We start from the raw sequence: 71,892 nt of genomic DNA, 5'->3' as shown, positions 1-71,892 counted from the left end.
GTTGAAAAAGTTGTCGTTGCCGTTGTTGTCGTTTTTGAAAAAAATGTCGTTGTCATTGTTGTTGTTGCTGAAAAATTTGTCGTTGTCGTTGTTGTTTTTGAAAAAGTTGTCGTTGTCGTTCTTCTTTTTGTTGAAAAAGTTGTCGTTGTGGTTATTGTATTTGTTGAAAAAGTTGTCATTTTCGTTGTTGTTGTTGAAAAAGTTATCGTTGTCGTTGTTGTCTTTGATAAAAAAGTTGTCGTTGTCGTTGCTGAAAAAGCTGTCGTTGTCGTTGTTAAAAAGCTGTCGTTGTAATTGTTGAAAACGTTTTCGTTATCATTGTTGAAAAACTTGCCGTTATCGTCGTTGAAAACGTTGTCATTGTCGTTGTAAAAACGTTGTCGTTGTCGTTATTGAATACATTGTCGTTGTCGTTGTTGAAAATGTGTTCGTCGTTGTTGAAAAAGTTGTCGTTGTTATTGTCGTTGTTGAAAAAGTTGTCGTGGTCGTCGTTGTTGAAAAAGTTGTCGTTGTTATTGTCGTTGTTGAAAAAGTTGTCGTGGTCGTCGTTGTTGAAAAAGTTGTCGTTGTTATTGTCGTTGTTGAAAAAGTTGTCGTGGTCGTCGGTGTTGAAAAAGTTGTCGTTGTTGCTGTTGTTGTTGTTGAAAAAAATGCCGTTGTCGTTGTTGTTGAAAAGTTGTCTTTGTTGTTGTTGTATAAAAAGTTGCCTTTGTCGTTGGTGTAGTTGTTCAAAAAGTTGTCGTTGTCGTTAATAATATTATGAAAAATGTGTCGTTGTCGTTCTTCTTGTTGTTGAAAAAGGTATCGTTGTCGTTGTTGTTGTTGTTGAAAAGTTGTCGTTTTCGTTGTTGTTGAAAAAGTTATCGTTGTCGTTGTTTTCTTTGTTAAAAAAGTTGTCGTTGTCGTTTTTGAAAAAGCTGTCGTTGTCGTTGTTGAAAAAGTTGTCGTTTTCGTTGTTGGAGAAATTGTCGTTGTGGAAAAAGTTGTCGTCGTTAAAAAAGTTGTCGTTGTCGTTCTTGAAAAAATTGTCGTCGTTGTTGTTGAAAAAGTTGTCGTTTTTGATGTTGAAAAAGTTGTCGTTGTTGAAAACGTTGTCGTTGTCGTTGTTGAAAAAGTTGTCGTTGTCGTTGTTGAAAAAGTTGTTTTCGTCGTTGTTGGAAAGATTGTCAACAATGTTGTCGTTGCTGAAAAAGCTGTCGTTGTCGTTGTTGAAAAAGTTGTCGTTCTCGTTCTTGAAAAAGTTGTCGTCGTTGTTGAAAAATTTGTCGTTGTTGTTGTTGAAAAGGTTGTTGTTATTGTTGTTGTTTGCAAAAGTTATCGTTGTTGTGTTTAGTTTTGCTGAAAAGTTGTCATTGTTATTGTTTTAGAAAAAGTTGTCGTTGTTGTTGTTGTTGTTGAAAAAATGTCGTTGTTGTTGTTGTTGAGAAAGTAGTCGTTGTTGTTGTTGTTGTTAAAAAATAATTCGTTATTGTCGTTGTTTAAAAAGTCGTCGTTGTCGTTGTTGCGTTGTTGAAAAAGTTGTTGTTGTCGTTGTTGGAAAAGTTATGTTGTCGTTCTTGAAAAAGTTTTCGTTGCTGAAAACGTTGTCGTTGTCGTTGTCGCTGTTGAAAAAGTTGTCGTTTTTCTTGTTGAAAAAGTTGTCGTTGTCGTCGAAAATTTTGTCGTTGTCGTTGTTGGAAGTTGACGTTGTCGTTGTTGAAAAAGTTGTCATTGTCGAGTTGAAAACGGTGCTGTTGTCGTTGCTGAAAACGTTGTCGTTGTCGTTATTGAAAACGTTGTCGTTGTCGTTGTTCAAAACGTTGTCGTTGTCGTGGTTGAAAACGATGTCGTTGTCGTTGTTTAAAAAGTTGTCGTTGTCGTTGTTGAAAAAGTTGTCGCTGTCGTTGTTGTTGTTGTTGAAAAAGTTGCCGTTGTCGTTGTTGTTGTTGTTGTTGAAAAAGTTGTCGTTGTTGTTGTTAAAAAAGTTGTCGTTGTCGTTGTTGTTGATAAAGTTGTCGTTGTCGTTGTTGAATAAGTTGTCGTTGTCGCTGTTGAAAAAGTTGTCGTTGTCGTTGTTGAAAAAGTTGTTTTCATCGTTGTTGGAAAAATTGTCGTTGTCGTTGTTGAAAAAGTTGTCGTTGTTAAAATAGTTTTCGTTTACGTTCTTGAAAAAGTTATCGTTGTCGTTGTTGAAAAAGTTTTCGTTGTTGTTCTTGTTGTTGAAAAAAATATCGTTGTTGTTGTTGAAAAAGTTGTCGTTTATGATGTTGTTGATGAAAAAGTTGTCGTTGTTGTTGTTGAAAAAGTTGTCATTGTTGTTGTTGTTGAAAAAGTTGTCGTTGTCGTTGTTGTTATAGTTGAAAAAGTTGTCGTTGTCGTTGTTGTTGTTATTAAAAAAGTTGCCGTTGTTGTTGAAAAAGTTCTAGTTGTCGTTGGTGTTCTTTTTGAAAAAGATATGGATGTCGTTGTTGTTGTTGAAAAAGTTGTCGTTGTTCTTGTTGTTCTTGTTGAAAAAGTTGTCGTTGCCGTTGTTGTCGTTTTTGAAAAAAATGTCGTTGTCATTGTTGTTGTTGTTGAAAAAGTTGTCGTTGTCGTTGTTGTTATAGTTGAAAAAGTTGTCGTTGTCGTTGTTGTTGTTATTAAAAAAGTTGCCGTTGTTGTTGAAAAAGTTCTAGTTGTCGTTGGTGTTCTTTTTGAAAAAGATATGGATGTCGTTGTTGTTGTTGAAAAAGTTGTCGTTGTTCTTGTTGTTCTTGTTGAAAAAGTTGTCGTTGCCGTTGTTGTCGTTTTTGAAAAAAATGTCGTTGTCATTGTTGTTGTTGCTGAAAAATTTGTCGTTGTCGTTGTTGTTTTTGAAAAAGTTGTCGTTGTCGTTCTTCTTTTTGTTGAAAAAGTTGTCGTTGTGGTTATTGTATTTGTTGAAAAAGTTGTCATTTTCGTTGTTGTTGTTGAAAAAGTTATCGTTGTCGTTGTTGTCTTTGATAAAAAAGTTGTCGTTGTCGTTGCTGAAAAAGCTGTCGTTGTCGTTGTTAAAAAGCTGTCGTTGTAATTGTTGAAAACGTTTTCGTTATCATTGTTGAAAAACTTGCCGTTATCGTCGTTGAAAACGTTGTCATTGTCGTTGTAAAAACGTTGTCGTTGTCGTTATTGAATACATTGTCGTTGTCGTTGTTGAAAATGTGTTCGTCGTTGTTGAAAAAGTTGTCGTTGTTATTGTCGTTGTTGAAAAAGTTGTCGTGGTCGTCGTTGTTGAAAAAGTTGTCGTTGTTATTGTCGTTGTTGAAAAAGTTGTCGTGGTCGTCGGTGTTGAAAAAGTTGTCGTTGTTGCTGTTGTTGTTGTTGAAAAAAATGCCGTTGTCGTTGTTGTTGAAAAGTTGTCTTTGTTGTTGTTGTATAAAAAGTTGCCTTTGTCGTTGGTGTAGTTGTTCAAAAAGTTGTCGTTGTCGTTAATAATATTATGAAAAATGTGTCGTTGTCGTTCTTCTTGTTGTTGAAAAAGGTATCGTTGTCGTTGTTGTTGTTGTTGAAAAGTTGTCGTTTTCGTTGTTGTTGAAAAAGTTATCGTTGTCGTTGTTTTCTTTGTTAAAAAAGTTGTCGTTGTCGTTTTTGAAAAAGCTGTCGTTGTCGTTGTTGAAAAAGTTGTCGTTTTCGTTGTTGGAGAAATTGTCGTTGTGGAAAAAGTTGTCGTCGTTAAAAAAGTTGTCGTTGTCGTTCTTGAAAAAATTGTCGTCGTTGTTGTTGAAAAAGTTGTCGTTTTTGATGTTGAAAAATTTGTCGTTGTTGAAAACGTTGTCGTTATCGTTGTTGAAAAAGTTGTCGTTGTCGTTGTTGAAAAAGTTGTTTTCGTCGTTGTTGGAAAGATTGTCAACAATGTTGTCGTTACTGAAAAAGCTGTCGTTGTCGTTGTTGAAAAAGTTGTCGTTGTGGAAAAAGTTGTCGTTGTTAAAAAAGTTGTCGTTGTCGTTCTTGAAAAAATTGTCGTCGTTGTTGTTGAAACAGTTGTCGTTTTTGATGTTGAAAAAGTTGTCGTTGTTGAAAACGTTGTCGTTGTTGAAAAAGTTGTCGTTCTCGTTCTTGAAAAAGTTGTCGTTGTCGTTGTTGAAAAATTTGTCGTTGTTGTTGTTGAAAAGGTTGTTGTTATTGTTGTTGTTTGCAAAAGTTATCGTTGTTGTGTTTAGTGTTGCTTAAAAGTTGTCATTGTTATTGTTTTAGAAAAAGTTGTCGTTGTTGTTGTTGTTGTTGTTGAAAAAATATCGTTGTTGTTGTTGTTGAAAAAGTAGTCGTTGTTGTTGTTGTTAAAAAAGAGTTCGTTACTGTCGCTGTTTAAAAAGTCGTCGTTGTCGTTGTTGTTGTCGTTGAAAAAGTTGTCGTTGTCGTTGTTGTTTTTGTTGAAAAAGTTCGTTGTCGTTGTTTTTGTTGCTGAAAAATTTATCATTGACTTTGTTGTTTTTGTTGAAAAAGTTGTCGTTGTCGTTGTTGAAAAAGTTGTTGTTGAAAAAGTTCGTTGTCGTTGTTGAAAAAGTTTTTGTTGTCGTTGTTGGAAAAGTTTCGTTGTCGTTGTTGAAAAAGTTGTCGTTGCTGAAAAAGTTGTCGTTGTCGCTGTTGAAAAAGTTGTCGTTTTTCTTGTTGAAAAAGTTGTCGTTTTTCTTGTTGAAAAAGTTGTCGTTTTTCTTGTTGAAAAAGTTGTCGTTGTCGTTGAAAATTTTGTCGTTGTCGTTGAAAATCTTATCGTTGTCGTTGAAAATTTTGTCGTTGTCGTTGTTGGAAGTTGTCGTTGTCGTTGTTGAAAATGTTGTCATTGTCGTTTTGAAAACGTTGCTGTTGTCGTTGTTGAAAACGTCGTCTTTGTCGTTGTTGAAAACTTTGTCGTTGTCGTTGTTGAAAAAGTTGTCGTTGTCGTTGTTGAAAAAGTTGTCGTTGTCGTTGTTGAAAAAGGTGACGTTGTCAACAATAGAAAAAGTTGTCGATGTCGTTGTTGTTGTTGTTGAAAATTTGCCGTTGCCGTTGTTGTTGTTGTTGAAAAAGTTGTCGTTGTTGTTGTTAAAAAGTTGTCGTTGTTGTTGTTGAAAAAAATGTCGTTGTTGTTGTTGTTGATAAAGTTGTTGTTTATGATGTTGTTGATGAAAAAGTGGTCGTTGTGGTTGTTGACGAAGTTGTAGTTTTCGTTGTTGTTGTTGTTGTTGTTGAAAAAGTTGTCGTTTCTTTGGTGTTGTTGTTCAAAAAGTTGTCGTTGTCGTTTATGTTGTTATGATAAAGGTGTCGTTGTCGTTCTTCTTGTTGTTGAAAAAGTTGTCGTTGTGGTTATTGTTGTTGTTGAAAAAGTTGTCGTTTTCGTTGTTGTTGTTGAAAAAGTTGTCGTTGTTGTTGTTGTTGTTGTTGAAAAAAAATGTCGTTGTCGTTGTTTTTGTTATTAAAAAAGTTGTCGTTGTTGTTGTTGTTGAAAAAGTTTTCGATGTCGTTGGTGTTGTTTTTGAAAAAGACATGGATGTCGGTGTTATTGTTGTTGTTGAAAAAGTTGTCGTTGTTCTTGTTGTTGTTTTTGAAAACGTTGTCGTTGTCGTTGTTTTTTGTTGTTGAAGAATTTGTCGTTGTCGTTGTTGTTGTTGAAAAAGTTGTCCTTGTTGTTGTTGAAAAAGTTCGTTGTCGTTGTTGTGTTTGTTGAAGAAGTTGTCCTTGTCGTTGTTGATAAAAGCTGTCGTTGACGTTGTTGAAAAAGTTGTCGTTTTCGTTGTTGGAAGAGTTGTCGTTGTCGTTGTTGAAAAAGTTGTCGTTGTTTAAAACGTTGTCGTTGTCGTTCTCGAAAATATTGTCGTTGTTGTTGAAAAAGTTGTCGTTTTTGATATTGAAAATGTTGTCGTTGTTGAAAACGTTGTCGTTGTCGTTGTTGAAAAAGTTGTCGTTGTCGTTGTTGAAAAACCTGCCGTTATCGTTGATGAAAACGTTGTCGTTGTTAAAAACGCTGTCGTTGTCGTTATTGAAAACGTTGTCGTTGTTGAAAACGTTGTCGTTGTCGTTGAAAACGTTGTCGTGGTCGTTGTTGAAAACGTTGTCGTTGTCGTTGCTGAAAACGTTTTCGTTGTATTTCTTGAAAAAGAATCGTTGTCGTTATTGAAACATTTGTCGTTGTTGTTGTTGTTGTTGTTTCAAAAGTTGTCGTTGGTGTTGATTTTGTTGCTGAAAAAGTTGATATTTTTCTTGTTGTAGAAAAAGTTGTCTTTGTGTTTGCTAGTTGTTGTTGAAATAATGTCGTTGTTGTTGTTGTTGAAAAAGTTGTCGTTGTTGTTGTTGAAAAAGTTTTCGTTGTCGTTGTTGTTGTTGTTTTTTAAAGAATTGTCTTCGTCGTTGTTCTTGTTGTTGTTGAAAATATGTCGTTGTCTTTGTTGTTTTTTTTTGAAAAAGTTGTCGTTGTCGTTGCTGTTTTCGTTGTTGAAAACGTTGTCTATGTCGTTGTTGAAAACGTTGTCGTTGTCGTTATTGAAAACGTTGTCGTTGTCGTTGTTCAAAACGTTGTCGTTGTCTTGGTTGAAAACGTAGTCGTTTTCGTTGTTAAAAAAGTTATCGTTGTCGTTGTTGAAAAAGTAGTCGTTGCTGAAAAAGAGTCCGTTGTCGTTGTCGCTGATGAAAAAGTACTCGTTGTCGTTGTTGAAAATTTTGTCGTTGTCGTTGTTGGAAGTTGTCGTTGTCGTTGTTGAAAAAATTCTCGCTTTCGTTGTTAAAAAGTTGCTGTTGTCGTTGTTGAAAACGTTGTCATTGTCGTTATTGAAAACGTTGTCGTTGTCGTTATTGAAAACGTTGTCGTTGTCGTTGTTGAAAACGTTGTCGTTGTCGTTATTGAAAAATTTGTCGTTGTCGTTGTTAAAAATGTTGTCATTGTCAACAATAAAAAAGTTGTCGCTGTCGTTGTTGTTGTTCTTGAAAAAGGTACCGTTGTCGTTCATGTTGTTATGAAAAAGGTGTCGTTGTCGTTGTTGGAAAAACTGTCGTTGTCGTTGTAAAAAAAAGTTGTTTTCGTCGTTGGTGGAAAAAATGTCGTTGTCGTTGTTGAAAAAGTAGTCGTTGTTGAAATAGTTTTCGTTATCGTTGTTGAAAATATTGTCGTTGTCGTTGTAGGAATTTGTCGTTGTCGTTGTTGAAAAAGTTGTCGTTGTCTTTATTGAAAACGTTGTCGTTGTCGTTGTCGTTGTTGAAAACGTTGTCTTTTTGTTGTTGAAAAAGTTGCCATTGTCGTTCATGTTGTTACGAAAAAGGTGTCGTTGTCGTTCTTCTTGTTGTTGAAACAGTTGTCGTTTACATTGTTGGAAAAGTTGTCGTTGTCGTTGTGGGAAAAGTTGTTTTCGTCATTGGTGGAAAAATTCTCGTTGTCGTTGCTGAAAAAGTAGTCGTTGAAATAGTTTTCGTTGTCGTTCTTGAAAAAGTTGTCGTTGTTGTTGCTGAAAAAGTTGTCATTGTTGTTGTTGTTGTTATTGTTGTTGAAAAAAATGTCGTTGTTGTTGTTGTTGATACTTTTGTCGTTTATGACGTTGTTGATGAAAATGTGGTCGTTGTTGTTGTTGAAAAAGTTGTAGTTGTTGTTGTTGATGTTCTTGAAAAAGTTGTCTTTGTCGTTGTTGTTATTGTTGAAAAAGTTGTCGTTGTTGTTGTTGTTGAAAAAAGATGTCGTTGTCGTTGTTGTTGTTATTAAAAAAGTTGTCGTTGTTGTTGTTGTTGAAAACGTTTTCGTTGTCATTGTTGTTGTTGTTGAAAAAGTTGTCGTTGTCGTTGTTAAAAAAAGTTGTCGTTGACGTTGTTGTTGTTGAAAAGGTTGTCGTTGTCGCTGTTGAAATAGTTGTCGTTGTCGTTGTTGAAAAAGTTGTTTTCATCGTTGTTGGAAAAATTGTCGTTGTCGTTGTTGAAAAAGTTGTCGTTGTTGAAATAGTTTTCGTTTTCGTTGTCGTTGTTGAAAAAGTTTTCGTTGTTGTTGTTGTTGTTGCTGAAAAAGTTGTCATTGTAATTGTAAAAAAAGTTGTCGTTGTTGTTGTTGTTGAAAAAAATGTCGTTGTTGTTGTTGTTGTTGTAAAAGTTGTCGTTTATGATGTTGTTGATGAAAAAGTTGTAGTTGTTGTTGTTGATAAAGTTGTAGTTGTCGTTGTTGTTGTTATTGAAAAAGTTGTCGTTGTCGTTGTTGTTATTGTTGAAAAAGTTGTCGTTGTCGTTGTAGTTGTTGTTGAAAAAAATGTCGTTGCCGTTGTTGTTGTTATTAAAATTGTTGTCGTTGTTGTTGTTGTTGAAAACGTTCTCGTTGTCGTTGGTGTTCTTTTTGAAAAAGATATGGATGTCGTTGTTGTTGTTGTTGAAAAAGTTGTCGTTGTTCTTGTTGCTCTTGTTGAAAAAGTTGTCGTTGTTGTCGTTGTTGAGGAAATTGTGCTTGTCATTGTTGTTGTTGTTGAAAAATTTGTCGTTGTCGTTGTTGTCGTTGTTGAGGAAATTGTGCTTGTCATTGTCGTTGTTGTTGAAAAAGTTGTCGTTTCTTTGGTGTTGTTGTTCAAAAAGTTGTCGTTGTCGTTTATGTTGTTATGATAAAGGTGTCGTTGTCGTTCTTCTTGTTGTTGAAAAAGTTTTTTTTTATTATTATTATTATTATTATTATTCTATGGGCGGTTTTTTTAAAAGGTTTTATATATTTTTCGTCGTCACCTTGGTTTATTTCTCAATAAAATCATCATTTTCAGTCATTATTCTTTTTGCATCTCTTCACCACCTTTACACTCTCCGAAGGGGAGGGCCGCGCACAGGGGAGGTCCGCCGAAGGGGCTGGTTACCGCAACCTTGGACCCCATCCCTCCGCGCATGTGGCCTCCCCTTCCGAGTGGTTAATTCCTCCGTGTGGTTCCGCCCTTGTTACTTCATTCTTTCTTCTCTATGGCGCAATCTTCACTTTTAAAATTGTGTCCCCTGACTCCGTTTCTTCCACTTCAGAAAGAACACCGCTCTGACACCACAAGTCAATAAGAGATTTTGTGTCGCCCTTGCATTTATGATATATATACTCCCTCCTGATTCTTCTTTCGATTCCTTTTTTTAAGTACTCGGCGTATGTTTTTTGAGCCGACCTTTCACCTTTTTCTGTTGCTGTAAAACAATGATATATGCTTGCCTTTGTTTCGGCTATAATGAAGTTTGCCAGTAAATCTCGCTTAGTATAGCTGCCCCTTTCAGGAGGTCTCCCCCTGTGTAATTCCAGTGCGCTCCTCACCCTGCGGCCCGTGACTCCTTTTATCCACTCCTTTGCTGTCCGCCATACCTCTCCGGCCTGTCTGCAGTCGTAGAGGATGTGCCAGGCCGTGGCCTGGCTTCCAGGGCATGCTCTGCACACTGAGTTTTCTCGCAATCCCGACCGCGACAGGAAAACGGCGTCTGCCAGGCGATCATGTGCCAGTCTCCAAGAAACCTCCCCCTCCTTCCCCAGGACTGGCGCCGTCCAGAAGGCTTTCCAGCACGTAGACTCTCCCCATATGCCGTCCTTGTAGGGCCACTTCTCTTTGTTTTTTTTGGTAACGATTTCTCGGTAAATATCGCTTTTGTGTATGGGAAACGTTCGCGTTCGCTTCGACAGCTCGCTCCGGAAACCGAAGGGGAGAGATTCCTCCGTCGGGGGCCAAGATGTGGGGAGAGGTCCTCCGTTTTCCCCGGACCTCAAGTCCATTGTGTCGAGGGCGCTTTTCAATGAGGAGTAGAAACCTTTCCTCTTAGGCCTGGTCTCGAGGAAGTAGGAAACGAAGATTTTCCACGGTTGAACTTCACCTGTGACGTACCGTTGAAAGAAATTTATTCTCATAGCGGTAATTTTTGCCTGCACGTCAGTCAGCCCAAGTCCTCCGCACCCGAGCGGGGCCGTCAGCACGGCTCCGGCAACCCAGTGTTTTCGGCCCCTACCCCACACAAAATCCGTGAGGGCGGCTTGCACCCGCCGGATGCATTGAGGGCTAATGCATTGGGTCTGTAGGCGGTACCAGATGGTCGGGGCCACGAACTGATTTACGACCCTTGTCTTTCCTCTCACGGAAAGGGCCCCTGAAGCCGCTTCCCACCTCCTCAATCCGTTTCGAATTTTTACCTCCAGGTCTTCCTCTAGTCCTTCTCTCTCTTTGATGGTGTCATTTTTAAAAACCACTCCGAGGAATCGGGCACCTTCGGTGGAGATCGCGAAGGGTCCGAGCCTATCCGTGCGCCCGCGCCAGGACCCGACGTACATCCCTTCAGTCTTGTTCTCGTTTAGTTCTGCTCCCGAGAGGGCGGCGTACGAATCGAATGATTTTATCACATTTCTTACAGCGTCGTTCTCCGAAATGAATAAAGTTACGTCATCTGCGTATGCTGATAGCGTAATATGTGCTTCTTGAGTGGGGAGTGGAAAACCTGTAATTTTAGTTTTTAGGATGTGGAGTAGTGGCTCTAGGGCCAGTGCGTACAGCTGGCCGGAGAGCGGACATCCTTGTCTTATGCCTCGCTTAAAGGGGATTGGAGGAGTCAGACTATTGCCAACCCTAACGAGGCATGATGCGTCCTCGTAAATTGTACTTAAAGTTTTTATGAAATTTTCGCCAAAATTCATGCGTCTCAATACATTGAATAAAAAATCATGGCGAACTTTGTCGAAAGCGCCCTTTTGGTCCAGACTTAATATGGCCAGTGGAGAATTAGTTTCATTCGCATATGCGATAATGTCACGAATTAGGGACAGGTTATCTAAGATGGTTCTGCCTGTAACGCCGCACCCTTGCTCGGGGGATACCACCTCTCGCATTGCCGACGACAGTCTCATGGAAAGGGCCTTCGCAATTATTTTGTAATCGGTGGTGGTGATCGAGATTGGTCTCCAGTTCTTCAAATTTGTTCTGTCTCCTTTTTTATGAATTAAATTCAGAATGGCCCATCTGCTGGAGATAGGGAGCATGCCTCTCTCTAGGCTCGCGTCGACCATTGACGCGAAGGGCTTCGCGAGGAGAGTCCAAAAGGTCTTATAGAATTCGGACGTTAGGCCATCGATTCCTGGTGCTTTCTTTCGGTTCAAGCTGTAGAGTGCAGTGCGGAGATCCTCTGGGGTCAGGGGCGCCTCCATCCGCGCTTTACTCTCCGCCGTCAATTCCGGCTGCCCCCGCGAAAGAATAATAAAATCGTCCTCCTGCAGCGCTGAGTCTGTCTGTACGGGGGCTTGAAAGACTTTTTCATAATAGTCTTTTACGTACTTCACAAGATGCTGCTGTTCGGAGAGGATAGTGCCGTCGTCTGTTTCCAATGACGTCAGGGGGGGTCGATGCATCCGTGTCACCGATCTCGAGAGAGCAGTCCCCGACGGATTCTCCGAAGATGCTATCTCTTCCCATCCCTCGATCGCCGTCGCTCTCTCGCCCACCTCCTTGTACGTGCGCCTTATTTCCTCCCTCGCCTTCATCGCCTCCTCTCCTCGAGTCGTCGCCTCCGTCGCCTCGAGCGATCTCATGTGGGATATGTTTCTGTCTTTACTAAGGCGTACATAAATCCTGGTGGCGGCTCTAATCTCAGATTTTAAAGTTTCCCACGCGACGACGGGGTCCCCGCTCTCGTGGGTAGACGTCACTTCCTCGATAATTGTCGACATGAATTGGACAAATTCTTCGTTATCAAGTAAGAAGTTGTAGAATTTCCAGTACGGGGGAGGTGGTTTTATTACATCCTGGATGGTGAAGTCTATGGATAGAGCCATGTGGTCCGAGAACGAGGCTCGCCTTTCGATGGAGGATATTTTCTGTATGTTGTCAGTGTATATCCTGTCCAGGCGGGATGCGATATTGGGGTCGGCTAAAGAGTGGTACGTATACCCTTCCCTCCTTCCGTGCCTTTCCCTCCATACGTCTGATAGAGAGTGCTTCCTAATGAGTGCAGCGAGACACCTCGCCTTTGTAGGCTCCCTCTCTATCCTCGATGAGCGGTCGTGACGAGGCGGCAGCGTGCAATTATAATCACCAGCCAGTATGGTGAGATCCGGATGATAGTCTTCCGCCCTGCCTTGCTCGAGTGCGTCGTCCATCTTCCGTATCACTTCAACAGCTATGTCCTTGTCGTTAGGTAGGTAGCTGTTAATAACGCGTAAGGTGGAGCCTGAGCTAAATTCGAAACGATGTTCTGTAGCATGCCCCGGATAGAGGGTGTTTTCCTTCGTTATGTTGGGGGCGAGGTTCTTTTTTATTGCGATGCCAGTTCCCGCGGCTACTCTGTGGGTGGGGTTGAGGCTGAAAGAATAGCCAAGGCTGCGGAGGCAGGGTTGGAGGTGGTCCGCGTTTGTTTCCTGCATAAGTAGGATATCTGGCTCCCACCGCTGGATGAAAAATTTGAGCTGTTGACTTTTTACGTTGCTGGCTACAGAACGCACGTTTAGGGTGGTCAGGTTGATGGTCTTCCCTCTGACGGACGTCATTGATTATGCGGTGGTTTGTTAGTTAGGGCCTTAAAAAAGCTGTGGATCCTCATATCTAACGCAACATCTTTAACTACTTTGTTCTCGACAAGCTCTCTCAACGTTTCGACGAGGGCATGCGTGTCTGAAAAAAAATTCTTAGCCATGTCCGTAATGTTCTTCTTTCCTTTCGTTTCTTTCAGGAATAAAATGAGTTTTGGACTATCTAAAAATCCTTCTTGTGGATGGTTGTTGAGGTACTCTTCTATCTCTTTGTATCCCCGTTCATCGGATGGGGTGGGGATTAATCGTTTTCTTTGGGGAGACGTTCTTTCCTCCGCCCTGACGTGTTTCCTTTTTGTTTGGCCTTGCACTTGAGAGAGGCTAGTTGGTGCGTGCGGGTTGTTTGTTTGATGATCTTCCGTTGCTGCTTTGGTGGCGTGGGAATCAAGATTATGGTCTGTGGCAACCAATTCGTCCGAGGAGGGGTTTTTTGCGGCGTGTTGCGTGGGTAAAGGTAGCGGGGTGGAGTGAGAAGTCTTGGTCTCGGGGGGCGTGTCGCTGCCGTCATTTTTTTCATGATTGGCAACGTCCGCTTCCTCGGTGGGGTGAGGAGGGAGAGGAATTGGGGTGATAATATTTTTTTTCGGCGCTATGATTTGGTGATCTGCACCTCCGGGGGTGGGGGTCTTAAGTGATGCGGCCGGCGCGTCATTATTATGTTGTTTTTTGCCGTCGTTTATGCGAGGGTTAAAATTCGCCCTGCTTTCCCTTGCCTGGTCGAGATTGGCCTTGCAGGCGGAGGCAAAATGTCCGTCTTCGTTGCATCTAAAGCACCGAGGGTCATTAAAGTTGAAGAAAATTCGGTGCTTGGCGGGGCCGAAATCCAAGAGCAGCGACTCGGGTACAATCACACCTTCCCGACGTACGATGAAGACCTGCTTCCTCCACGACTCGACGTGGCTTAGATCATCTCTTTTTATTCCCACGCCCAGGGTGGTGACGGGGCTCACGACTCTTCCTATTTGGGAGATAATTTGCAACAAATCGGGAATCGGGAATTCTGGGGGCACGTTTGAGACGACTAGCCGCTCCACTTGCTGAACCATGCGGTTCGCAATTAAAAAATTATTCATTATGGTGAGACCTCCTTTATTCATCATGAAGTCGTTTAAAATGTCTTCATTCTTCAAATAGAAACAAACGCGATCCCCTGGAAGTTTTGTGGCGTGCGTTATCTGTCTCCCGCCCACCTCTTCGGCCATCGCCTCGATGTATTGGGCTATGGGAACGCCTGGGAGGCCGTTGAAAATAATTCCCGTCTTCCTTGTGGGGCCCGATTTCAATGGTATTATTTTTTTCGTTACGAATTTAAAAGGTTGGGGTGGGTTATCGCCGTTGCTTTGGGCTTGTCGATTTTCCTTCCCTCCCGTCACCCGCGCGTAGCTGACTAACGGTCTGCCCCGTTGGGGTGCGTCGCTAATGCTCGCGGCTTCGCCTTCGCATCGAATAGGGTCCGCCCCGCTTACCGCACTCGATCCCCCTCCCCTTGCGCTCGCCGCGAGCGAGCGTGGCCTCGTCTCAGCTGAAGAGGTGATTTCCCCCTCCCTCGTCGCCTGAGTAATGGGGAAAGCGGTGTCCGGGGGACGGTTTACGTCACGGGCATCGGAACTTTGAGTATCTATGGCTCCACCACTTGCATGGACAAATGAATTATGAATTCCGTAATTAATTTCGGTCGGTGAAACTTTGCCAGTGATAGAAGAGAAAGGGAGTGAGCGGACACCGATAGTTGTCGGAATGCGCCTTACTGTGGTAGTTAAAATACCGCCTTCGCGGCGCAATACTGTCGTCGGCGATTTTATTTCGTCATTTAGTGACTCCAGGGATAATGAGAGATTACGTGAACTTCTGTAATTAATCGGAGGGGCTGTAGTGGCAACCTGAGCACGTTTCTGAGGTGAAGACGGAGCACTTCTTACCCTCCTATCGTTAGTCGTGTCGCCGAGTTGACTGGGAGACGGAGACATCCTCCTTGGTGAATGCGGTGAGCTGATCATCTTCGACATAATGTCTGGTGAGTTGATAATTGCAGTATATCCGACACAATTGTTGTCTCGGTGTGAAAAAGAAGAGCACTTTGCTGGTCTTCTCGTTTCCTCTCTCACCGACTCCGAGGTGTCGGCGACGATGGGTAACGAAACGGGATCCAAGATTTGACGCGAGTGTTTTTTAGTCACTTTTCGGTGAAATCAAGCACTAATTCGATTTAAAATCGAACACTAGAGATGCGTGTGGTATCACGCAACGATTAACAACTATTCCGAAGCACTTACAAGAAAAAAACTTCGCAAATACTCCGATAGAAACACTTGAAAGTGATGAGCTCGGGAGCGCAGTCGAAACACGTCCGCTCTGCTCGGCGTCTCAAGTTGTTGTTGTTGTTGTTGTTGTTGAAAAAGTTGTCGTTTTCGTTGTTGTTGTTGAAAAAGTTGTCGCTGTCGTTGCTGTCTTTGTTGAAAAAGTTGTCGTTGTGGTTATTGTTGTTGTTGAAAAAGTTGTCGTTTTCGTTGTTGTTGTTGAAAAAGTTGTCGCTGTCGTTGCTGTCTTTGTTGAAAAAGTTGTCGTTGTCGTTGTTAAAAAGCTGTCAATGTCGTTGTTGTTGTTGTTGAAAAAGTTGTCGTCGTCGTTGTTATTGTAGAAAAAGATGTCGTTGTCGTTGTTGTTGTTGTTGTAAAAGTTGTATTTGTCGTTGTTGTTGAAAAAGTTGTCGTTGGTGTAGTTCTTCAAGAAGTTGTCGTTGTCGTTAATAATGTTATGAAAAATGTGTCGTTGTCGTTCTTGTTGTTGTTGAAAAAGGTATCGTTGTCGTTGTTGTTGTTGTTGAAAACGTTGTCGTTTTCGTTGTTGTTGTTGAAAAAGTAGTCGTTGTCGTTGTTGTCTTTGTTAAAAAAGTTGTCGTTGTCGTTGTTGAAAAAGCTGTCGTTGTTGAAAAAGTTGTCGTTTTCGTTGTTGGAAAAGTTGTCGTTGTCGTTGTGGAAAAAGTTGTCGTTGTTAAAAAAGTTGTCGTTGTCGTTCTTGAAAAAATTGGTGTTGTTGTTGTTGAAAAAGTTGTCGTTTTTAATGTTGGAAAAGTTGTCGTTGTTGAAAACGTTGTCGTTTTCGTTGTTGAAAAAGTTGTCGTTGTCGTTGTTGAAAAAGTTGTTTTCGTCGTTGTTGGAAAAATTATCGTTGTCGTTGTTGAAAAAACGTTGTCGTTGTTGAAAAAGTTGTCGTTCTCGTTCTTGAAAAAGTTGTCGTTGTCGTTGTTGAAAAATTTGTCGTTGTTGTTGTTGTTGTTGTTGTTGCAAAAGTTATCGTTGTTGTGTTTAGTGTTGCTGAAAAAGTTGTCATTGTTGTTGTTTTAGAAAAAGTGGTCGTTGTCGTTGTTGTTGAAAAAATGTCGTTGTTGTTGTTGTTGAAAAAGTTGTCGTTTATGATGTTGTTGATGAAAAATTTGTCGTTGTTATTGTTGAAAACGTTGTCGTTGTCGTCGTTGTTGTTGTTGTTGTTGTTGAAAAAGTTGTCGTTTATGATGTTGTTGATGAAAAATTTGTCGTTGTTATTTTTGAAAAAGTTGTCGTTGTCGTTGTTGTTGTTGTTGAAAAATATGTCGTTGTTTTTGTTGTTGAAAAAGTTGTCGTTGTTGTTTTTGTTGAAAAAGTTGTCGTTATTGTCGTTGTTGAAAAAGTTGTCGTTGTCGTTGATGTTGTTGTTGAAAAAGTTGTCGTTGTCGTTGTTTTTTTTGTTGAAAAAGTGTTCGTTGTCATTGTTCTTGTTGTTGAAAAAGTTTTCGTTGTCATTGTTGTTTTATTTGAAAAATTTGTCTTTTTCGTTGTTGTTGTAGAAAAATTTGTCGTTGTCTTTGTTTTTTTTGTTGAAAAAGTTGTCGTTGTCGTTGTTTTGTTGTTGAAAAAGTTGTCGTTGTCGTTGTTGAAAAAGTAATCATTGTCGTTGTTGAAAAAGTTCGTTGTCGTTGTTGAAAATGTTGTTGTTGTCGTTGTTGGAAAAGTTTCGTTGTCGTTGTTGAAAAAGTTGTCGTTTTCGTTGTCGCTGTTGAAAAAGTTGTCGGACATTCACATGCTGCGTACGCGCTTCGTCGACAGGCCGTGAACGGAAATTATCCATGACGAAAAGCGACGGAGCGGCATAGAATCCCCGTAGTCAATGGGTACTATGCACATACGAATTAGATACGGAGGTTTATGTGCCGTCTGGGATGTCTCTTCGCTCACCATATCTAGCTGATTATCATCTTTCTTCCTCCCGCTGTACTTCACCCAGCCTAATCGGCTGAAGTTTTCTTTAGTCCTATCTTTATCTTAAACCAACGCGATGGATGTTTTGATTCTTTTAGATAAGAATTGAAAAGGCGTCTTGATAAGATACCAATAATCTTGGGATGGAAGAGCAACGCAAACTTGTATAAGTTCATCGAGTCGTGTCCACAGTTACGCGCAGCTACCTTATATCATTCGAGTTGAATTGTGCAGAGTTACGAGGTATGTTTTCAATTTCTGTTGTTGGTGACGTCTTTGTCCCTCTAAAAAAAAGTCACGTGATTCAAACTAACGGTTAAATCCTTGTTATCGTGAATTAATGCTGACGCACCCTAGGAAAGCAATTTTTACGCGAACTGTACTACAGTTTCCGTGGAAGTGCTTTGGATTTCCACCTCGCACCTATTAAGCTAAGGTGAGGAAATATGCCTGGTTATCTTCACATTGCATCAAAATGAAATCCGTTCGTTTATATAGAATAGAGAGAAGACAAATTATCTAAATCTATGAACAAACGACCATTAGCATTCTGATGAAAATGTCCCAGAATTCAATGATTCTCCGTCAACACCTTCGAAGTAAAGACTGGCGGGAGACCTTTTGCTTCTTTAGTGACCGAATTAATTATTTTGCGCAAATTTTGGGATGCGAGACCATGTAGTCTATCATGATACAGTTTTTTTTATTGACGCTAAATATTATAAACGAACGTGAGTGCGACACTAGTGGTCCAAAGCCAACTTCTCTCTAATCATCAAGAGGAAGTTTTGATTATAATTATTGGATCAATATTTTACCCTAAAAACGCATCTATTGTTTACATGATCAAAATTTATGACATGAAAAATTTTAAAGAATATTTGGATCAAATCGGAAATAGGCAGTATTCCCGAAATTAAGAAATGCCCCCAGAATAAGAAAAAAATATCCGGATACTTTCTTACAATTTATTGAAAATTTCAGTATTTAAGAAGAAAAAAATGAAGGTGTAATTCCAAGAGAGAATGATCATTGGACACTCACTATCTGATAGAGAGAAATGAGGAGATGAAAACACTCTCAACTTGAACGATTTCCTAATCAGACAACCACTCCCTCAGAAGGGATGGGAGCCTATAAGATTGATACATCAAATAATCACCAGATCTTTATTTTGTCATCGTTTGGTGACCGCACCATTACCTATTAGGACACTCAAACATCAGAAGGTTTTTTTAGTTGACTAAACATAATTGCAGGGAACGTATAGTGAGGGTAATTTTGTTGGATCGATTTCAATTCTCATTTCATTCTATTAAATTCCAGGAAAATGGCGTTTGCGAAACACCGCATCATTGCTTCTGTGGCGGGAATTTTGGCTCCGGACTGGATCGTGCTTATCATTCTTGTCGTAATAGTAGTTTTACCATTTTGGGGAATAATTCCCAAACCCAAGAATTTCCCTCCAGGTATGTTATCCATGGCATGAAAATTAATACGCTCGATGATTTCACCGCGTCTATTTAATTTGTAAGTCTCGAATCCCATAATCATGTACGCAAAAATAACTTATTACTAATAGCATTCTAGAAAGCAGTTAAAATCACTATTTCATAGCATCAAGGCCACAATCCACCTAATTTGTGAGTTAAACCGTAGAAAAAAGGACTTCCTCACGAGAGTGAAAACTACAACGGGCTACGCGAAGCCCGTGCGCAAGTCCGAGCAGGATCTGAGAAGCGAAAATACCAGGGGCGGTCAGATCGGCTGGTCGGTGATCGCCGAGGGCCTAGAGCATAAGGGGGGGCATACAAAGCTCGTATTTATCGTGAAGTGTATACGAATGGTGCGATAAAAAAAATAGATTTAGATTTCTTGAACCAAAGATTTTTTTGCAATCTTAAAATTCTACGTTTTCGTAAATTTGTTTTATTTGCAACATACTCGAATCGAAAGGATAATATACGTATAAATAAATAAAATACATGAGTCAGAAGAGTGGATAACCTGATGCTTTATTAAAAGGGTTATTCGTAATGGTTATTTCAGAGTTTTCTTTTAGATTTCACTGCAGTTTCAAGGAATAAATTTACTAAATAGATATTAGAATCATAATGCAATATTAAATTCATTTAGCTACAAAATTATCTCTTTCAACCGCAATTTCTGATGATATCGATATTTTTATTAACTTTTGTCAAGTTTTTAAAGAGTAAGAATAGCGTCGAAATCCATTCACAGGCATGCATTTTCCTAAAATTTTCCGGGGGAGGACCCTCGAATCCCCTCGTGACAACCCCTATCATGAGTCCCAGCCGAGGTCCCCCAATCACCTCCCCTGGTTGATACGATCGGCATGAGCTCATAGCGTCATTAAGTCAGCCGCGAAAGATCATAAGGCCATCAATTTTGACGACGGATAGGAAATCAAATCTCTCTATTTTTCAAAACACACGACCACAATCGTCAATAATTAGAATTTAGCGAAAGGGCCAATAACTCGAGGTTCGGCAGGAAAAAGTAAAAGCAGAATTAAGAGCCACCTAGGCAATTTCCAGTTCTAATTGTCAAATTTCACGTAGGTAAAGCAGCTCAACTGAACATAGAATAAATCATGTTGACTGGGTTATCAACGCAAAATCTTCAATTCTCCTCCGGAATGTATTTTTTCCAGCAGATATACGTCAATCAGGTCCATACGCTCATGGAACTTCAGTTGTTTCAAAATTTTGGATATTAATTTCCATTCATGGTAGTTTTTCGTATTCCCCTTATTTCAGAGAGTTATGATTCATAAAATTGCTAGTAAAATTATTATAACCTTTAATTTCGCGTTCATAGCATAATTACTAATGGTAATATTGCATAGTTACGCATGATTTATGCCAATTACATCGATTTTAAAAATATTTTTTCAGCTAAAACCAAATTGGCATAAACAAAACCTGAGCCACTTATTGCCTGAACTTATCAGCGAAAGGATATCTTGTTAAGGTACAACGAAATGAAACGCGTGCTTCATCGTGGCTGATCGTGCTTTTTTCACTACTTTTTCTGCGATTCTATCACCATAAAGAGCTGGGTGTTAGATTTTTTGACACATGGCTTATATTAGAATTGCTTTCTTGATATTTTATGCGTCTTTCCTGTACAGTGCTAAATGTTCCCCTAAACATTGACGTCGCATGCAGCCTGTTTCTACTTCATGCTTATTTCTGGGCATTATCTTAGGTGCATGTTGCTCAATCGATATATGCGTTGAGGAGGGACTAGAGAAGCGGTACTTTGTTCAAATTAAGCAGCTGCCCGATTTATCTGATACATTCTACACTTATGAATGAGTGGTCGTTGAAATGAAACAAAGTAGTGTTATTTATTTTATACGAGCTGCTCGTAGTTGTTCTTAATTGTTAGTAAACTATAGCTCTGAAAAAATGAAACAAGCATAAAATATTTTATGCAATATCAAGAGTAAATAGTGGGTAGATAATAATAAATGTTTACAAAAGATACGATAAGATCAAAAGAGAAAGTAAGACTTCTCGTATAAAATGACTTGAGTATCTGAGAGTGCATCTGTTTTGGATCCTCATCAGAAAGGGGCGATCTAAATACTGACAAAAGTACCGCGTTCAGCCGGAAGATTATTGATGTGAAATTTGAAAAGAAAGGCAAGTGTTACGGAGATGCTGAGCATATTGGGCTGGCTGGAGATCATTAGAAAGGAGGAGGGAGCACGCATTAAGTGTATATATGTATAGGGCCAGTGGTGTAGCCAGGAATTTCGCTCAAGGGCGGTCCAAAATCAGAGGGGGAAATTTTTTAAAAATAGGGTGCTAAGTAATGGGCTTTAAACCAATTTTAACACTTTTTTTAATCGAAAAAACTTCATTTGTCAACGAAATATTTTTTTTTATTCATGATGTTTCAATATTTTTTCTTTTATGAAGGAAAATGATTGTGTTTTTATATATTTCGGGGGGAGGAGTCCGGACCCCCAGGACCACCCCCCTGGCTACGCCACTGTGTAGGGCAGTCATTGGTGATACGGAGTTAAGGGTTCTCAAAAACAGGTGAAAAGGACCAAGTTATCTAGCAAGGAAGGCTCACAATTGGAGCATGAAGCCTCCGAGGCAACTCTCAAAAATACTCAAATTTTTCTTTTGTATGGGGATGGAGAGGTTGGTTCCGCGTCCACAAGCATATGGCTTTTTCGTGACCGACGTCTTGTAAATGGACAGTTCGTAACCGCGACAATTGGTAAACAGACAATTCATAACTGACTATTTTGCGTACGCGACAGTTCGTATAAAAACGTTACGTAACCGGAAGTGATGACATCAACTCAGAGAGAGTATGAGAAATATTAATATCTATCAGGTCTGCAACAGTAGTTTGAAATTGTGATTTTCATAATGTTTACCATCTTCTGAACACGTCTTCGATAGTATTTCAACTTTATCCTTTTCTGAAACGTCTGTTTATGATATTTTGGTCCGCTCCGTTTACAAGATGTCGGTCACGAAATAGCAGTTAACGTATCGACGTGATTCCGGAATGATCGCCAGAGAAAATATTGTTGCCCCCCCTCCTCAATAAATACTCTTGATACTTATGAAGAGGTTAAAAAATTGAATTGCCTTGCGTTTTTTCTACATTGCGTATTTTTGCTTTTTTCATTTTATATTTTGTATTTCGGTATTAATATATTTTTGTGCTTCATGTCACCGCCCGAAAAAATTATCGACTTTTAACATTTGCTGTAATGATAACAGTAATAAAGATAATAGGAGCTCATGAATGACTCAATGGTGAGGAATATAGTAAAAAAGCGATTTCAAATGCTCAAACAATTAAATATCTTCACGTAAATATGAGCCAGCGATTTGTAACCCGTTCAAACGGATCTATTCCAATATACCGGGGAGAAATCTTCAATTGGGATCTCTTCTTTTGATCGAATGTTTGTTGAATGAATTTTTGGAATTGGAATCTATTTTACAATCCGTAATTTGTTTCAAAAAAGTAATAATAAGTCGTTGCCAATAATTATCTCACGTTGCAAGTAATGTTAACCTACACCCTTTTTTTCCTATCCTTAAAAGTCATTGCCACATTTTTTTCTTTTGATTTGCCCTACACACTTACTTTACGCTTCTATTTTGTACAGTGTCTTTGGACAAATATTTTTTTAAATTATTATTATCGTCCTTTCTATTAAATTTTCTTCGGTTTTCACCAGGTTGTTTTGATGTAAATATGTAGCACGGGTTCTCACCAAGGTAACTCTTTACTGCTCTATTATGTTGAGAAATTTTCTCGTGTTATGGCAACTTGAAATTATTACAGCCTTTTGCAGTTTGATGAATGTATTTTGATGAAGGTTATTTTGAAACTATTTTGCATTTATATTATTATCATTATTATTATTATTATTACTATAGCTATAATATTATTATTATTATAATTATTCCATAGAGCTTTGAAACCACTAATGAATAATATGTTTCATCTTGCATGTAGGTCCTCCAAAATGGCCCATCATCGGAAACATGTTTCAAATGAAGACCGACGGATACACTCACAGAAAAATGTCCAAATGGCACAAGAAGTATGGCGAGGTTGTCGGCTTTTTTGTCGGCGAGCACCCGGTCGTGCTTATTTCAGGTGTCTCGGCTATTAAGGAGGGGCTGGGCAGGGAGGACCTCAGTGGAAGGCTGGGGAATAAAGTATTACAAATTATGAATAACGGTAAAAGGCTGGGTATGTACCTACTTTTAACATTTTAAGTTGGCAAGGAGTTCTAAGTATTTATATTTTTTAAACTTACCATCCACTCTGGCACGTAGTCAAGGGAAGCTATGGAGCCATATGGAGGCTAAAGCTCCCCTCCCCGCCGCGCCGTCCCAAATTTTCCCCTTGTACTCACAACCCATGATACATCTGTTGAGGAGACCACTAGTGCAGGAGGATCTATCTTCCATTTTTCGATATAGTAATACATGTCTGCCAATAGCGTACAGTGAATTAACTTTCAGCATTATGCAAACGAAATATATAGCTGACTAAATTAAAAGTCCGATTTTCTGATGCGTGCAAATTGTAAACAAAATATCAGTGTAGACATATTGTTATTAATTATATTTTGTTTTCAATGCCCCCGAAGCAAATTTCTGGCCACGTGCCTGCATCTACGGCCACCCATGAACAAAATACTAAAAGCTAAGTGTGAAACTGCACGCTTGACATGTATGAAAATTGGTTCAATGCTGCTACAGTATTTTTTATGCCCACAATTGTTATCAACTGGGAAAGAGGTGGCACACTAGATGGAGGAATGGGCTACTGATGTAAGAGTCCACTGTTCAAATCCCTTCACCCCGAAACCAAAGCCCTCGAAGAGCGAGGCGGCCCATTGAAAGGAAACGACCTCCATTCACTGGCAGTGTAAGATCACTCGCCTGTTACCAAGTATGGGGTGAGCTCTACCATCACCATTTCACCCTTTGAGTGCCGGGAAGCGCTATCGCGCTCCTCCTGCAGTGTCACTCTTAGATGCTGATAGGTCACTAATCATTCAATAGTCAATATTAATTTTATTTTAACATTAACTATATTCTTTAAATTATAGAAACTAACTCGTATTACCAAAAATCCATCAAATAAAACATTGAAAAGGTGAAACCGTACATAACAAAGATTTCCTACAGTTTTTGAATATATACCTTCAGTTGTTTTTGAGACCTAATTTTTTCCCAACCTACTGCAAAATCAGCAAAGATGCCTCGGCACTTTTAGCATCTAGTACCTAGAAAATCGGTTGGCATTCAAAGGGTTAAACCAACCTTCGCGTTGAATCACTGAAAGAGTGATGACTCGCATCGATCTAAATATTTACCAATTACTCACAAATTTATTGGCAGACTATATATAGTTTTAGGAGCCCCCCTCCAATGTCAAGGGCACAAAGTGTGCCATTGACGACTTCACTGGCTCCGTTGTAGACAGAGTTATTATATAGTTGTTTCAAGCTTAATCTGGTAGAATTCTAACACATTAGTAAATTAAAATTTACCGGAAAATTTCCACAATTTACTTTATTTTAAGTCCAAAAATGTATCTTTTCACTCTCCTCCCAGAGTTTTCTAATTTTTTTCCCCACAAGGATTCCATAGTGAAATGTTAAATTTAAGAAAAAGTTCCAGGAACGTATACTTTACTTGAAGTTCATTCATACAAATCGCACAAAAAGCAATCACCGAACAAATACATTTTAGCGCGAAATTAATAATCTTGGTAACTCATTTCTAGCACCCACAACAGCATAAAATAGATTGTAAAGAGCATTATTTATGCTTTGATTTACCTCAGGATATCAATCTCATAGAGCAAATAGACGTCGACTGGACTCGCTGTGGGCGTGATTCCTTATTATTCCGGAATTTATGCGATTTATTCAATACTGCGCAAAGAGGCCAATTCAATACTGCGCAAATGCCAAAATTGTAATAGCGAACATTCCCGTTTCCCAATTTTTCGTATACAGAGTAATAAGGGCAAAATAAACATCATGACTAAAAGCATATTCAACTTATACATATTACGAAATTCATTTCTGCCATGACCAAACAACTATGATGATGTGCCACTAACTGGTAAAATGATTCGTGCCGCAATAATGAGTACGATTTATGCTCCCTTCAATCGCGCGCGCGAATGATTGACGAATATGGTTATCATGTTTCTCTACCACCACGATAAAACACAAGAAGAAAAACTGAAGTTGGGAAAAAAGCATATCGAGGCAAAAACTGCTATATTAAAACGACAAAAATTCAAGATATAGATTTCGCACGTTTCTCAGACATCAAAGTTAGCCGAGCGTCATATGCTTATAAACACGAGATCTTAATGTTGTGCATAAATAATGGCGATGACCACTAATTATGGCGATAACCACCATAATTATTATCGTATAATTATGCCCATCCTCTTCCATCCATTTACATATGAGGGTGAGTGACACCGATGGGAAACAGAATGATTATAGAAAAATAATTTCCGGCCTATGAAAATTTCTGAATCAGATTAAATACATATTACTTAAGTTTAACACTCTAGTAGGGTACGATGCACCGTAATCATAACACATACCCTTCATTAAAAACCATTCCAGGCATAGTCAACACTGAAGGAGACGTATGGAAAGAACAACGGACATTCGTACACCATCATCTACGACAGCCTAACATTGGAAAGTGCTCTCAAGAAACAATAATTCATAACGAAGTGAAAGCAATTTTAGATGACATCGAAAAAATGTCAGGAGGATCAGCTACAGGTTACTATCAGCCAGTAAGTAAAATAAGTACATATGGATAAGTATGAGAGCTGAAATAAATATGTGGAGTTAAAGTTAAAAATCCGCGGTCCCTTATAGCGGACGACAATAGGGTAGTTTCCTTCATCAAAGAAAACGATAGGCATTGATTGCGATTCGTTACCCACCATTCGTGTATTCATAATACACAAATTATTTGGTTTTTGAAATACAGGTTTAGACGAATGGCAAGGGTCAAATTTTATCCTCATTTGAAAAAGGCCAGATTGGCGCCCATGCGATTCCACTCCACGTGACGTCACAGGGACCTAGTTTCTACACGAGAGGATAGGAGTTATACATCGTCTGAGGTTACCAATGCATGCATGAGGCACAGAGCTCAGGGAAACATGTCTTAATAATCACCTATTAAAACTGGCTAAGGTCGGAAAGTTTTCTTCGTTTGATAAGGTATTAATAAACCTTTTTTAAGCCAAGCGCTACCATTCAGCAAGGTACTCAGCTATCCGCTAGCATCCTGCGTCCTATCAGCGCTCAGAGTCTCGATCAAGGTCACTTCACAAGGAGAGAGGGGAAACCAGAAATGCGTCGCACGGACTTTCCTACTTACGCGTCGCGTTTTTGCGCGCTTGAACTTTTTCACTTTTCATTTAATCGCGAAAAATAGATATCGTCATTTAAAAATCTAAAAGCGCGAAATACGTACTCCAGGAGTAATAATCTTTCGATTTAGGCAATAAAAAAATAATAGGAAACCACCCTATTGAATGCGACATTCTTAGCCATAAAGCCCATAGGGTAAAGATACATTCGGGTGAGGAAAAAAATTATCAACCAAATTTTATACTAGTTACTGAATAACTGACGGAATGGTTTATGGTAGTACCACGCATCACATTGGGACAGGTCCCTTGAGTTTTCCACCATAAATCTTTTTATGACTAACTTCGTAAGGTTGTCAAGACCAGGGGCGCAGCTAGGATTCAAGGCTGGGGGGGGGGGGGGGTTAGGTGCAACTAATACCGGGGTGTGTGGGAGTATGGAATACCCACCAGGATAAGCGGTAGGTGCGAGATTAATAAATTGCTTCGAAATTTTAAGATAAATGGTTCAAAATGGTGAGTTTTACGACTTTCTGGGGGATATTTGATTAATCCTTACCCTATTCTATTAGTAATATCAATACAATGAAGTAAAATGGATTAAACTTGAAATTTCTCCGAGCTCTGGCTCTGGTGGGGGTTTTATCCCCCAAACCACCCCCCTCGCTGCGCCACTGGTCAAGACGACGCCAACAGCAAATATGAGGGATTCTTCGATAGAGAGTCGATTCTTCAGCAGGAAAAACTGAAATGGGTAATTTATTACCCGGTCGCGATGTCTCTTATCGAAGAGCGCAATATTTATGGATTTAGAAAACAAACAAATTAAGTGCACGAGGCTTCCTCACGAAATCTTTCAAATGTTAACGAAGCTAATCGAATAATTGGATAAGAAATATACCGTGCTTTCCCGGAGAATTGACTGCTTGAAGAGTTCTCGGGATCGCCTTCGGGTCAGGACAGTACTGGATACAGAAAAAACTCTAAGGGAGGGGAGGGCGCAAAAGATATCTTGAGTTGCCTTTACATTTATCCCGATAAAAAATAATCAAGTCTTAACCAGAGTTTAAGAAAATTTTAATTAAATTTATTACACACACATACAATGTAATACCATCTTATGATATAAAAAAGTTATAATTGTGGTTCTGCAATGTTTTTGCAATACGGGTGGGCCCGCAAGGGGGGGCGCGCGCCCCCCATCTGTATCCGCCACTGGGTCAGGAAATCCATTATTGCTGACGTTTCGATGTCCGACTCGGCAGGCGACTAGTTCTCAGACTCAGGAGTCACCAGATCATCTCACCACCTCACACTGGTGATTCTCCTGACCACCAGAGTGACTGTATATTAGCAAGGAAAAATTCTCACTCGACACTTAGAACCTCTGAGGACGATGGCCGAGTCGGACATCGAAGAGTCGGCAGTAATGCGGTTCACGACCCAGTGGCGATCCCGAGAACTATTCACGTCGATGAACTGGTTGACTACCTCGTCTTTTTCACCCTTTTCCGTTTTTTAAGCCTAATGTTTTAATGCCCCATTCACACTACTCTCTTTTGCGCTGGTTAAGCCCTACCAAGGTTTCAACACGAGGTGTGAACGCAAGTTACCGAAGTCAGTGGTTGGGAATATGACCACCGTTTCGCGGCATAGTTGGCGGTAGTTTATGCGTGTGCGAACGCAATTTGGTTAAAAGTTGGTTAGAAAAAGAAGAAGGCGAAGCAGCGCCATGGTGGGAGAAGAAGAAAGAAAACAGAAAGTAAAGCATTCTAATATGAGACGGACCGGACCATCTTATTGAATTAATTTAGATGAAACTGCTCTAACTTCATTCCTTAATTTGTTGAATATTAATAAATTTTAAACTTGATGTAAGATATGTGATATACTAAAGTAATACGGACATATTGAATAATACCTATAAATGTTTTGCTAGAAATAATGCAAAATGTGCGAAACTACCTTATCTAAATCCTATGGTCACAATAGTTCAAATGTTTTGGTAAGAGTTCTTTGTCCTAGTTTAAAAAAGATTCCTTATGCTTATCCAGGAACTACATTTCCTCCCTTACCAATATAAAATATCAGGTTAACTGCTATTGAGATAACTCTAGAAAATAAAGTTAGAAACGTCGGGTGAAATTAAACAGCACAAAAAAATTACCACGTTCTCTCTCTCATTTCATGAGATTAATTTCTACAATATTGAAGTCACATTTCCGCAAGTTAATTCGTCGACTATTGAATTGAAGTAAAAGAAAGTTTTAATTTGTGGTATAGCATCAGCTGGATTCATGTCCTTTGTCACATTCAGAAAAACATAATTACCAGGACTGCGATGCAGTGACAAGTGTATCTCAATCTCAAATCACCACAAGGGTGCCTCGATTGAGGCTTAAGGCTCAAGATTAGGTCCTCTTTTCATCACCTACATCAATGATGTGTCAACACAATCAAATCAAGGACAAAAAGTAGTAAATGTTATTTATACCAACCAAATTATTACTAAACGTCACTTTCAGTTTCATTCGGTTTCAATAGAGCAGTAGAACAATGCAAACCACGTTATCGATGAAATAATTAGTCATTCCTAAGCAGCACTTACTATACGTTGAAAACCATTGTGATTAACAAAAGAACTTTTTCCTGCACATCCGCTATTTCCTTCTAACAGGTTATTTGCTCTTATCAATTCATTTTTCTCTTTGACTTACTTAACCATTCACCAGATGCCGTCAGTGTCTAAACATGATATGTGTGAACGCACGCTGGTTCTAACATCATCTTTACGCTGGTTGAGAATGATGGTAGTGTGAACGGGGCATAGGACTTCTACCTTCCACCAATTTGACCTTCATCGTTTTATAGTAGTATATCTTTATCAGACCATCACGTCTAATTGTGTGGCAAATTAAATCGATCCATCTTCTTCTGAAAGTTTCCCATCTCTTTTTTTTCTCAGGAATTAATCAGCACTCACTAGATTTATCCGTTCGATATTCATCGTTGTTCTACCTCGTAAAACACCGTTAGATTTAGCCCATTTCAACCTTTTGAAATGGTGGCATTTTCGATCAGCATCAGCCTCGTTCTATTGCGAACACAGCAGTGCGCCTGACTATATTCAGGACCCTTAGCCACAGGTTAGGTCACCATGACTAACCGGTAGAAATCTCATCTTTTAAAAGTCTTTGTATCACATTAGGGCATTTTCTCACTATCATATCATATGTTATTACAGAAAGATCTTTTTCTGTCATTCCGCATATGCTCCGTTAATACTGCACCCACAGTGACAAATGAAGTGTCATTTTAAATGCTGAATCACCGGCTTCTGACGAAAAATACAATCTCAACCTCAAAGATCACAATTTACCCATTAATTTGACTTGAAAAGTTTCGATTTTTTGTGTCGATTACTTGTTCGAGGTTCAAAACGTTTTGTAAATTGGGGGCCATTAATCAGTAATAGACGTCATGATTGTTCCTCCCGGTACTAAACTCTCTTGTCTATATTGTATTCACATGTTTTGTATATTTTAGCTGGGAAACAAGTATAAATAAAGTACTCCATAATGCACCTTATTATATATAGTCTGTATACCATAGGGTGGCGCACGGGCCCGCTGGCTACCTGAGCCAGTCCCGTAGAGTTCTGATGGTCGGTCCTTTCCTCCGACCGACTCAGGTAGCTGGCGGGTCCTTGCGAATCTGCGACCGCCGGGGAAGGGAGGGGAAGGATTGACCATAAAAACTGTATGGAACCGACTCAGGTAGCTGGCGCATCAACCCGCCACCTACCTGTGTCGGTCCGCGAGCGCCGGGGGGAGGAAATGGCCGACCATAAAAACAATGGGACCGACTCAGGTAGCTGGTAGGCCCGTGCGCCATCCTACGGTATACAGACTATAATTACCCAATAACACCGTTACTTTAAAATACTAATTCACTGATAGCGTGAAAGTGCGAAAATTTCGCACGGGTTGCCAAGTAAGAAATATTGCTTCGATAGTTAAATGTTATACCATTTTTCTGAACTGAAGGCGTGCTCGCAACCCACCCACTCTTCTAGCCAATCACAGAAGAGCGACAGGAGAAAGTGTGGAAGAGCCCGCAGTCTCTCTCCGAACTCCGAGCAGTGCACTTCGCTCTCCAGCTAGCAGTGTTGCCAAGCCGAATCTTTGGAGATCGCACAACACTCGTTCTGCCACCCCGAAAGTACGGTTATTCCCAAGGATGGCAACGCCGGTCGGCCGGATCGAGGGGAACGGAAAGGTGGAAGGGGCAGTGCTTCTCATTGGCTAGTTTCTATTTTCCACCCAGCCGCCGTCAGTTCGGGAAAATTGTATAATCATTCATGCTGTCTAAGCAAATTTTTTCCAGCTATCGTATTAGATGTAACTTATTATTGTTTATGATTCCGCATACATTAATGCTTTAAGACGTAGGTTTCGATGTGGCACGTCATCCTCTGGTCAGGTTGATCTGGACACGTCGAAACCTAGGTCGTAGAGCATCAACATATGTGGAATCATAAAGTTTTTTGCATTTCATTATGTCAAGACGATTCCATGACGCTCAGCCTGAAACAACTAATGATTATTGTTCATTCTATTCTTTCCTGAGGTTTACTTCCATGACATTTTCGAGGGTTCAATGATAAACATTTTATGGAATGTTTTATCGGGCGGACGATATGAACGCGATGACCCAGCATTCAAGCTTCTCATAAACAGTGTCAACAACTTCTTCCGAGCGAATGAGCGGACGCATCGACTGATTGTATTATTTCCTGGACTGGCGCAATGGCATCCTTTTGCAGCAGTGAAATATGAAATACGAAGCCTATGCGAAACTTTGTTCTCGCTAGTCGAGGTATGGTATGAAAAATGTAATTTATTATTGTTATTTAATATTAATTCGACCAAATATGTCTCCCGCTCCTGTACAGAAAACTATTAGCTAAATTACTACAAAGAGGAATATCATTGTGAAATGAATCATGAACTGTCAAAACTAAACTGCCCGTCAGACATAAAATAAAATTAATATTATCCTTTACTTCGTTAAAACAGCCATCAACTTCCGTTTACAGGCCATGATTTACAAGCATAAAAAAACAATTAAACATGACGACTTAAGGGATTTCACCGACATTTATTTGAAAGAGATAATGGAAAAGCAGCGGTCACCAGGGACTTCATTCAATGGTTGGTTGCTCCAAGAGAGAAAGATACAATTGATCGACTCACTTAATCAGCAAACAAATACGTTGACCAACTGACCTCCACGCTTTTATTTTCAAGACCAACAGATGACGGAAATATGCGCAGAGGTGTTGATTGGCGGGGCAGACACAACCTTCGCAACTCTGACCTACGCCATACTATTCATGGTGCTGTTTCCCGATGTCCAAAGGAAGGTTCAGGAGGAGTTGGATTCTAAGGTCGGAAAGGAGAGATTGCCTTCCCTTAAGGACAAAGAAAGGTATGTATCACGAACGTATGAGCAAACGTATTCCATGCAAATATAAAAGGATCACCCCCTTCAGGAAACCTACAACCTGGTCTGGAACATGGATGAACTGATGATTTATTTCGAACTTTGTTTAGAGAAAAAATGGGATTGATCGTGAATATGCCTACTCCGGGATCCGGGACAACTAACGATAAGAACACGGCTCGGCGATTTTTTGACAATCATACTCTCTCTTCTGAAATGACATATATTTACCTCTCTGGCATGAATCTCGCGGAATTCTAACATACTTATAAATAAAAAGTTACTGGCAATTTCCAACAAATATTTTAATCTCACGGCTGGTTTAAATGCATTTTTTATTGTCTGCAAGCACCTAAATAGATGCACCAGTGGCGCAGCGAGGGGGGGGGGAATTGGGGGATAAACCCCCCCTAGAGCTCAGAGAAATTTTTATGTTTAATCCATGTTACTCAATTGGATTGATATTACTAATAGAATAGTGTAAGGATTAATAAAATATCCCTCAGAAAGCCGTAAAACTCACCACTGTGAACCATTTATCTTAAAATTCCGCAATTTATTAATTTCGCACCTACCGCTTATCCTGATGGGTATACCATACCCCCACACACCCTGGTATTATACCATTTTTCCGAACTGACGGCGGCTGGGTGGAAAATAGAAACTAGCTAATGAGAAACGCTGCCCCTTCCACCTCTCCGTTCCCCTCCATCCCCTTCCCATTTCCCCTCCGCTCCCCTCCATCCGGCCGACCGGCGTTGCCAGCCTTGGGAATAACGGTACTTTCGGGGGCGGCAGAACAAGCGCTGTACGATCTCATAAGATTCGGCTTGGCAACACTGCTAGCTGGAGAGCGATGTGCACTTCACGGAGGTCGGAGAGAGACTGCGGGTTCTTCCACACTTTCTCCTGTCGCTCTTCTGTGATTGGCTAGAAGAGTGGGTGGGTTTCGAGCACGCTCAAGGTCAGCCGCCGTCATTTCAGAAAAATGGTATAGTTGCACCTAAACCTCCTCTAGCCTTAACCCTTTCACTGCTGAAACCTTCTCCAAAAACCTTCTCCTCACATGTGGCAAAAAGGTTAAAATGCGTTTCGTTGGGCAATGGAGCAGGTACTTCCAGGATGGGCGTGGTACACCCTCGTAGGGTCGCAAATACGGGACCCTTTCCTCGACGAGCTCACTCTCGCTGGCCCGTCTCTTGGACCCTCCGAGCGGGGGACTTCCCTCCCGAAAAGTGACCGCTGTGACTGCAATTTGAAAATCAACCAATAAATCCGATCATCAAAAAATGATTGTTTACATCGCACTCCTGCCAATCAAGCACGTCTTTGAACCGTGTTTCTGCGACGAAAAAAAAAAACGATTTTATTAACTTTGCTAAAAACGTGGCTGCGGACCACCGGAAATTGGCCATTTTTGCAAAGTTAACAAAATCGTTATTCCTCATCGCAGTAAAAGCGGTTCAAAGACGTACTTCATTGCCTTATTGGCAGGAGTGCAGTGCAAACAATACTTTTTTGATGATCGATCGCATTGATTGATACATTTTCAAAATGCAGTCAGACCGGTCACTTATGAGGAGTGAGGCCCTCCGCTCGGAGGTTCAAAGAGAGGGGCCAGCGAGAGTGAGCTCGTCGAGGTAAGGGTCCCGGATTAGGGGCCCTTCGAAGTGCTTCGGCGAAAGTGCATGGCAGGGAGGAAGAAAAAGTACCTAAGGATGACGCCGCTGCGTCGAAACTAGTCGTACCACGAAAATAAATTGGTGGATTAATACAAAGTTTGTTTACTTTCATTGCTAAAATGAACTTACACAGAGTTGAGCCTGTGACTATAGAGATTATAAGAAAAAGTACGTTCACAGCAGCCTGCCGTGCGAACATACCAGGAACGATCACAGCAGTGAAAGGGTTAATTCCTAGCTGCGCCCCTGAGATGAACAACGGTTTTGTAACAGTAAATTTTAACATATCCCTTTCATGACGACTTGAGCAGCAGAAAATTTTTATAGTTAACTTTATTTTCAGCGGATAAAATCTGCTGCAACACAGAAGCGTAGGTTTAAAATAGTCGAACAACGAGAAAATTATGAATAGTACACACCATTTTCAAATTTTTACACAATCAAATATCTTGATACCTTTATTTAAAAAAAAAGAAAATTTTGCTCAAAGATTCATAAAAATCTTTGAGAAAAACCAACAGGAATAGAACGTACATTATAAGTTTGTAAGAAAAAAGAAACCTATTCCAAAAACGTTTTCTTTTTTAAAGGAAATTTTATAAAATAAATGAAATGACAAATTAATGATGATAAAAAATTGCCCTGGACCATGATAAAAATTTGCCATGGACCGGGAATGGAACCACGAACCTTTGGCTTCGGTAAACTGTTTATTATAATTATAGATCTTGGTTAGCGTAGTGATCAGCGCAGTAGCCCGGAAAATCAAAGGTATGTGGTTCGATCCGCCGTCCATGGGAATTTTTTCTCATAGCAATTCATGTGCAATTTCACTGCCGTCCACGCGGCAGGTTCGAAATATATCACAAAAGAAATTAATCTATGTTTTTTTCTTTCTGAAAAGTGTTCGTTCATGTATCTAAACTTCAGGCTCCCCTACACCGAAGCGACCGTGCAAGAGGTGCTCCGACTCAGCTCGATAGCAGCGTTGTGCGTTCCTCACGCTCCATTAACTACAGAGCAAGCGGTGAACTTCCGAGGATACACCATCCCAAAGGTAAGATCCTGAAACCTGAGAAGCATGAATATCCATAGGCGGATCTAGGGGGGCACGAAGGCACGTTATTCAGCCCCCCTCCCCAGACCCTTAAAATGTATGCAAGATTTTTAATACGGTCCCGTTATCATTGCGTTCGTTTTGTAATACGGGGTACCTCTGTGCCCCCCCAGAACAAAATCCTGGATACGGCCTTACTTGTGCCCCCCCCCCCCCCCCAGAAAGAAATCCTGGATCCGCCCCTGTGAATATCCGTGACACGAGGTGAACATAAAGGTGCGTTTACACTGTGTAACAAGCTACATATAACATTTTTTTTACTTAAAAGTTACAAATCCGTGTAACATGTAGCATTGTGTTATAAAACAAAATATCGTGTTATGCAACAACTTTTTGGTTTCCCGGTTCGTGTGGGAAACCAAAAACTCGTCTTTTAACTCAAATTTTTGTTTTATAACATAACGTTACGTGTACTATGCTACACGGATTTGTAACTTTTTCGTAAAAAATGTTATATGTAACTTGTTTATATAACATGTTACTCAGTGTAAACGCACCTTAAGGGAGGAACCCCGGGGAGCCCGGCACCTCTTTTTCCCCCTGGAAATGGAAAACATTGGTTAATTTGGATAAATATAAACATATTGCACGTGAGAAAATGGTGATACAAAGTAAATACCGGTGGTCTCGGGCTTGTACTAGTATTGCCGGCCAGGGCGTGTAGCTAGAGGCGATTTGTCCATGCCCGGGTATCTTGAATTCGGTTAGTAATTTTGAAATTCATAAATAAACCATTGACGGTTGGTGTTAATCATTCACTTGGTTCAACCTTTTTAAAACAATAGTATTTTAAGAATCGAACAACTAATTAATTGCTTTCTGAATTTAGTCACCAAAAACTAATGTAAAGTATCCATTGTGATTACTTATAACCTATAATTATTGGTATTGCCCCTCCCCCCCCAAAATATTACCTATGTTCGCCACTGCCCCGAGCTAAGGGAAAACATCTCGAGTCTAATCGAAATACTCTCCGAATTTAATTTTAATCAGAAAAGCATCTCCTAATCAACCACACTATCAATTCAATCACGAATATTACCATGATGGATTCTCCAATCGGCCACTTAAATGTGTTGCCACCCTTCTTAATGCGCTGCGCATAAGTGTCAATGCGCTTCTCAATGGATTAAAAAAGTCACCACTCGCGTCGCTGACAGGCAGAGCGATCCGAATTACACGGATAAATAAGCTGTAACTGGGGCCGTTAATCTAAGTTCATATTCGAGTAGTATGACCTACAAAATTCAAAACTTTTCTATGATATTACTCGCGATTGTAATAACAAAATTTCGAATATTTAGAATAATTGGATCGCTCCGCGTTCATGACTGTGCTGCGGCTATTTTCGAAAACAATTTTAACTCTCGCAAATTGGCCCAAAAAAATCCAGCACGAATGGACAGACTGGTGTCTCCTCATTCTAACGAAATGATCGTCGGATTATTCAAAGTATAGAATTATCTTCCAATTTCGTTGGCACATTAAATTATGGTTTCACTAGTAGTGGGCCCCGTCGTCTCAATGGCGGCGCGGGTTTTTCGCTATCCCCTACCTTCCATCCCTATCATCTCCCTGAAGGCGTCGTGACATCGACATCGTCAGGCTGTCATCGTGGCGGTGCCTCCTATTCTTTTTCCTTCCTCAGCCCTTCCCCTCCCGAGGTGCAAGGGTGAAATGCAAACGCTTACAGATACAGACCCTGCCCTCGAGAGCCCGCCCTGAGCACTCATTCCACCTGGTGCCTTTTCTATGGGTGCTTTCCAATCACGTATCTGCGCTGATCTGTTTGAAACTGTTTAGCTCAGAGCGTGTTCCAATCGCACCTGTGACGTCATCTGCGCTAAACAGATGGGAACACATCCTGCACCGTTGTTCGTCTGCGCTAGCAGACAAAACTAATGATGGCGGGAAAATATATTGCTGACGGAAAATGAATTCCACCATCACAAAGATAAGTATGATGATCATTTGAGAATAATAAACTATAATTTGATCTGTATATGTCTTACATAAGTTTAATTAAGCTCGTAATTTGGGAAATATAATATTATCTTCGTCAAACGTAATGATTGATATAACATGAGCAAAGGACGATAGCAAGAGGAGGCTAGTCGATTTTCTAGAGAAATTGTCCTTATCAAAAAAATTAGAAATGGAGAATGTAAGCTATTAAACTAATATGTTATATTGCTTAGATTCTAAGCAGATTTATTTCATTAGCTTACATGGATAGCGGACGTATTATATACCAAATTTCCTTTAACGTTCATGTGGCGTTAATTCTATTCCATTAATTGTAATTCAGTACCGCAAAATAACTATAGAATCGGCAGATTTATAATGCAGTGTTAACATTTTTTACGGCTTTACCTGCGTGATATGGATTATTAATTATTATTGTATGTGTATCTCAATCCAGAAATGCGAAATGAAGTATAACTGGTATAACTGCCGGCACAGTAGCGGTTCGGGAGAGGTAATTATTAAGTAGCGATAGTTCCATAGTATTTTATTTCAATTGATACTTACTAGTGCTTATATAAATACAAAATGATATAGACGAACATTTATCATCCTTCTTGATTGATCATGTGGCGAAGGTCAGTTCAAAAGCTACAGGTCATTTGAACATTCAACTTTTGCCGCCGATCGGTCCACCATTTGTAAACACATCAGCGCAGATGCGTTCCAATCGTCTGTTTCTTTGTGCGCTAATGTGTTTCAATCTGTTGCGATGTGAGCTAATCTGCGCAAGGTGATTGGAAAGCACCCTATGTTATTTCATCTTTGCGGGTGAGCTGGTGTGGCTAAAGCAAGTGGGGGTGAGGGGAGGGAAAGTTTATCGACAAGCGCCTTTCCCTTGGCCAATCGGCAGGCAGTAGGCGTGGCCTAAGTCAGTCGCTCTCAGATCTCCGTCGAGTTAACATCGTGAATCTGCTCGTGGAGCAGTGTTGCCAAACCTCTCATTGTATGTCGGTGCCTCAATCAGCATGGTAGATGACAATGCTCTGGGCTTCTGTGAAACGATTATCCTCAATACCTTCCAAATGAGTCGGTGTATTGTCTCGGCGCCAACGTTTTCAGCGACAAAGTAGGGCGGCTATGTACATTTGGCAACGTTAAGTTCGCTCCTCCTGTTTTCTCTCGGTACTACCACTACCCCATTAGCGAAGCCTGCCGAGATAGTCCGGGCTCTCACGAAAGCTCACCCTAAAATATAAAGTGAATACATTATAATCCCCTCGAATACAATGATGTCATCTCAACATATGCAAAGGCTGTTTTCTATTTCTAGTTTTGTCCTTTCGTAATTTTTTTTCGTAGCGAATATTATTCGTAAATTGTTAACGTACTGCCTCAAAGAAAAAAGTTCAGCTGCAATTTTATTCCATCGACAGGGTACCAGAGTGCACTTCAACTTTTATGATCTACATCACGACCCCAGGCTCTGGGACGAGCCCGACGTCTTGAGACCGGAGAGACATTTGGACGAAAATGGGCGTTTTTTCCACCATACCATAATGTTTCCCTTCAGTGGAGGTAACACAAATAATCTTTTATACAAATTTAAGTATACCGGGACTAGCCACGGTGATAACTTTACGGGAGTCACCCGCAATGCACAAATTGTGCGAAAAATCCACAGAGAAATCCCGGTCAAGGCGAATGATTTTTTCTCTGTGGATTTTTCGCACAATCTTTTATACAATTATAAGCTTTTATTTATAAAAATAAATCACTATAAATACAATTCCATGAGAGATTAAGTTCAAATTTCAATCACTTTCCAGCCACTGACCTCTACTATTGTGGTCGCTTTACTCACCAACTAAGCCGAGTGTGTTCATTGTTGGGTGTGGAGCGTAAATACAGCCTAATACCAGAGGTGTCATGGTGCTGGAACGCCGTTCCGGCACTGGTTCGAAAAGACATTACAGTGAAATAAAACTTTTATAAATTTTAGCACCTCGAAATTTATAAAAAAATTTAAATAAGAGATTTATAAAAGAGATAATAAGAGATTTATTTCAAAATTTATAAAAGAATTTGGTGACGAATATAAATATATATATATTTACATTCGTTACCAAAACAATTTTTTTCGATATGTTTATTCTGTTTGCTGAAAAAATTGGTGGTTGGGTGAATCATTGTACAGCTTGAAAACTATGAATATACGACAAGACCACTTTTCGCCGGCCACCGTCCACGGCACGGCGCCTTACTATCAAATAACCATAGGTCATAGGTAATAGTACTGTGTTTTTTATTTAACCATGAATAACCATAGGTCTCTACAGTGCTATAGTTGGAAAAAAATTAGGCAGTACTCACCAAAAATTCCAACAGCTGAACATGTATTATACATCCGGCCGCGAAGGTATTTTAAACGGTACGCTTATAACAAGTTTGGATTTTAGGGGGTATGCCGTACCGGCCCAACTACAGCACTGAGTCTCCATGGATGCCTTCAGACGGGTTGAATCGCGCCTTAACGACACGGCGCGGCGGGACGCCGATGCCGCCGTGGTCGTCACGGCGCCCATTTCAATCCGGACCTGCATTGCACTGCCTACGGCGTGAAAAACTCACAAGTGATCAGGGGCGGATCCAGGATTTTTTTCTGGGAGGGGCACAAGCAAGGCCGTATCTAGGATTTTGTTCTGGGTGGGGCACAAGGATACCTCGTAATACAAAACGAATGCAATGATAATGGGACCGTATTAAATATCATGCATATTTTTGAGGGTCTGGGGGGGGGGGGGCACGTGCCCCCCCTGGATCCTCCTATGCAAGTGATACATTGAAATTCAAACTTCAGACTTCAGACGAGAGGACTGTCTGGATTTCACGGCATTGTGCCGAGAACGGCGGCAGGCGGAAAGTCGTCTCATCTGAAAGCAGCCTAAAAAACTCCCCCACCTCACTTCGTCCGAACGCGGCCACTTGTCCCGTTGTGGTTCACTGTCTGTCTGTTTACCGAATAGGTCCGCAGTAGTCATTGTCAACTGTGACATTGTACTTGACTCCCGGACAGGGGCGCCGACTTATAAAAAATATTGGGGGGCCCATATCGTAGGTCTTGCCCCAGGAAGAGGTTAAATTGAAAGTGTGTCGCAGCACCGAAACACTATCATGATTCACAACACTTGATTCAGTTAACCTGCTTAACCTTATAATTATTTGTTTCAACACTCATTGTTGAATTTATTTTACAAGGTAACTATAGTCAAGCATGGGAAATAAAAATCACCAATATATTTTTGTGATTTCACAAGGCATAATATAACTTAATTATTTTCTTGAATTATTGAGGGGGCTCCGCCCCCCCAAACGAATCTTTGAGGGGGCTCGGGCCCCCTCAGGCCCCATGGAGTCTGCACCACTGCTCTCGGATTATTTACAGTTTTTGTATATTGTACTTGAACAAATCACGGTAATTCGTGTTATATCATATTTATTTAAAATAGTTATTTTCGGCCTATGAGTTAACGAGTGTAGTAGAATAAGAGTGATAAGTGTAGTGGAAAATACCGCAATGGAATCTCAAAGTAAGAATAAAAAAACTATTACTTATGTCATTTTTCAAAGTAGGAAAAAAAAGAACCCACTTCTTCTGTTTTTCCTTCATCAACAGCCGCAGGTGAGGATAGTAAAGATAATTTTACAGATCAAAGTAATTCAATTGAATGTTACCCTAAGCCAGATGAGTCTGATAGACCTATGGTATCTGATTTGAAGTGGCCATCTGTTTGGAACCAAGAAATGTGGGAGTGAAAAAAAGAAGCATTCCCTTGGGTTGATTGTAAGGAAGGAAAACTTGGCTAATATCAAAATAATATTTTACAAAAAAAATAATATAAAAAAATATCTAATTGTAAGTAATAAAGTTAAGAGTAGCAAATGGTGTAAAAACTTAGTAATTTCTACGAAAATTTGAGATTGTATACTTCAAATAACCCTCATTTTAGAGAATGATAGTTCTCATAATTATTATTTTACCGTTTCCCTTCATAGGTGTACGAACCTGTCCAGGACAAGAACTAGCACGGAACAGCATTTTCCTGATTTTAGCATCCATACTCAAAAGATACACCTTGAGGATTCCTTTTGGAAAACCAATGCCACCAGTGGATCCCAAGCCAAGTGTTGTGCTGTGTCCAAAAAGATTTGAAGTGAAAGTACAATCAAGGTTTTAAGCAGCCACTCAGCCATGAATGGCATGAAGTGTAATATCTTTGGTTAACAAAAACCACTATAGTGTCTCTATGAAATGGACGGAATGAGTTGAATAACATTTCAAAGACTTTGAAATTTGGAACTCAGAGGCTTTATTTATAATCATTTGGTATTCTCTGTGCAACATGGATAGGGAATATAATCCACATCGCTGGCGTTGGTTTGCAAGACTTGAAATGGCATCTTGAGAACAGCTTTCAGATGTTTGTTCTTTTCTCTAATAATTGAAGAACAGGCAGTTGACATGGAGGAAGTTCAAATTAACAACTAAGAACAAACATCAACACATTCTAGTGCTGAATTGAGGTGTAATTGTTATAAATATAAATTGAAGAATCTGTATGAGTAACTAATTACAGAGATCCATTGATTTGCCCACCTAAATGTTCAGTACCCGGCAGCCCAAAAACTTGAATTCCCTCTGGAGTTATGAGAGGGGTTGAGATTCACCTGGCAGAAAATGAAGCTGGGAGCTATTTAAAAACTAGAACCTTTGAACTTGTTGCCCAAAATATGTACTCTATTTCAAATTATGGTATTTATTCTGTAGGTACCGTATAGAAAAAATATATAATTGTTATCACTTGTAAATAAAATGCATTGCTTACCAATGTATCCCCAAATACACCATTAATGGTGTATTTGGGGAAGTAGTAGTCAACTCCTTTTTAGTTAGTAGTAGTTTAGAAGTAGTTTACTCCTTCAATGTCTTCCTATTTTCGCTTACAATTTCAAGAAATCCTATCTTCCTCATCTTCATCTTTCTCTCTCGATTCAAATCTCACAACCACCTCTTGAGCATTTGGGTGAATCATGTCCCTCATTCCTACAAAATACAGGGCTTAATTTCATATAAATCATTTCTGGTGTCGATGGCCAAAGCTGAAAATATTGTCTAACATTGGTTTTGATATCCTGTGTGCTCAGATTCTTTTCATTTTTTATTCAGATATTGCTCTCCAATTTAAAAAAAATTAGCTTCCAACTAATTGAAAGGCAAGTTGGACTACATAAGCCCTGTATTTTGTAGGAATGAGGGACATGATTCACCCAAATGCTCAAGAGGTGGTTGTGAGATTTGAATCGAGAGAGTAAGATGAAGAAGGAAGGATTTCTTGAAATTGTAGGCGATAATAAGAAGACATTGAAGGGGTACACTACTACTAAAAGCATCACTTCAGATCATCACAATGTCTCATTTCATGACTAACCTTAGTGATGGTGCACTTGACATTTTCAATACATTGTGAGGTAAGACTGAATTTTTGTAGAGAGACATTGCTCATTTTTGGGTTGAAGTTGAGAAAAATGTTTTCTTCAAAACTTAAACTTACTTCAACCTAAAAGAAAGCTGTATAATATGTAAATTTAAAAAAAAGTTTATGAGCTTAGATCCCAGTACATTTACATGAAATCAATACTCAACTGCAATTATAATTTCAACGTAAATTTTTATTTCCGGTATTTCATGTAGCCAAGGGATCATTATTGAATCCCCTTTGATAGGTCCAAAATCAATAATAACAATTGGTTTAAGAAAACAAGTGAATGTTTACTTCATCTTATTGATCAAAATAAGTCAGCCAGCTACTATTTCCATCAACCAGCTCTAACTTGTAAAAAGTACAAGCAAAGATGTGAATATAAATAAAATAGATGGGTAGACACATGAAAATTTTTGAAGGAAAAACTTATTTTTCAAAATGGTATAACAACATTCATTTAATAATTTCTACCAAATCCCATTGGTACTAAAAAGAATATATACAGGTAGCCCACAATCAAAATGGAGATTCAAGTATATACACAGTTATAGCTCTGCCATAAATGAGACTAATGATATTGATGAACAGTGAAAATGAAAACTCCATTATCACAAGTTCAAGGTGAATTGAAGCAAAACGATGAATGCTTCATACTGTGTCGTTGGTTCCAAAAGGGACCAAGGCATTTAATATTTAGGTAACATATAGAATAAAATATTAACATAAGCATCAAGTTACAAACTGAAAGTGTATGTAAGTTCATTAATAAAACTTGAAGCCTAACCCAGCCCAAACTATTTCATCAAGAAGATCGACGAAATCAAACTATTGAATTAAGAAGTATGATTCAATCAATGGACGATGCCACAGAATGAGTTAGTGCTATTATTGAATTAGGCTATGCATTCTGCTGTTCAGTAGTAATTTCCTCAGTATGCAAGCCAACTGCACCAGGATTGTTTGAAGACAGTGATGCACTGTACACACTTTGAGGTCGTTTCATGGTTGGATGAAGATTCCTCTCACATAATATTTTCAACCCATTACTTTTGTACGACAAGTATTTTCTCACAAAGTCTCTATTTGTTGAGTGAACATGGGGATGATGGAGAAAGTCCGTTACCTAAAAGGGATAACAAGGTAGGGGATAACAAAAATGATGGAACAAGAAGATACACGCACATTGGAACAACATTCACTCTAATAAAAATATGTGAAGGGCTTACAGACAGCACCAATTAACTGCTAGTTTAGTAATAAAGATAACTATATGATTGTAGGTGGTTACATTAATTGTGTCATATAAAAATTATTAAATTTTTTGTTGTTGTTGAAATTTTTTGTTGAAAGTTGAAAATATTAAGCCATGCTCATGTAAATAAAAATTATATGAGAACCAAAAACCTGCTTGACCAAGTTGACCAATTAACAAAATACCTTTTTTTAAATTCTTTGAACTAAAATTTTTTTGATACATGAACATAATAGGTAGGTAGCCCTTTTTTAGGGCTTGGACATAAGTCTTCCCTAGCATCTGAGGTTTTACCAGATGCTTCTTTTCTAGTGCCGTGCTATCTTTGTCTGAGATAGAACAGATATTATAAATTCCTGGAAATGATACCTTAACACTAGAACCGGTGAACTTTCCAACCCTACCAAAACAGCGGAATGGGACTTTTTTGTCCCATTGACAAAATACGTTGATTCTGTCATGTTTAAGTATAATTGACGGTTTTTTTGTGGTTTGTGTGAACAAAAATTGTATTTATGTAATGTTTAAAACGTTTTATTAAGTATAACTAGGAATACAGTAAACTTATTTTGAAGTGTTGGTTGCAAGCTCAGACCTGCAGACGCGCCGGGCAGAGGTGACGCGGCCGGCGCTGCGTGAGTAGGCGACCAGTGCAGTGCACAGATTATTCCCTTCTGCGCTTCTAATTAGCAGAATAACGGTATCTGTGCATTGAACCCCTTTGTAATAAACTGTTGTTATGCTAAATACAAAATAAGTGTACAAAAAAAACTGAAATTGTATGTTTTCCCAATATGGGACAAAAAAGTCCCATCCTGCGGTTCTAGGTAAATCGTCGTTTTTCTCGCGAACCAAACATTGTACAATATTTTCGATATGACCATTCGAAAGAGCATAAAAAATGAGTAAAATTTAGTAAATTTCAAAGGGATCAAACCACTAGTACATGAATGGCAAACATTTGCAAAGGGTGATGGGACAAATCAGTCCCGTCCACGGTTCTAGTGTTAATACATGCATGACATGGGCAACACAGGTAAATTACATTAAACTATTAAGGCTTCGGGGTAAGTGAGAAGTTTGGAAAATACAATAAAAGGTACTCACACTTATCCATTCGCAAGATGCTATTTCGTGATCACACTTCGTTATTTCTTCCGATAGTGGGATGAGACTTAAGATGAAGTAGATATCAGAACAACCAAATTGAATTCCAGCTAATGAATGTCTATATGCAACCACAGTATCAAATTCAGTCTTAACTGATGTTTCTTCTTCCACCTCCCTTATAGCCGCATCAACAATGTCTTCCCCTAAAATAGAAATTAAGAAGAAACCATTTCATTAACCTACATTAGGTAGCAGCAGTTTAGTCACGAAACAAAAATAAAAGCTTTAAAAAAAAATTTGAACAATGATATTGTATCAGATTAGGGCCAATCACAAACTTAAATCCAAGGAGCAATGCAATAACAAATAAGTACTTATAATTACCAGGCTCAACATATCCTCCAGGTAACTTCAAATTTGGCCTCTCAAAATATTTCTCACGCACCGCCAGAAGTTCATTTCTAGCATTCACAACAATTGCCCCCACGCCAACCATTGTGTGAGCATAACGTGGTATGTTACAGATATCCCCTTTTTCTGGCAGCCATTTGCACATCATTACATAGTCTGACTTTGCATGATGGAATTCAAAGCCATTCTGAAATATAAAACATGATAGAATGGATGACTCTTATGAATGCATGCACAAAATATCAGAGAATTCATACAAAATCGTTGTTGAAAATTCTCAAGGAGGACACATTCCAGGAAGTACGCCCAATTAAGTATCTTCTCTGACTGGTAGGAGATGACATGCACCAGTTCTCATCATTGGATTATTGAATCAAATGCAATAATTTTTCCCCAAAGTAAGTTGCACAGATACTTTAAAAGATCAAATTACCTGTAGACAACACAATAAGATACCACAAGGATGTCCAGAAAATAAAGACATACAGTAAAGGAACATTTATAGTGATGAATATAGCTGTAACTCAATTCTTGCAGCTCACTTTCAGACTTCTGACATCATGACATGCATTTTGCACATGCGCGCATAAGATTTCATGCTGCGCTCACGCATTAATGAAGAGGTACAAAATTTTCTTAAGTGATTATATAATCATTTAATCAACATAAAACTCATAAATTTTGCATGCAATTGATGCATCTAGGGCTACAGTTATTTTGCACAGCACTCAATCCTAAATGTGTCCATGGAGAAGGGATATCCCACTGGTATTCAGGGTTTTTCTGAAAGATCAGCCCATTAGTTGGTTGTTGTGGTGAATAAATGCATACACCATCACTGTGTTGAAGTGTTAAGTGAATTCCTGAAGGATTTCCCATTAGCATTGATCTTTTTTTCCAAAATGAAACATTGGAAAAATGTTCTCTTTCTTACAGTAAAAAATATTCCAGCATTTATAGGCATCCTGAAAATCTACCAGGTGGAAGGGAATACTAACAAGGAGGAAAAAGAACAGCAAAGCATCACTTGTTTTCAATTTGAAAAGAACTAAGAGATGTTCACACCATAAGACATGTAACAATAACTACCTCCAATATCTCTATAATAATCTTTATTACCCATCAAGTGTTTTCCATTGTTTTAAATCCAATAATCAGCTCTCTTTGATCATAATTATAACATAATATTTAATTTGTTTTTATCCCCCATGTTGCATCACTTGGGAAGGAGAACCACTCTGAATACCAAGTATTTTACGTTATGGGTTACATTTACAGTCATTCAGAACTTCAATTAAGAAAAGATTGAAAACTGAGTGAGAGTGCACAGAATGTCAATTAATTACTTTTTGCTTGCTTGTGAAACACTTAAACGAAATTCATTTTGGTGACTACATATTTATTTCGAGACCACAAGACTTTGTGTTACCTCAGCATTTTGATACACAAAGAAGTAATTGTCAACTTTTAAAAAATTTCCTTAAGAAGTTTCCATTTGCTTTCCGAATGACCCAAATGGAATCCATTGAAAAAATAAAGCTGAGCAACATTCGCAAACAGACCTATACCTTTTTTGAGTCTGGGAAGTACCTTTTGAAACCAAATGAAAAGAGTAAAATAAAAGAAATACTTAATCTGAAAAATGTATTCTTTCAAGATATTTTGAACACTTAACTACCAACTTGGAAGTAGCGCTTTTACTTCAACTCAAGATTATAAAATTACTTATATATGAATGTTTTACGTGGTCTAAACATATATACTCCATCCATTGCATCATATATACAAATTTATTTGTTTTGAATGTGTCATCATGTTTTAAATATGCATTTTTAGGCCATAAAAACCGAATTAAAATTTAGTATATCAGATTTTTTTAGCAGAGTTATCATGAAATTGTACACAAATGTTTCCTTTCTCACTACCTCTCCTTCAAGTATCACTCTCACCGCAGTATAAATACATACTAGTCAACAACAAGATTTAGATATTACCTGTGCCAGAATAGGAACCCACTCAGCATCATTGAGAAAGACTTTAAACCAAACCCCTCTCACTGAATTCTCTTTCCATTCACTTAAAGACTCTGTAAAGGTCAAAAGCTTCATTAATATGATCAATTAAAAAGTTAACAACTACAAAAAAGCAAATGCTTGATTTTGAACAGCAAAATCGTAAAAACAACTTGAAAACGAGGAAAATAGGTGTACTTATTATTAGTAAGGTGATTATGCAAACCAGTAAGTGTTGACGAAAAGTTAGAGGTAGGGCATGGCTCTTCAATTGATGATACTGTTATACCATGATAACGGTCTTTTGAGCCCTTAAAAATTCTTCTTAAATTGTATTCTGGCTCACCACTCATTTTACAAAATGCTCTTCTAGATGTTTTCCAAAAATACCTGTGCTCCTACAACGAAATACCGTTATGTTGCTTGTTACCTCTAAAACTAACTTTATAGAGAAAAATATACTCACAAAAGCGATCACTTTCAGGGATGATAGTTTAAGTAAAGTGGACAAAATTAGAGGCAAAGACTTAAACATATCTTGAAGACACACATGTGTGTGCGAAACGCTATTACAAAAACTGGAAATTGCAGCATATTCTTATACAGGCGTAAGTGCGAATATCCGTAATAATGCCATCAAAATCGTGATAGCTAAGATACAACGACCTAATATTCCTAAGAATCACGGAATACGCCAGTCACAGTTCGCACAGTTATGAAATCGCGTATTTCCGTGTGAATCAAATTAATGTCAGCATAGCAAACAGATCACAAATAAACACCACCAAAATATATTCGCTTGCATTGAATTGTTTTCACCTGTTACCTATGGTGCGATCTCTAACGATCTTCGTGGAAACCAAAATTTTGCTGTAAAAAAATAATATAGTAGAACATACGATTGCAGCATGACTATTCGACTTAGCAGCAGACGACTTTTCACATCATTCACATTCAAGAGATAAACAAAGCCAAAAGCGCCCTTTGAAAACAAAGAATAACGAAATTCATCAGAAGGTGGCGCTATTTTCAACTAGCGTGAAACATCTTCGCAGGCCCGCTTCATGCAATATGCCATTACTCGAGTAGAAGGTAAGGGAATATACAGATCTAAAACTAAAAATTGCTGGAATAAAATGATAGGTTAAGAAAGCTTTATTTACCCACTACTGCCAAAGCGGGTTGTTAATGACTCATCTCTTAATAAAGTGTAGATAATGCAGTAGAGTATACAGCGCAGTTACGAAGTATTCTCCACGAAGTTTCGGGGAATGTTTTCTGCATGACGAAACCAGCCGCTGCTTATTTGGGTGCTTCAGTATGAAATGGTATCGCTCTACGATCAACATGGAACCTCAGACCCATACCTCTTCACAAAACATGCAAGTATTTTTCGGTTTAAAGCGCATTTATTGATTACGAATATATCTGTATTTTTATGGTCCTAAAATTACAAGTGACATCATAAAGTATTTGCTTGACGCTATGGCTCTCCATCAATTGATTTTAGAATTGAAAGTGAATTATGGGCCGTAAACGATTGGGACTTAAACCCATTGGGCGCTTCCCTTCAAAAGAGTTATTATCATGAATATCAAGCTTATATATTAATGTCAACCATGCTCATTCGCCACTTTCGATTACTATAGATCATCTTAAATTCGCTTTATAATAAACTAAAATAATAAATATAATTTAATTTTGATTATCAATAGGGAACTTGCATATATTTCAGATAAAATCAAGAACCCCAAAATTATATAAAAATATGTGTTTTCATGCCACGGTTAAAGTTTTTTATTATTTTATGACGTGGTTTGCGATATTTAATGCATCAAAGTTCACGAGAATTTTCAAATACAAGTGAAAATCGAAAACGCCCGATGATTGGCTGGTAGAAAAGTGACGTCATAATCCAGTACGAAGAGGCACGGCGGCACGGCCATAGTAGAGGTTGCATACTTGAATACAAGCGACGGCGTGGTTATGATTCATTTCTTGAGGTGCAGACACGTATCGCAGTTGTTCATTGTGACTTCAGGGATATTATTAGATCTATTTTTTCTTCATTGAAACCGATAGATTGCGGAAAGATGAAGGAATATGGCTATTCTTCGGCTCATCCTAGCAAGCTTCCTGTTACCGATTCTATCATGATACCAGGGTATTTTTGTGAAACTGTGGACTTCGTCGGCGCCGAAAGTCGATGCCGAGAAATGGAGAGGTAGCTGATGTGCATCTGAAATGTTTTATAGTTCATAACAAAGTGAGACTTGCATGTAATATTGGCGAAAGCGTATACTCATGTGAAATGGGTATTCTTTTGGCAGTCCGGTAGAGAGCCTTGTGGTGAACTTATTTTCCACCTCGAAGCTGTCAATGATACTTTCAACTTAAAAATACCTTAGGGAGCTTTCTCACGATATATCTGAAACCTACTCTAAAGACGAGCTCATCGTCATTGCGATCGGTTGTCACTTAAAAATTCCGTATCGGAAATCCTAGAGGGATGACCTTCGACGATGACCGTGATCACCTTCACTCTCACTATCAATGGAACCCGTGGTGTAAATATCATCCCAATCCAATTTCTATTTGGTTTTAACTGGGGAAAGAGCAACAAATGAAAGAACTGCACATTCTTTGGGCAACTTTGGGTTTGACTTTCCCTCAAACACCCTGTTTCCCCTGTGGTGCACATCAGTCCTACTGGTCCTACTTTATACGATGTCCTGACAACCTTTAAATGGATCCTTGGTTTATACTGACAACCAACTAAATGGAAATTGCTGATCCACACGTCTTCTTCTTATCTCCATAGTTTCCAAATCAAGGGCCGCGGAACATTCCTCTTGTGACTCAACTTTTTTTTTAAGCAAGCAACGGCGTAGAATAAAATCAAAGAATGCTGCGATTCATTTTTTGTGACCACTTCTGGATTCCATTCTTTTTCCATCTACAACTTCCCTTATAATGCGTCTCCTATACAATATCACAGCAGCTGCTTGTTTACCCGGCGCGGCCCCGTTTGGCAACATATTATACCATTAAAGAGTTGATTAACATTCACAAATATCAATATTTTCTTAGATTATGGATCACAGAAAAGTTACAAATAAATTGAAAGTGTTTCTATCAGTTTTATTTTTTCTTTCGGGGTAAACTATAGGACAAGATAATGATTGAATATTTTCATTAATTTATAACAAAATATAAGTTCTAAAAATGCCCAAAAGCCATTTTATTAATCTGCACTGATGAGTGTAAATTATTGTGGAAGATGAATGTTGTAGACTTAGTAGTTTTCCCTAGGTTGGGTTACAAAGTTCATGAAATTGAAAAACGGCTAATTTTACGGTGCGCGGAGTCATTTATTGCACTGGTGTGTCTACATTTTTGATTTTTTTTGTAAAAAAAATTAATCAGAATGTAGGATAAAATTTTCTTTAAAATGACGTGTAATTCATTATTATAGCATGCAGTGAAGCCAGGATATAAATTTGCAAAGTACAGCGGCACATCATTTTGACGCCAACAGTATACAGCCAAGAAGACAGCTTTTTCTTCTGTAGAAGAAAACGCTGTTTTCTTGGCTGGCAGTCGAATGCATGAGGATCAACGTTGCTCTTTATTTTCATATTTCCTCCCTTGATTTTAAACATCATGGAATTTTCTATGTCCTCCCGTAAATGAAATTGAACAAGTGCCATAAATAATTCGAGTCCATCGTACCCATCGAGAAACAAGTATATCGATTTTTGTTGAGAAGTTGAGTTTTTATTCTACGGCGGCCGAACTATAGAAAAATCTCAGTTTCAAGTCATTCAGTTGATGAAATATGGAAAATATTATTTATATTAAAGTTATCTTCGCTCACATAGCACACGGGTTTATCATTCTGTTTATTATACTCTTATTTTTCCGTACCGCTCATCCCGACAGACGGCATGCATCGAGGCTTTTCCTCTAATTTCCTCCGTGGGAATGCAGACAAAAATTTTTTCTGGGGTGTTATTGCACAGAGGAACAATGCACCACTTGCAATTTTTCCTTATTTCAGCCATGTTCTCCTTTAAACGCAACTTGGCTCTTCCAAACCTGCAGCTACGACGTTACTCTTGGACTCCTACTGAATTATGACGTCACGGCGTGAGATTAGTGGGGGCGGTATTTTTTAGCCCGCGAAACTCGGGAGATTTTTGGGAGTCATTTTCTAGTGTATAAACTGAATTTTAAGCGAAAAAAGTATATTGCGGTACTAAGTGTTTACTGTAGTATTTCAGCACACTGTCTATAAAAAGTATGCAATTTCCCTATTACATGCCATATTTAGTTATTTGTAGGAATACGATGAAAATGCTTTATTTTTCGACGCACGGATGTAGCGCATGCTTAATCGGTCGTTTCTTATTCATATTTCCGATGATCTGATTTGACTGTTGCCCAGATCTTCAAGGAGTTTGAATGTTATACTCCGCTTGAGGATTTTTTCATAAAATGAATATTTCTTCTACTCCTATCTTCATATGAGAATAATGTATCACCAGGCATAGAAATAGGACCATCTCAATACTTAAATACGATGCTGTTTGCTGACGATCAGGTTATAATACAAGATAAAGAGGACAAACTCCAGATGGCAGTACACAGACTACACGAGTTGAGCAAGCTATACAACCTGAGAATTTCAAAAAACAAAACAAAGACTATGGCATTTTTAGGAAGCAACCCGATAAGAACAAAAATTGTTATTGAGGATCAAGTCCTGGAGCAAGTGTCGCACTTCCAGTACTTAGGATGCGACATAACATATGACGAGGAAAAAGATATTATAAATAAGGTTAACACTTTCCAGAGAATATGTGGCACTATCAGAAGAACTCTTAAGAACAAAACAAGAAAAGAAACACAAATAAAATTTTACAAAGTGATGGCAGTCCCTACTGTACTCTACGGATCAGAATTTTGGGTAACAAAAAGAAGGAATTAAGGCAGATAGAATCGTCTGAAATGAAATTTTTAAGATCAGTTAAAGGTTGCACAATATTGGATAAAATAAGAAACACTCAAATAAGAGATGAACTGGGTGTCCAAGCAGTCACTGACAAATTAAAAGAATACAAACATAGATGGAAAGAACATTTACTTCGAATGCCAAATGAAAGAATTCCAAAGCAAGCAATGGAATATCAACCATTTGGCAAGAGAAGTATAGGAAGACCAAGGAAAAGATGGTGATGTGGAGCCGGAACAGGCTTAGTAGCCTAATCCTGGAAGGAAGAAGAAGAAGAAGACTCCTATCTTCATAAAAGTTGCTATTAAATGATCTTAACGAAAGCCTGAATGTAATTACGTCGTACGTATCGGATCGGGAACTATATTTTAAAAAGTGTGATTTCATTATGGTTGACACCTGTAACTAATGCTTTCCTAATTGCTACACAGAATATTAATTTATATTTTAATCAATGAAAAATTAACCACGAAAGTACAGTGTCCTTTTATAGAAAAATTAGCGCGAAAATTATAGGTAAAGCTTTCCCTTCCTTAATATTGCCTCTAACCGTTCATCAAGTAGTCATCTCTGGATCAAAAATACAAAATAAGGTCAATATATAAATAAGTCAAAAAGACCGAGGAAAATATCTACTCAATATTAAAACAGGATTCATGACATGATCCCAGGAGTCTTGTTATTTCTGAGAAGAGAGCCAAATAGGTATTAATGGCGCAAAAACTTCTTCTAAGCGGACCTTAAAAGGTTTTTCGTTAGTCATATAATTTAAGGTTGTAATTATATTATTATTAATATAATTTAAGTGAGTCTTCTGGTGCCATGTCTCAGGTAGTCTCCAGTTGGGTGTGGTAAGCCTTCCGAAGGTGGTCCACCTTCGTCATCATAACTTGGTGCAATACAACCCGTATTTTTTTAATACTTAGCACCCGTAAGACTTTTAACTTCCTTTGGACGTGTATATTACTAGTTTATTTTGCATGGAGCAATGCATGCTTGGCGGCAGTGGTAACTTGGAATATGCTTTGGGGGATCGGGTTGCCGGGGGTGGTGACCCTCCCCCCAGGTAACGTGGGGTCCGGGAAATTTTTTTGAAAAATGGCATACCTGGAAATACATTTTAAATCATTTTGGCACTAAAAATTTAGCTTTTAGCAAATGCAGTTATTTAATGTCAAAACTAGAAATAAATAAAATAGTTTTAAATAACTATTTTGTTTCTCTGAGGCTTTGGAGTGGCATCCCTCCCCCCTTAGTTACGCCACTGATTGGCTAGAGATCATTCCGCCATCAAACACGTGCACGCAGTACGATTTGTAACAACATTTATCATAAAAACGGGAAACAATAAACTGACATGAGGATAGGATTCTCTGGTATGGGTATGGTATTTGGAGGAGGCGACCGACGGCTAAGGCATGGCCAACTTTAAACAGGCCGGAACATGGAATTTTGGCAACGCTGTGCCGGGGTCCTATCGTGTTTGTTTGAGAGCATGGCGACTTATGCGTGAAGAGTATCCGTGTAACCAAAGAAGCATTAAATCTCTTGTTAAAAAGGCAGAACTGGACTTCTTTTGTGGATATTATATTGACTAAAGGTATGTACAATAGTTTTAAGATAATTTTTGGGAGCTGAAGGAGGAAAATCACGTTTATTACTTCAAAAGTGGTGCGATCACATGCCGGCCGGCCATTAATGGAGGGGAATTGAGAGTGAAACAATACTGGTTTAAAAGGGGGAACAAGAATTAATTTTTTGTACTGTTTTGCCGTACGGTAAGTAAAATAGTTTAAAGATATTCTCAGTGAATTGTGAGTGGATATTCAGCAGTATTTCATCCAAAGCATAGCGTCTCTTGGCGGCCGGCCACAAAGTAACCTTGAGAGTACACAAATGAAACGAGGAGTATTTGTCGGGTATATAAATTGTGACGAACGGGTTTGCGTCCGTTATAAAATAGAGCAAGAAACACCTCAGAGCGGGGGCGACGTAAAAAACGAGTAATTTTGAGGATGCGAAACGTACGGGATAATTGGAAGGGGAGGTTGAGGGTGAAAGACCACACGTATTCCTGGGTTGCGAACACAAGAAATGCATTTATTGACAAAGATCGCAATAATTAAATTTAACATACAAAAATATGGGGAGTAGCACTTGAAAAAAATGTTAGTAGGGCCGGATTGTCAAGGATCAAATACAAAATACAAAGAAACCAAAAATCAACTTGATAACATAAAAGTAAACTTGAAATGAACTGCATTTAAATCTTTTCGCAAGGTTTAAAAAGTCCTCTGCTGCACTTTTGAGATTGAAGATTCACTAATCGTTCCAGCGCTTTCTTGCAATGGGAAAAGAGAGGGATAGGAGGGAGAAACGTTCTCGACGCTGCTTCGACCGGGGACAGTGGTGGGGACACGGTTGATTACTGCACCTTATTCGGGAACACGAGGTGATGACGTGGCCGAGTAGACTTCTCATGCGCTCGTGATGGTTCCTCGTTGCATTTTCCAAGCCGACGACTGGGGAGTTGCCAAGGTGCTTCCTCTCTATCTCCAGTAGCCTGTGGCTCCAATGCTCCACCGCCTCTCTCCAACGTTGGTGGCTCGATCAATCTCGACCGTCCTCTCCACCGTCTATCTCCGATGTTGAGTGGTTCAATGACTCTTCGACCGACTCCTCTCCACCGTCTCTCTCCGATATTGAGTGGTTCAAAGACTGGCTGTCTCTCCTCGATGTTGAGTGTCCCATCACTGACTGTCTCGTGAGAGGGGAAGGGAGGGGAGGGCAGTGGTTCCACTAGCGCGCTCTGTCGGGTCGCGATTCACCTTGTTTGCGCGGTATTTAAAAAAATGCTATTCACACGCACACACGAAACAATTACATTTATACCGAATACACTCAAATAGTAACAAAAAGGAAAGGGTAGGAATTGTGACAAGTGCTACTCTTAAATGATAATTAGCGCTGCCGTTACATTGCCCCCACGACGAAATTTCAAAATTTTCGTACAGAAATTTTGAAATTTTGTCTGTCGGACGGCTAGCTGATTCCAAAAAGAAATTTAAGGCAAAGATTGTGAAAGAACCCAAGATCGCAGGTTTAGGAGGTCAGGTTGGGATCAGTGCGGGATTACAGGTGGGTATCCGCTCTGAGATAATCCTCTGCGTCATGCCTCAAAATAAGGCCTCAGGTTATGAAAATTGAATACTCCGATATCCCTCCCTTCAGAGTTCGTTAAGTGACACGCATTTGGACCAGACATTCTCGAAATTTGAAACGGGCCGGTATATAAGTGGAAGAACTTCCGGAACAGTTTAAGCTCCGTGCTTGATTCACGAGGCGTTCGCAGGAGTACCTTTTGTCCTAACGAAAAGGTGCGTGTTTTCCCTCTCTGGTTACGGATGCGCGTCCTAGCGGCACGCCTCAGACGTTGGGAAGCAAATTTCAATAACACTTCTTGGGTGGCGGAATCTTCCATATTCTGGAGGTTCACGCCATCGGGGAACTCAAGTGCAGGTTTATGGCCAAAATGCAGTTCTTGAGGGGTAAGATGTGTGGACTCATGGGTACACAAATTGATCCACTTATTAATCCAGGGGATTAACTCTGGCCAGTTATAGTGTTGCCTACTACAATAAACTCGAAAGAGTCTGGATAATTCGCGCATAACGCGCTCACTAGGGTTGGATTGTGGGTGACGAATGGAGGAATATACAACTCGGACATCTAATCTTTCCAAATCCTCGCGCCACCGCCTACTGGTAAATTGCGTACCGTGGTCTGACAGCACCCTTTTGGGCACGCCACACAAATTAAAATAATGTTTAACGAGATGATGGAGGCAGTTCTGCGCCGTGGGTTTGTTCAAGGGATATGTTTGGGTGAATTTGGAAAATACATCAATTACAACTTAAATGTACTTATTTCCTCTTCTTCCTTTTGGGAGGGGGCCATACACATCAATGGCATACAAATCTCTCGGTCCTTCGGGGAGTATTGGTGCGAAAGGGCCGCAGAATTGTTTATTCGGAAATTTTGTGCGTTGGCATATATCACAGGTGTTTAAAACTTTCCTTACGTCTTGGCGTAGGCAGCGCCAAAAATATCTGATTAACAGGATGGCGCTGGTCTTTAGAGCACCAAAGTGGCCATTTTCGGTGTGAACGGAAACAATAAGTTCCTTTCGCAACGTTTCCGGAACCCATATCTTTGGTTCCCACACCAAGGGATTGACTTCGTTACGCGCACGACGTAACAAGATGCCATCAAATATTTCGGAAAACAATGCGAGTCTACGCACGCGCTCAAATTTAGGATCGGCGGTATCCAACGTACCCTCCAAATAGTTAATAACAGTGGTCAATTCGGGGTCAATACGCTGGAGCACGCGAATATTGCGAAATCCTTCTGTGGGGAAGGGGGAGACCATTAAATCTATCCCTAGAACGCGAAAATCTTCTGCGTGAGAGGGCTCATCTCTTGACTCATTAGACGGGTTCCGACTTAACCAATCAGGTATTTTATTCATAGACCCCGGGGTGTACCTGATTTCAAAATCAAATTCTTGCAAGTACAACGCCCAGCGTGATAGTCGACTATTATCCAAGTGGCACGTCATAAGAAACGTCAGCGCGTGGTGATCAGTAATAATTATTAATTTCTGACTCAGAACTAAGGTTCTGAACTTGCGCAACGCCCAAATTATCGCAAGGGTTTCCTTTTCCGAAGTGGTATAAGTAATTCGGGTCCCTTTAAAACACGACTGATAAAGGCTAAGGGGACTTCTTCATCCGCGGTTGTTTTCTGATATAGTACGGCACCTACGCCGCGATTGCTAGCGTCGGTCTGTAGATAAATTGGCGACGAAAAATCGGGGTATTGCAACACCATAGCGTTAACAAAGGCCTCCTTTATTTTAGCAAAGGCTTCCTGATGTGATTGGGTCCATTTCCATTTGGTGTGTTTGCGCAACAGCTCCAAAAGGGGTTCAAGTAAGCGGCCGTAATTCTTGGCAAACCTAGCATAGTAATTACAAACGCCCATGAATCCTTTTAGTTGTTTCGGGTTTTGAGGGGGTGGAAATGATTGAATGGCTTCTATTTTCATTGGATCAGCACGAATACCTTGGCGGGTCAACAGATACCCTAAGAAAGGGACTTCTAGCTGACAAAATTGGGACTTTTCGAAGCTAAGGGAAAAATTCGCCGACTGAAGTCTTTTAAATATCGTCTCCAGGTGGCCTAAATGTTCCTCAAACGTTTTTGAAGTGATAAGGAGGTCATCAACATATGCGGTGACGTAATTTCGTGTGTCTGGACCTAAGACATCGTCCAGACATCTAATAAGGGCCGCACCACTGTTTCTCAAACCAAAAGGTACGCGACAAAATACATACGTGCACGACCGGTAAATGAAGGCCGTGTATTTTTGGTCTTCGGGGTGGATGGGAATCTGCCAATACGCAGATACGAAATCTGTGGTTGAAAACCATTGCGTGCCATGTAATTTATACATGATCTCGGGGATACGGGGGGGTTCATCATGCTCAGGGATGGTTACGCTGTTCAACTTTCGTGCGTCAATGCACAAGCGCAAACGGCCGTCTTTTTTTTTACAACCAATAAGGGACTTACATAGGGACTTGGGGATTTTCGTATGATGCCTTCCTTTAACATTATATCAATTTGGCGATCTACTTCATTTTGGTGGGCAATGGGGATTGGATATGACCTTTGAAAGAAAGGTCTCTCATCACTCAAGCGGATCCTATGAACAACCTTGTGAGCGACTGAGGGGGAGGGGCTAAATACGCGCTCGTATTTTACGAATAACACGTTGAGCTGATGTCGCTGCGCGTCATCCAACACTTGGGGAAGGGGGGGTTGTGGCTCACCTTGGAGTTCGGTCGGGCAACTATACGCGATTGCTATCCCTTCGTTTCCGGGGGATCTGGGGGGGGGCTTCATGACATACAAAATTAAATATCCCTTTCGAGAAATCAAGAATTATACGGTACCTGGATATAACGTCCATACCAAAAATGACAGGAACAATTAGGTCTGGGACTACAAGACAAGTAACCGACAATTCCATTTCATGGACACGGCATGTTAACAATATCTGTTTCGTAATGGGCTTAGATTTTTTGTTGTTCGCACAAAGAATTTGGGATCTTCTAATAGGAAATACTGGGAGAGTGGGATCACGGGATAATAAGGTTTCGTACATGTCATATGATACGACTGAGATTGCACTTCCTGTGTCAATTAGCACGTCTAGGATTGTGCCTTTATAATTTACCTTCACTTGGGGGGTTAATAGTTCGGGTCGTGCGAATACTTCTTCGTGCAACAAATCATGCGGATCATTCCCTACTACTTGGTCAGGTAGGACCCATTGGGGTTCACTACCTCTCGTCTCTCGGTTCGGTTCCCGGGAATGCTTGGTTCCGAACCTACTTCGTTTAAAGTCGACGAAGGCCGGCAGGCATCACTGGGTCGTGTTGGGTGACGGGGTGGAAAGGGGAGCAAAGGTGGAGGTGAAGAATGAGGGGTGGTAAATGGAGGGATGGGCCTGTTTGTTCGACCATGTGGTCGTGAGTGAGGAGACTCGCTCGCTGGCGAGGGAGGGGAATGAGAGGAGGGAGGGGAATGAGAGGGGGGAGGGTTAAAAAACACGTGGTTCTGAATTCCTCGTTCTGGAGGCGCGATGTTAAATGACTCGTTGGTATCGCTTCGGGTAAAGTTTCTGCGTTGGGAGGGACGTTCCTCGCACATGTAGTTTACGCTGGATTTTTGCTCATGACGATCAGACCACGCGGGCAAACTCTCTGCGGAATGGTCATACCAACCTAACAGCTGTCTTAAACGTTCAATTGATACGGGACCCGCCGAACGTATTAAATCTTGGATGTTTATCGGGAACTGCTTAATGATAGCGGTTAAAAGATCGGGATCGTTCAGGTCGAATCCGCTTAATCTAGCTAACGCGATCTTTCTCGTGAGGTATTCTTTCATGGTCCCATGGTTGGGGCGGTGATATTTCCCAGTCGTCACCTTCATTTTATAAGAATACCTGGTGTCGTAATCCCAGTAATTCTCCAAGAACTTTGCCTTAAACTCGGCGTAAGTGGGAGGAATTGGGTCTAGCGAATCACTCCACATTTTTGCCTTGCCTTCCAGCAAATAAATAGCAAGACGGGACTGATGTTCGGGCAGAGCATTAGTGAAATTGAAATAGTCCTCCAAATCTCTAATAAAAGCCAAGGGGTGTTCCGATTGCCTTTCTCTGAAAACAGGTTTAGCTATTGGGACAGGAGTCACGGTTTCCCGGAAGGGGACGGGTCGCTCGGTACCTAACTCGTTGATGCGCCCATTCAACTTGGCTACTTCACATTCAACACGTGGTATAATCCCTTTCAAATCCGCGATTTCGCGTCCTAAGTTCACCGTTACCTCTTCGTGAACATCGGAAATTTCCTTGCGGCATGAATTTATTTCTGTGGTTTTTGCCCGGGACATTGTTTCGAGTTGGCTTTCAAAATTATCCTGAACTCTTTTTGTTTCGTGTCGTATCTCGGCACGTACATTTGCAACGTCAGACCTAAAGGCTTCCAATTTGGTATTAATACAATTAATACTCTTCTGATGGGACGCCGCGAAGCTAGAGAAATTATTTGTAATCTCGTGTTGGAACGCAATCATCTTCCCTTCTATCTGAGATTGAACACGATTCAAATTGTCTGACATTTTCTCTTCTATCTGAGACTGAACATGATTCAAATTGTCTGACATTTTCCCTTCCACAGCACTTAAATTATCAGACATTTTTTGGACTAGTGCGAGCAAACTGTCGAGTTTATCAGGGGAAGTGACGGATGGGGGGGAATTCATCGGGGATGAGGCGACGATAGGCGTCTCGTCCTCCACTTCAGTTGTATTCACCACGGAGCTCGTCTCCCCTTGAACCGATAACGTCTCAAAATGGCTGGCCAAGGATTTAAACGGGGTCTGCTCATCGCTTTCGGAGTCGTCATCCGACCGCATTTTGGTCGTCGCGTCACGGTATTTAGTGAATGCTGTCTCCGAATCACTCATCTTAAACAAAATTAATTATCCTCGTCGTTCCTTTTTTTCTTACTCGTCCGTCTCACACATGAAATTAGCAAATAAATGGTAATGACCACAAATAGAAACTGCGGAAAAGAGCACAGAAATGGCCTCTGACTCAAAACAATGAATATAATGTTAAGTTGACGATTTAACACGTGGCGCGGAGAAAAGTTCCCATTCCACTCAAATAGGTATGGAGAGGCCACGCTCCACCAAACAAGAATGACGGCGTCAAATGCGTGATCAGGCAACGGCGTGGTTGCGGTGCCACTAAATATCTCGTCAAACGAAAAATCGGGTGAATTCGTGATCATGCAGAAATGCGTGATCGAGCCCCACGTTGGGCGCCAAAACATGTGACGAACGGGTTTGCGTCCGTTATAAAATAGAGCAAGAAACACCTCAGAGCGGGGGCGACGTAAAAAACGAGTAATTTTGAGGATGCGAAACGTACGGGATAATTGGAAGGGGAGGTTGAGGGTGAAAGACCACACGTATTCCTGGGTTGCGAACACAAGAAATGCATTTATTGACAAAGATCGCAATAATTAAATTTAACATACAAAAATATGGGGAGTAGCACTTGAAAAAAATGTTAGTAGGGCCGGATTGTCAAGGATCAAATACAAAATACAAAGAAACCAAAAATCAACTTGATAACATAAAAGTAAACTTGAAATGAACTGCATTTAAATCTTTTCGCAAGGTTTAAAAAGTCCTCTGCTGCACTTTTGAGATTGAAGATTCACTAATCGTTCCAGCGCTTTCTTGCAATGGGAAAAGAGAGGGATAGGAGGGAGAAACGTTCTCGACGCTGCTTCGACCGGGGACAGTGGTGGGGACACGGTTGATTACTGCACCTTATTCGGGAACACGAGGTGATGACGTGGCCGAGTAGACTTCTCATGCGCTCGTGATGGTTCCTCGTTGCATTTTCCAAGCCGACGACTGGGGAGTTGCCAAGGTGCTTCCTCTCTATCTCCAGTAGCCTGTGGCTCCAATTCTCCACCGCCTCTCTCCAACGTTGGTGGCTCGATCAATCTCGACCGTCCTCTCCACCGTCTATCTCCGATGTTGAGTGGTTCAATGACTCTTCGACCGACTCCTCTCCACCGTCTCTCTCCGATATTGAGTGGTTCAAAGACTGGCTGTCTCTCCTCGATGTTGAGTGTCCCATCACTGACTGTCTCGTGAGAGGGGAAGGGAGGGGAGGGCAGTGGTTCCACTAGCGCGCTCTGTCGGGTCGCGATTCACCTTGTTTGCGCGGTATTTAAAAAAATGCTATTCACACGCACACACGAAACAATTACATTTATACCGAATACACTCAAATAGTAACAAAAAGGAAAGGGTAGGAATTGTGACAAGTGCTACTCTTAAATGATAATTAGCTCTGCCGTATAAAATGCTGCGTTGTTTTTACAATATTATTATTCTCGGGTTATCAGTGATTGCTATATTTGGTGTGCCTTATGAAAAACTATGTGTAGTTGTGTTTATAATAACGTCGTATATTATTGAACGACGAATGGCTACTCGTTAACTCTGTTAATATGTGTCTCCAGGTACTGATGTTATTCATATTTTCCAAACTTATCATGAATGCACTCCTTTTTTTCTGTGATCAGCGAAACTATCTTTATTAACGCAACTTTCCATTGTTTTCATTTAAGGGGCCCAAGCGTTGTTGTGTGCATATTGCAGAAGCAACTACCTATCCACCAAGAACAAGGGGTATGTGACTGTGTTCCAGTTCACCAAAGATGAAAGCAGTAGACAGAAGTGGCTGAAGAATATCCCTCGGAAGGATTGGAATCTTTCTTCAAGCGCAATAGTTTGCGTCAAGCATTTTGCTGAGCGGGATATCCTACACCGAGTAACTTACATGAATAAGAACGGTGAAGTGAAAAGTTACGAGTTAGATCGCCTAAAGTTGTCCCCTGGTGCTACTCCCACAGTGTTTCAGGCCCTCTCCTCTTCTTAAAACTTCTTATTGTGATCAGTGAGCCATGAAAATCTGTGAACATAAGTAGATGAGTTGTACTTCTAAGAAATGAAATCAGGAAATATTGTATGAATCAGTGGAACATGAAAAGACTGCTGATGAAATGACAATATGTATCTTTATTTCCGAAAGACATGCTAATTTGACATCTGGCCGCCTTCTAATACTGAAGGTACATTGGAAAATCAATTGCTACTAACAATAAGTGATATGGAATATATAAGTGGTATTTTGAACTAATTCATCTTTCCCTTCCAGGTAAAACTCCTTATTGTGGTCAGTGAAGCATGAAAATCTGTGGAAATAATTAAAGATGAAGTATTTCTTGGAGATGAAATGAACGAATATTGTATAAAATAGTGGAACATGAAAGAACTACTGAGGAAATGACGATATAAGTTCTCATATTGAAAAGACTTAGTAAATTGACGTCTAGCCGCCTCCAATACAGTAGGTATATTGGAAAATCCATGAGTGCTGAGTGAAATTATGTATATATGTGGTGTTTAGAACACCATAATAATTTTCTCTGCAGCTAAAACTTCCTTTAGAGTGAACTTTGAAAATTTGGTTTAATAATAAATTATGAAGAACCTGGTGTGGCTACCATTATCGAGATTAATTCAATAATTTCCTCTCGTTTGTGAAATTTGATTTGATTTTAATCAGTATTGAGTTATACGGTAGTATAATGTTATTTGTTGAGACATTTCTCCAATTCGGAAGTCATTATTATTTCATTATACTGGTCTTGGTGTTTAGCGAAATATTAGATTGACAATATATTTATCTTCCTTGTGGCTTCATATTTTTTAAACATTGTTGTCTAATATATAGAATGTTAAGACTAGTTTTTTTGTAATATCACATAAAGTTTTCTAATTAGTCCTTACATTTGTACTGATCATGTTTTTTTTATCAAATTTTTCCATCAGATAATGTGGTGCCTGTGAAACTGATAGCTGTTGCTGGTGACGGTTCATCGGTTAACTTCAAATGGCACGATATATGGAGGTTGTTTCCGGCTGAAATTGAAATTAAGAACCTGTGGCAGCTTTTATTTATTCCACTGTCTGGAGTAATATTTATGCTTTGATGGCCATGTCTTGTGACATTGTGAGGTTGTTTGATATGTTGTTTGACCTCTTCAATATGAAATGTTTACCGGAAAATGTATTTATCTGTTTTATTTTAAATAAATGTTGTTAAACTTCATACATTTTTTTCTCTCCTGAAATACCGCGGCGAAAGGTGCTAGAAAATAACGCATTACTTTTTAACATATTAATTTTTTAGGTTATTCAGAGAGGTGAAATGATGTTTATTTTAAAGCCGCTCTTTATTTCTAAGTCAATAAATTATATAGGGTGCTCTTCTTTATAAACAACCAATGGGTTAAGCAGTAAACTAAACGGTATTTCCTTCTTGGTCTGAATTTCTGGGTCGTCGATCGCAGTACTTAAATATATTTCCGTGCATAATCTCTCGTATCCCTTGCCTTGTTATTAGTTCTCACGATTACTTTTAATAAATAGCTGTTATAATACGAAATACAACCACTCGAATAACTCAACCCTACCGTAGTTTTTATCTTAACTTTAGGGAGGGTGAACGGAGGTCCATCCGTATTTACATCACACAACGTCAACAGCTGAGAGGCCGATCCACCGGACCCCAGGCAGTAGGACCCCTGACGTCACGTAAAGCGCTGTCGCCAAATTGCATGTTCCGGCCTGTATTAGAGTTGGCCATGGCTAAGGTCATTCGCACCATGAGGGAAGGGTAGGAAAGTGTTGACATTTGTAATTTTCAGTTGTGTTTTGTCTCTGTTGGTTGGTTACCAAGATTGTTTATTGTACTGTATTTGTTAACAATCCTTATGTGTGTGAAGTTAAAATACGGTACTACTAAAACTTTTAAAATATGAAGAGTTATTGCATTTAATTCATTTACAACTACCAGTGCTTTCCAATAAAATACCAACAGAGGTTATGGGCCCAGCACTGGTAAATTATAAGAAGTAAGATGCAAAACAGCTGCTGAAGCATGGAAAGTTCTTGCCGATGCATATGAAGATAAGGGTTTTGCCCGGAGACTTAACCTTCAAAAGACTTTGTACCGGTTATCCCTCGGAGATTATACGTCCATTGAAGAGTACCTAACTGCCGTAATGGATACCGCTCAGAAGCTTGCTGATATTGGGAAGGAGATTCCTGATGAGGATTTAGTTGCTATTTTGCTTGGAGGTCTTCCTTCACATTACGACCCCCTAGTAATGGCACTCGAGAATTCAGGAGTTGAAGTAACGGTGAACATGGTGAAAACTAAACTCTTAAATGAAATGTCCAAAAATGATGGTGCAACTGAGACTGCATTTGCATCCAATGCGTCTCGAACTATTCCGAAGAAAAAGAAGTTCCCGAAACGCGACAACTCTCAAGATGGTATCGTCTGCTATGGATGCAACCAACCCGGCCATAAAAAACCAGACTGTCCAAACAAGACCAAGAAAACGGCACAGACATCGAGTTCAACCCACAAGCAGCTACACAAGAAACAATACACTTTATTCTCGGATTTAGGTGTTGGTGGTTGTGCTCAAAGCAATAAAAATGATTGGTTTGTGGATTCCGGGGCAACTGCCCATATGACTCCTCATAAAGATATTCTGTTCAATGTTAAAAGTAACTCTGGTTTGGAGATTGTGTGTGCTGATAAACGTAAGTTGCAGAGTGACAGTATAGGTGATGTCATGATTCACAAAAGTAATAACAACAACAGTATTAGTAGTATTTCTGAAGTTGTTCATGTGCCTAATCTTGCTACAAATCTTATATCTGTGTCAAAATGTGTTTCAAAAGGTTTTGTTGTAGTATTTACGAAAGAAGGTGCTAAATTTTTTCATGATAATGATTGTAGTATTTCAGGGAATGTTTTAATGACTGCTCTTCCCAGTAACGGGTTATATAAGATAGAGTCACAGGTATCAGAAAAGTCCCTGGCTGCTACAACTAACCCTTCTCAGCAAACTCTTTGGCATTGGAGGTTGGGACATCTCTGCCGCTATGGTATGAATCTACTGAGAAATGGATTAGCTGATGGAGTTGATTACGCCCCTGAGGAAAATAGAACTGTATGTACTGCATGTCTAGAAGGGAAACAGAGTCGAGAATCTTTTCTTAAAATCAAAAGTAAAAGGGCGACTAAATGCCTAGAGTTGATTCATTCTGACCTCTGTGGACCATTCAGTGTAAAATCATTAGAAGGAAATAAGTATTTACTTGTATTTATAGACGATTACTCTAGAATGATATTTACCTATTTCATTAAAACAAAAGATCAAGTTAGAGTAAAGTTTCAAGAGTTTAAAAACCTCATGGAAAAGCAAACTGGCCAGAAAATTAAAATTTTACGATCAGATAATGGTTCTGAGTATGTTAATAGGGAATTCTCAGATTATCTTAAGTCAGAAGGAATTATTCACCAGACTTCCATACCCCGTACTCCTCAGCAAAATGGTGTTGCTGAAAGGGGAAACAGAAGCATTGTGGAGAAGGCTCGTTCCATGTTGCATAGTGCCAGACTACCTAAGTCATTTTGGGAAGAAGCTGTGAGAACTGCTACGTATCTCAAGAATAAATCACCTCATAGATCCGTTACAGGAATGACTCCAGAAGAAAAATGGACAGGTGAGCGTCCCAACTTGACACACTTAAGAGTATTTGGCTGCCGAGCTTTTGTACATATTCCAAAGGAGGAACGCAAGAAGTGGGATAGCAAAAGCAAGGAACATATATTTGTAGGATATAGTGAGAATAAGAAAGCTTACAAATTTAGGGATCTTTCTAATTATATGAAGGTAGTCCATGCTAGAGATGTTGTGTTTTTAGAAAATAATTTTTCCGGTGAGAGCAGTACTGATGCTCAAATTCCTTTGGATTCTTACAATGAAAATGCAGATTCAACAAAAGATGAAGCTGCGGCTGCTGTTAAAATTCTTTTGGATTCTCCTTGTGAAAATGCAGACTCAACAGAAGATAAAGCTGGGACTAATGTTCAAGAAACTGCTAAGAGTCCTAGATATCCTCAAAGGGTACGTAACAAGAAACAATTTCCTGATCATGTTGTTTTACAAGCAAAAAATTTCTTTGACAAAGAACCTACCACATTTGAAGAGGCTATGCAAAGTGAAGACAAAGAGCATTGGATGAAAGCAATGATGGAGGAATTAGAGTGTCTTAGAAAAAATGAAACTTGGAAGCTAGTGCGAGTTGCAAATAAAAGTGTAATACCATGTAAATGGGTTTACAAATTGAAAAGAGACAATGGTGGTAAGATCATCAAGTACAAAGCTCGTTTAGTTGCTAAAGGTTTTGCTCAAACTCATGGTATAGACTTTGAAGAAACTTTTTCTCCGGTAGTCAGAGGTTCAACTATCCGTTTGCTGTTGGCTATGGCAGCAGAACTGAATCTTGATGTTGAACATCTGGATGTCGAAACTGCTTTTTTAAATGCCACTTTAGATGAAACCATCTATATGACACAACCAGAAGGTTTCATAGCTGTAGGTGAAGAGAAGAAGGTTTGTCTATTACAGAAGTCTATTTATGGACTCAAGCAGGCTAGTCGTGCTTGGAACAAAACAGTTCACAAGTTATTGTATGAGATAGGGTATATTAAATCAAAACATGAACCCTGTGTCTACTTTAAACATATTGGAACTAAAATAGTTATTATTACATTATATGTTGATGATTTCTTTATATTCTCCAATGATGAGAAAGAAAAGAAGAAATTGAAGGAAGAATTGAAGAAGAGATTTGTCATTAAGGATCTTGGCAAGATCAAACATGCCCTGGGAATGAATTTTACAAGAGATGAGAAGAGGGGAGTATTCAAGATAGACCAGAAACAATACATTAAAGATGCTTTAAAGAGTTTTGGCATGGAAGATTGTAAGATTGTTTCGACCCCAGTTGACGTTAGTCAAATGAAAGAGAAGGGTAAGGATATCATAGATGTCCCGTACCAGTCATTAATTGGAACTCTCATGTATCTCTCCGTCAACACGCGGCCAGATATTTCCTTCATTACTAGCTATCTCTCCCAGTTTAATAAGAAGCATACAGATATACACTGGAAGATGGCCAAGCGGGTACTTCGTTATCTAAAAGGTACTATGGAAATGGGACTCACATACAAATGCACTGGGAAGCCTATTTTTGGTTTTTCTGATGCAGATTTTGCAAATGATCTAAATGATAGGCATTCATACTCTGGATATGTTTTCACTTGTGCAGGTGGACCAGTCTCCTGGAGTAGTAGAAAACAAAAATGTGTTGCCCAATCGTCTTGTGAGGCAGAATATATTGCTCTTTCCGAGGCTACTAGAGAGGCTATTCATCTAAAACATCTTATTTCCGAATTATTTCAGGAACAAGAAATTATTACTATTTTTGAGGACAATCAGAGCGCTCTCAAGTTAGCAGAAAATCCTGTTTTCCATGATAGAATGAAGCATGTAGATGTGAAATACCATTTTGTTAGAGAACAAGTAGAAAACGGTAATATAAACGTAGATTTTCTCTCCACTGAGGAAATGACAGCTGACATACTTACCAAGGGCTTAAATCGTATAAAACATGAAAAATGTATGAGAGGTTTAGGCATGGTTTAAAAATAATTAAAAAAAAAAAATTTGTAATTCATTTGATGGAAATGCTAAAGAGCTGTTTCAGCACATCTTCAATTACGGGGGGGTGTTGACATTTGTAATTTTCAGTTGTGTTTTGTCTCTGTTGGTTGGTTACCAAGATTGTTTATTGTACTGTATTTGTTAACAATCCTTATGTGTGTGAAGTTAAAATACGGTACTACTAAAACTTTTAAAATATGAAGAGTTATTGCATTTAATTCATTTACAACTACCAGTGCTTTCCAATAAAATACCAACAGAAAGGAAGGGTGGAGAGAAACCCGGCGTCGGCATTAGCCTGCTCCGAGCGAAAGGCGCCAAGGGGACCACGGCTTAACGTCCCATCCGACGGACGGAGTGCTGCGCTAGAAATATCCGGGAATACGATGCACACAATCATTTTTTGCTGCATTTCAAAGTTGCAAAAGTTAAAATTGCATTTACAGCTGTCAGTTTTCGGGAGGAATGGGCCCCGCTTGGAGGTTCGATGAGAGAGGCCAGCGAGGGTAGGCCACCGTACTAAAATTTTTGCATATTTTTAAGGGTCTAGGTGGGTGGGCACGTGCCCCCCCCCTCCCCCCCGCCCCCCTAGATCCGCCTATGTCCGTATGCGAAGTCCCGTCCTAGAGCACCATGTAAGAAACAGTAGCTGGGCTGACTCCTCGCCTCAAATATGAATGAAAGTATGCACTTCCGTAGTTCGCTTATTTTGTGAGCTATTTTTGTAGCGACTTTTGGCGGGAGAGAGGGGTAGTCCATAGGAGTCCTCTCTTCCGATACTTGGCCTAAGTTTTCATTTATCCTCCTCACTATGGGAAAGTTATTCGCTGCGTGCGCAAGTTGGGCTTTATTTGAATCGCACCTCTTGCCACATTGTAAGTATATAGGTACCGCCCAAGGCCACAAGAAAACTTACATCGGTAGTCGTGAACCCGAATTATAGGCTCCATGCCGAGAGCCACCACGTGAAGGTGTGTGCGTCTTGTGAACCACTTGGCGCTCGGGGTTCCCCGTTGTCCTATTATTGCATGTCTACGATGCACGGTGTCACTTTACCCTGTAATGGATATTTTTGTATCCCACTCAAAATACGGGGAATCCGCATTGTATTCTGGAATAGAGAAATCACAAAAATGACCGCAGCAAGTCGCACTTAAGAATTTTTTCACTGCATGCCCAAGAGGCACTAACCTTCGGGGAAAAGGTATCAACCAATGTAGAGTCCCGTCGATGGTGTCGCGAAAAAAAGCGCACAATCAACCCTTTTTGAATTAGGCACAAAAGAAATGAATCCACTAACTTCCTAGAAATAAGGAATGTGACGCACACAGAAAATATAAGGTTCATATTGTTTGTGGTTCAGCCTATGGACATTTCAAAAATTAATTTATCATTCAATTAATTAGTTTATGATTCCCATCACACTTTTTCCAGGCTTTGGACTGGCTAAATGATTACATACTAAATAGTTTTTAATCATTTAGGCGTGTTTAAAATCGGCATGAGTACAGCTTCGTCGATATTAACTCTTTAAATATATGTGGTCTTATCAATATTACTGAGATCACACGATCATTTTTTCCGTCCCTCCGAAAGATTGCTCCAGCGATTGGATTTCAGCGATCAAGAGAGTTATCCCTCGACCCAACATTTTCTGAATCACAAGGTCATACTACCGTCCCTTTTTTCATCGCTTATTTTGTCACTTCCCGTAACAGTCATTCAATTAAATGCAAAGCCTGGCGTTGTGAACGCTGTTAGTGGCTGTGCATTTTGATTGGCTTAAGGACAGTGCCAGCTTTGGTTTCCATTCCGGGAAAAGGCACGTGCCGAGAGATAGAAACTCGCAAGGAAAAATATTTGCTTTCCAACTGCTTTGGAACCCTTTTGAAACACCAAAATCTGTATTGGAACTGCTGTGGAACTCATTTCCACTCATTTGTACCAAAAATTGGAAATATCAAGGCGTTTGTCACTCATTTGTAATCCCTTTTCAAACTCCTTTGTACAGTGTGTGCTCGTGTGGAACTGCTTTCTACACATTAGGAACTCCTTTTGAACGACTCGACAGGATGTCCAGACGTCATCATTCGTTTTGTAACTGCTGTGTACTGAGAAGATTCATGTGTAACTGCTTTCCATACGTTTGCAATTCTTGTTGACCGACTCCATGCGGTTTATAGACGTCATCATTTGTTTTGGAACTGTTTTCTACGCGCCAACATCCCTAGTAGCACAAAAAGGATTATATCTAGATATAATACGTATCATTGTATACACTGTATACAGATTATATCTGTATAAAATCCATGCAAATGTCCTCTACCACGCATATAATATCTAGATATTATACGTATTATATCTGCTGCAATAATATGGATTTTATACAGATTAAATATGCGACATAATATAACCCTCCATAATATATATTCAAAATATAATCCATAATATAATAAGATATTATATATTAACCCTCCATATACCTACGAGATAATAGAGAGAGACTATACTTGCCACAAAGAACTATTAACAATGTGAATTCGCGAGAAAAATAATATTTTCAACTAAATATGTCTGAAAGGATTGTACTTCCACTATGCCAGCAAAAGCAAAGATCAATCTAAACCTCAACTACTAGTCCAACCTCAGCTACTAAAACGTACCAGTCCCAGGCGGATATGTATTTGAAATATTGTTTGGGATGAGAAAAAGTTTCAATGTCACTTCAGTAGATGTATCAATCTAATAAAAATTTGAAAGTCCTGCCAAACCACCAGCATAAAAATATGTATAAAGAATATGATATCTCTTAAATCACATCTCAGCTCTTACCAAGCATGAGGACATCACCATAATGAATTTTAGTGGCAGGAAAGAAAAAAACAATTAAAATACAGATATTTTTTATTTTCATTATTCAATCACAATAATAGCTGCAATCCTCTCTTTTTACCATGAAATACTTTGCTGAAACAAATACTGTCATTCTCTTTTGAACAAAAATTATTTTTAAGTGCATTGACAGAAGCCATACTATCTTCAATAGTTTCTCCAACGAATGTCTATTGTCACATCATCCACTTTAAAAAAATCCACATCTACCATAGTTCTATACGTCACTTATACCATTGTCTTTCTGTCTTCTGAATGATAGTTTGGTAACTGAAGAAATGGCACCTTCCTCCAGTCTCGGCACCTTTAATTCATCACGAATTATCTCCCCATCTTCTCGTGCAAGGCCACAGATTCTTTTCTGATATCAATCGATGTGAAGTGCAGCTCACACACCTAAAATTAATAAATAAGAAAATACATACCAAGTAAATTACTTAGTCATTTCATTTTCAATTTAAGGCATTTCTGAATGAGAAATATATCTAATGACTTGGCTGGTAAATACAGGAGATAACTATATACCTCAATGATTTTTTTATAAAAAACTAGATATAAGCATAAGATAATTTGAGATGATAAAAGCCGGACACAGTTAAATTCCGGTTCATTGCACCACTCACGATTGTAAGAGAAAAACGCAATTTCCATTCACGGCGGTTCATACACACTAATAGTATATAAGTTTCTGACGAGACTCAATGAATTTCTCAGCATTGCTTTCCATGCAACTTATTAAGTGAGTATCGCTGGTCTTGCGAAATGATACATAAGCTCAAATTAATTCGAAAGCATGAATACCTTAAAAGGTATGTGCTTTCCCCCGTAATATACGGTACTACGCCAAAAATACAATGACTCAGGAAGCTTCATCGAAAATACCCTAGTATATAACTTAGGGCGTAAATAATTCAAACAGCTTTTCAAATCTAAGTTAAATAAGTATTTTTAACTGAGTACTGAGTTTCAGACGCATAACACACCACACCCAGTGAGAAGTGAATCATCGAATCTACGTCGAATCTTCGTCGATTCGACGACTATAGATCGATATGTGGTCGACGTCGATTTTATTTGTTCAATCGACGTTTTTTCGACGTGTTATTCTCATTGGCCAGCGGGGTCAGCGTGTTGATTGGCTGAGGGGAGAACTTAGTGATGTAGTTTAAATGTCTTAAAAATAACGGTGAGACGCTATTACAACATATGTGTCTTAAATAAGAAATATAAAATTAAATAATTATTTTATTTATCCATAAACATTAGTTTTAATCTCCGAGAACAATCTTTGATTCCTTTTAATTCTGTAACTTGACCGTTGAAGTTCGATTGCGTATATCAGTTGAGCTGTTAGTCGTCATGCTGTTAGTTCCTTGCAGTAAACTCGGAACAGAGACATTCGGCGCCGTATAGAAAATTTATTGTCGCATTTATTTTGCGCGACAAACTTTGCTAGCTCTAAATCCTGTTATTGGTATTTAAAATCCTTCTGAAATTTAATGAGCTTTTGGATTCGTATTAATCATCGAAAAAGGCATTCCGTCGCTTAGTAAAGACAAGCTTCACTACCTCTTCCATACTTCGGAATCGGTCTGCTTTTGGACCGCTGTATGACAGGTAGGATTAGCTTCCCCTATTTAATGTGTTCAAGATTTCCATTTTCACACATTTGCCATATACGCCGGACCTTCTATTTGCGTCCAAGTTCTAACTTATTTCCTGCGTGGTATATGATATGCACAAGCTTGGCTTTGTGACTACGTTTGCCTCATTTCGATACCTTTATATACTCGCGTCATAGATGTCAACACCTCACATTTTTTCTCAAGGATTTCTGATTATTATTGAAGATGAATACGAAGGACTTAAGATTACAAATCACCACTATAAATTTATTTCAGCCTTCATTTGTTTAGACTTTTCGTGCTCGATTGAAATACGTC

General features: G+C 39.5%; 2 protein-coding genes across 6 annotated transcripts; one reads left to right on the top strand and one right to left on the bottom strand.

Annotated features, from left to right (window-relative positions):
* The first annotated feature begins 16,825 nt into the window (after positions 1–16,825).
* On the top strand, positions 16,826–40,517 carry LOC124167830 (methyl farnesoate epoxidase-like). Its single transcript, XM_046545869.1, has 10 exons — positions 16,826–16,932; positions 18,016–18,158; positions 22,213–22,452; positions 24,866–25,044; positions 30,262–30,510; positions 30,731–30,845; positions 30,942–31,122; positions 33,750–33,876; positions 37,338–37,479; positions 39,958–40,517. Exons 2-10 carry the CDS (start codon positions 18,020–18,022, stop codon positions 40,137–40,139), a joined length of 1,554 nt encoding a protein of 517 aa, XP_046401825.1. The 5' UTR covers positions 16,826–16,932; positions 18,016–18,019; the 3' UTR covers positions 40,140–40,517.
* Positions 40,518–41,610: 1,093 nt separating this feature from the next.
* Positions 41,611–47,205, bottom strand: LOC124167838 (nudix hydrolase 8). 5 transcript variants are annotated; one of them, XM_046545890.1, is made up of 6 exons: positions 47,049–47,205; positions 46,456–46,627; positions 46,212–46,303; positions 44,191–44,404; positions 43,804–44,009; positions 41,611–42,567 (listed from the first exon to the last, which is right to left on the bottom strand). In XM_046545890.1, exons 2-6 carry the CDS (start codon positions 46,580–46,582, stop codon positions 42,343–42,345), a joined length of 864 nt encoding a protein of 287 aa, XP_046401846.1. In that variant the 5' UTR covers positions 46,583–46,627; positions 47,049–47,205; the 3' UTR covers positions 41,611–42,342. The 5 variants fall into 5 exon arrangements, with proteins under 5 accessions (XP_046401846.1, XP_046401862.1, XP_046401853.1 ...); XM_046545906.1 differs by having other exon boundaries at positions 46,456–46,619; XM_046545897.1 differs by having other exon boundaries at positions 47,056–47,205.
* Positions 47,206–71,892: the final 24,687 nt, after the last annotated feature.

Source organism: Ischnura elegans, chromosome 1 (genome assembly GCF_921293095.1).
Source record: "Ischnura elegans chromosome 1, ioIscEleg1.1, whole genome shotgun sequence".
Lineage (NCBI taxonomy): Eukaryota > Metazoa > Arthropoda > Insecta > Odonata > Coenagrionidae > Ischnura > Ischnura elegans.
This window is presented reverse-complemented; position numbering and strand designations above follow the sequence as displayed.

Bases quoted from the DNA above. Each gene is read 5' to 3' on its own strand.
- LOC124167830 (XM_046545869.1), top strand. From the start codon at position 18,020: ATGGCGTTTGCGAAACACCGCATCATTGCTTCTGTGGCGGGAATTTTG. The intron at 30,511-30,730 runs GTATGGTATGAA...TTCCGTTTACAG, and splicing joins CTTTGTTCTCGCTAGTCGAG to GCCATGATTTACAAGCATAA. The intron at 33,877-37,337 runs GTAAGATCCTGA...TTCCATCGACAG, and splicing joins GAGGATACACCATCCCAAAG to GGTACCAGAGTGCACTTCAA.
- LOC124167838 (XM_046545882.1), bottom strand. From the start codon at position 46,764: ATGTTTAAGTCTTTGCCTCTAATTTTGTCCACTTTACTTAAACTATCA. The intron at 46,304-46,455 runs GTTTGCATAATC...TGACCTTTACAG, and splicing joins CTTTTCGTCAACACTTACTG to AGTCTTTAAGTGAATGGAAA. The intron at 42,568-43,803 runs GTGAGTACCTTT...TATCCCTTTTAG, and splicing joins CATCTTGCGAATGGATAAGT to GTAACGGACTTTCTCCATCA.